The sequence below is a fragment of the Aotus nancymaae genome, unplaced genomic scaffold (assembly GCF_030222135.1).
Source record: "Aotus nancymaae isolate 86718 unplaced genomic scaffold, 86718_ANA_hifiasm-v0.15.2.pri h1tg000076l, whole genome shotgun sequence".
NCBI classification, from domain to species: Eukaryota; Metazoa; Chordata; class Mammalia; order Primates; family Aotidae; genus Aotus; species Aotus nancymaae.
The window spans coordinates 25,952,413-26,024,501 of NW_026988491.1; the positions used below are offsets into that span (position 1 = coordinate 25,952,413).

Below are 72,089 nucleotides of genomic sequence, written 5' to 3' on the forward strand. Positions count from 1 at the left end.
CAAATTTTGGTAAGCCCTAAAATGAACAGAATATTGTATAAAATGAAAGCAATTCTCCAATTCTATTCACTAAATATTTACTGATTTTCTTTCAGGTTTAGTTATTATGATAGGCATTGAATAGTAATTTATCAACCATCGTCTCTGGTGTGTATATTAATACACAAAGAGACATAGTTTTAAAAGTGTAGTACTGTTTTCAACTTACAGCAATCTTTACCCATTGTCCCAATTGATTGAATCAGATTGTTTGAGTGATAAGTTACATTCTGAAGTTAATGAAGTATTTAAAAGGCCATGGTGATTTAACTGCTGAGGTAGTATACAAAACAGATTGATTCACATTCAATATGATTTCACCAAAAAATCTTATCTGTAAAACAAACTTTTTTATACATCTAGTATTAACTTATTGCTTTAAAACTTTCTATCATTTATCTCTATCAAAGTAAGTTACATTTCTAGTTTTTTATTTTCAACCATGAACAGCAGCATTAATTTTTACAAACATTGATGATGAACCATACTCACTCATAACTATTTATGTCTAAGTTGTCTTAGATCAATTGAACAATTTCTGAGTAACTAATGGCTAGTATTTTATCATTCTATGATGATAAGTGATTTGACAGTATCCAAGCAAGCTTCTGACATATTTTTGAAAACGTATTTCTATATGGGTCAAAATTTAATTCAGTTGTAATACATGATCCACTCAAATATATTCTCCAGAATGAGCTATTAAAATGAAATACCAAAGTGGTTCCCCAAGACTCCAGTTTATAGTCTATATGTGCAGTGCAGCGTCACTGAACCAAAGCACGGTGTAATCAAGGAAATTTTATTTCTTGTCTTCTTTTTCCTAAGATGATTCTTACTCCCAGTTACATAAAAGTATACAAGAAAAGAAAAATTAACACACATAGAAGTAAATATAATGTATATCATATTGATACCAGCTTTGCTTTATCTATTAAAGGATAAAACAAACTTGCGGTTTCAGGATCTTGTAACTCTGTGTCCACTGGAAAGCACAGAAACTCTTTAGAGCCTCAAGAGTCTTATTTAATGCATTATTCAAGTAGTGTCCAACCACTGGTTAGATAGCTTAGCGCTCAAGTAGACTTGAAAATCTCTGTAGACTTAGCCGGGCGTGGTGGCGCATGCCTGTAATCCCAGCTACTCAGGAGGCTGAGGCAGGAGAATCGCTTGAACCTGGAAAGCGGAGGTTGCAGTGAACAAAGATCATTCAAAAAACCCTTTAAAACAGGAAATCTCTGTAAATTCACCTCAATCGAACAGTCCTGATAATTTACAGAAGCATGTAATACACTAAGAGATCCCTGATGTAAGATGTCTTTGCCTGTGAAGTGTTTTATGTGTTGATCTACTAGAGAGTGTGTAGGGGTGTGTGTGTGTGTGTGTGTGTGTGTAAGTATCTGTCTACCTGTATGGAGGTGGGTGAGTATGGGTTGTGCAGGTGTGTTTGTGTATGTGTTTACATTGTGTATGTGTCTGTTGGGATACCACCATTAGGAATTTGGAAGAGTGAAGACCATAAACTTGTAAACATGCTTGCTTCATAAGAATTGTACTGAACGCGTTCAAAAGTAATGAAACACAGTAAACAATTAGACATCAATTAAATTTAATGCTGGGCTGGAAAGAATTATTCAAGGCCAGGTAACAGGAAGAAATGTAGCCAAATTAATGAAAATTTTTAATTAATTAGTAGAATGAGACAGGAATTTTTTTTTTTTTTTTTTTTTTTTGAGACGGAGTTTCGCTCTTGTTACCCAGGCTGGAGTGCAATGGCGCGATCTCGGCTCACCGCAACCTCCGCATCCTGGATTCATGCAATTCTCCTGCCTCAGCCTCCTGAGTAGCTGGGATTACAGGCAAGAGCCACCGTGCCCAGCTAATTTTTTGTATTAGTAGAGACGGGGTTTCACCATGTTGACCAGAATGGTCTCGATCTCTTGAACTCGTGATCCACCCGCCTTAGCCTCCAAAAGTGCTGGGATTTCAGGCGTGAACCACTACACCCGGAAGACTTTTTTTTTTTTTTTTGAAACGGTGTTTCACTCTTGTTACCCAAGCTGGAGTGCAATGGCGCGATCTCGGCTCACCGCAACCTCCGCCTACCGGGTTCAGGCAATTCTCCTGCCCCAGCCTCCTGAGTAGCTGGGATCTAATTTTTTGTATTTTTAGTAGAGATGGGGTTTCACCATGTTGACCAGGATGGTCTCGATCTCTTGACCTTGTGATCCACCCGCCTCGGCCTCCCAAAGTGTTGGGATTCCAGGCGTGAGCCACCAAACCCAGCCATTGTTTTTTTTTTTTTTTTTTTTTTTGAGACAGAGTCTTACTCTGTCTCGCAGGCTGGAGTGCAGTGGTGCGATCTGCACGGCCAGATAATTATTTTTTTTTTTGAGACGGAGTTCCGCTCTTGTTACCCAGGCTGGAGTGCAATGGCGGGATCTTGGCTCACCGCAACCTTTGCCTCCCGGGTTCAGGCAATTCTCCTACCTCAGCCTCCTGAGTAGCTGGAATTGCAGGCACGCACCAGCGAGCCCAACTAATTTTTTGTATTTTTAGTAGACACGGGGTGTCACCACGTTAACCAGGATGGTCTCGATGTCTTGACCTCGTGATCCACCCGCCTCGGCCTCTCAAAGTGCTGGGATTACAGGCTTGAGCCACCACGCTGGGCCTTTTTTTTTTTTTTGAGGCAGAGTGTTACTCTGTCTCCCAGGCTGCAGTGCAGTGGTGGCATCTCACCTCATTGCAACCCCCGCCTCCCAGGTTCAAGCGATTCTACTGCCTTGGCCTCCTGAGTAGCTGGAACCACAGGCATGCACCACACCATGGCCAACTAATTTTTTTTTTTTTTTTTTTTTTTGTGAGACAGAGTCTTACTCTGTCTCCCAGGCTGCAGTGCAGTGGTGGCATCTCAGCTCATTGCAACCCCTGCCTCCCAGGTTCAAGCTATTCTCCTCCCTTGGCCTCCTGAGGAGCTGGAAACACAGGCATGAACCACCATGGCCAGCTAATTTAAAAAAAAAAAAAAAAAAAAGGCCCGCTGTGGTGGCTCACGCCTGTAATCCCACCACTTTGGGAGGCGGAGGTGGGTGGATCACGAGGTCAAGAGATCGAGACCATCATGGTCTACATGGTGAAACCCTGTCTCTAGTAAAAATGCAAAAAATTAGCTGGGCACGGTGGCATGTGTCTGTAATCCCAGCTTCAGTGCAGTGGTGCGATCTCAGCTCATTGCAACCCCCGCCTCCCAGGTTTAAATGATTCTCCTGCCTTGGCCTCCTGAGTAGTTGGAACCACAGGCATGCACCACCATGGCTAGTTAATTATTATTATTATTTTTTGAGACGGAGTTTTGCTCTTGTTACCCAGGCTGGAGTGCAATGACTCGATCTCGGCTGACTGCAACCTCTGCCTCCCGGATTCAGGCAACTCTCCTGCCTCAGCCTCCTGAGTAGTTGCGATTACAAGCATGCGCCACCGTGCCCAGCTAATTTTTTGTATTTTTAGTAGAGACGGGGTTTCACCACGTTGATCAGGAATGTCTCGATCTCTTGACCTCGTGATCCACCCGCCTTGGCATCCGAAAGTGCTGGGATTACAGGCTTGACCCACCACGCTCGACCTTTTTTTTTTTTTTCAGTCTGGAGTACAGTGGTCTGATGTCAGCTCATTGCAACCGCCGCCTCCCAGGATCAAGCGATTCTCCTGCCATGGCCTCCTGAGTAGCTGGAACCACAGGCATGCACCACCATGGCCAGCTAACTTTTTTTTTTTTTTTAAAAAAAGGCCCTCGTGGTGGCTCAAGCCTGTAATCACAGCAATTTGGGAGGCCGAGGCGGGTGGATCACGAGGTCAAGAGATCGAGACCATCCTGGTCAACGTAGCGAAACCCCGTCTCTATTAGAAATACAAACAATTAGCTCGGCACGGTGGCACATGCCTGTAATCCCAGCTACTCAGGAGGCCGAGGCAGGAGAATTGCCTGAACCCGGGAGGCGGAGGTTTCGGTGAGCTGAGATCGCCCCATTGCACTTCAGCCTGGGTAACAAGAGCGAAACTCCGTCTCAAAAAAAAAAAAAAAAAAAAAAATAGCCTGCCGTGGCGGTGCATGCATGTGGTTCCAGCTATTCAGGAGGCCAAGGCAGGACAATCGCTTGAACCTGGGAGGCAGGGGTTGTAATGAGCTGAGATCGCACCACTGCACTCCAGCCTGAAAAAAAACAAACAAGAGCAGAGTTTCGCTCTTGTTACCCAGGCTGGAGTGCAGTGGCGCGATCTCGGCTGACGGCAACCTCCGGCCCCTGGGTTCAGGCAATTCTCCTGACTCAGTCTCCTGAGTAGCTGGGATTGCAGGCACGCGCCACCGAGCCCAATTAATTTTTTGTATTTTTAGTAAACACGGGGTGTCACCATGTTGGCCAGGATGGTCTCAATCTCTTGACCTCGTGATCCACCCGCCTCGGCCTCCCAACGTGCTGGGATTACAGAGGTGAGCCAAAACGCTCGGCCTTTTTTTTTTTTTTTCCACGCTGGAGTGCAGTGGTGCGATCTCAGCTCATTGCAACCCCCGCCTCCCAGGTTCAAGCGATTCTCCTGCCTTGGCCTCCTGAGTAGCTGGAACAACAGGCACACACCACCATGACCAGCTAATTTTTTCTTTTTTTAAAAAAAGGGCCCTGCGTGGTGGCTCACGCCTGTAATCACAGCAGTTTGGGAGGCCGACGCGGGTGGATCAAGAGGTCAAGAGATCGAGACCATAGTGGTCAACATGGTGAAACACTGTCTCTAGTAAAAATACAAGAAATTAGCTGGCCACCGTGGCGCGGGCCTGTAAACCCAGCTACTCAGGAGGCCGAGGCAGGAGAATTGCCTGAACCCGGGAGGCGGAGGTTGCGGTGAGCCGAGATCGCGACATTGCACTCCAGCCTGGGTAACAAGAGCCAAACACCGTCTCAAAAAAAAAAAAAATTATCTGGCCGTGCAGAAGGCACCACTGCACTCCAGCCTGCCAGACAGAGTAAGACTCTGTCTCAAAAAAAAAAAAAAAAAAAAAAAAATCTTCTGGGCGCGGTGGCTAATGCCTGTAATCCAAGCACTTTTGGATGCTAAGGCAGGTGGATCACGGAGGTGAAGAGATTGGGACAATACTGGTCAACTTGGTGAAAGCGCGTCACTAATATAAATACAAAAAAATAGCTCAGCATGGTGGCGAGTGCCTATAATCCCAGCTACTCAGGAGGCTGAGGCAGGAGAATTGCCTGAACCCGGGAGGCGGAGGTTGCGGTGAGCCGAGATCGCGCCATTGCACTGCAGCCTGGGTAACAAGAGCAAAACTCCGTCTGAAAAAAAAAAAAAAATTAGCTGGCAATGGTGGTGCATGCCTGTGGTTCCAGCTACTCAGGTGGCCAAGGCAGGAGAATCGCTTGAACCTGGGAGGCGGGGGTTGCAATGAGCTTAGATCGCACTACTGCACTCCAGCCTGAAGAAAAAAAAAAAAAAAAAAAAAAAAAAAACAAGAGCTGAGTTTCGCACTTGTTACCCAGGCTGGAGTGCAATGGTGGGATCTCGGCTCACCAAAACCTTTGCCTCCCGGGTTCAGGCAATTCTCCTGCCTCAGCCCCCTGAATAGCTGGGATTGCAGGCACGTGCCACTGAGCCCAACTAATATTTTGTATTTTTAGTAGAGACGGGGTGTCACTACGTTGACCAGGATGGTCTCGATCTCTTGACCTCGTGATCCACCCGCCTCGGGCTCCCAAAGTGCTGGGATTACAGGCGTGAGCCACCACGCTCGGCCTTTTTTTTTTTTTTTCAGGCTGGAGTGCAGTGATGAGATCTCAGCTCATTGCAACCGCCACCTCCCAGGTTCAAGCAATTGTCCTGCCTTGGCCTCCTGAGTAGCTGGAACCACAGGGATGCCTCACCATGACCAGTTAATTTTTTTTTTTTTCAGGCTTGATTGCAGTGTTGCAATCTCAGCTCATTGCAACCCCCGACTCCCAGGTTCAAGCAATTCTCCTCCCTTGGCCTCCTGAGTAGCTGGAACCACAGGCATGCACCACCATGACCAGCTAATTTTTTTTTTTTTCTAAATGCCCTGCGTGGTGGCTCACGCCTGTAATTACAACACTTTGGGAGGCCGAGGCGGGTGGATCACAAGGTCAAGAAATCGAGACCATAGTGGTCAACATGGTGAAACCCTGTCTCTAGTAAAAATACAAAAAATTAGCTGGCCACGGTGGCACGGGCCTGTAATCCCAGCTACTCAGGAGGCTGAGGAAGGAGTATTGCCTGAATCCGGGAGGCGGAGGTTGCCGTGAGCCGATATCATGTCATTGCACTCCAGCCTGGGTAACAAGAGCGAAACTCCGTCTTAAAAAATAAAAAATTATCTGGCCGTGCAGATCGCACCACTGCACTCCAGCCTGCGAGACAGAGTAAGACTCTGTCTTAAAAAAAAAAAACAAAAACAAAAAACATTAGCTGGCCAAGGTGGTGCACGCCTGTGGTTCCAGCTACTCAGGAGGCCAAGTCAGGAGAATCGCTTGAACCTGGGAGGCGGGGGTTGCAATGAGCTTAGATCGCACCACTGCACTGCAGCCTGGGAGACAGTGTAAGACTCCGTCTCAAAAAAAAAAAAAAAAAAAAAAAAATAGCCTGCTGTGGTGGTGCATGCCTGTGGTTCCAGCTACTCAGGAGGCCAAGGCAGGACAATAGCTTGAACCTGGGAGGCAGGGGTGGTAGTGAGCTGAGATCGCACCACTGCACTCCAGCCTGAAAAAAAAAAATAAATAAATAAAAACAAGAGCTGAGTTTCACTCTTGTTACCCAGGCTGGAGTGCAATGGCGTGATCTCGGCTGACCGGAACCTCCGGCGCCCGGTTTCAGGCAATTCGCCTGCCTCAGCCTCCTGAGTAGCTGGGATTAATGGCGCGTCCCACCGTGCCCAGCTAATGTTTTGTATTTATAGTAGAGACGGGGTTTCACCATGTTGACCAGGATGGTCTCGATCTCTTGACCTCGTGATCCACCTGCCTCGGCCTCCCAACGTGCTGGGATTACAGGCGTGACCCACCACGCCCGGCCTTTTTTTTTTTTTTGAGACAGAGTCTTACTCTGTCTCCCAGGCTGGAGTGCAGTGGTGCGATCTGAGCTCATTGCAACCGCCTCCTCCCAGGTTCAAGCGATTCTCTTGCCTTGGCCACCTGAGTAGCTGGAACCACAGGCATGCACCAGCATGGCCAGCGAATTTTTTTTCTTTTTTTTGAGACGGAGTTTCGCTGTCGTTACCCAGGCTGCAGTGCAATGACGCTATCTGGGCTCACCACAACCTCCGCCTCCCGGGTTCGGGCAATTCTCCTTCCTCAGCCTCCTGAGTAGCTGGGATTACAGGCATGGGCCACCGTGCCCAGCCATTGTTTTGTATTTTTACTCGAGACAGGGTTTCACCATGTTGACTAGGATGGTCTCGATCTATTGACTTCGTGATCCACCTGCCTTGGCCTCCCAAAATGCCTGGATTACAGGCGTGAGCCACCACGCCGGCCCTTTTTTTTTTTTTTTTTTTTTTGAGACAGTCTTACTCTGTCTACCAGGCTGGAGTGCAGTGGTGCCATCTTAGCTCATTGCAACCCCCGCCTCCCAGGTTCAAGCGATTCTCCTACCTTGGCCTCCTGAGGAGCTGTAAACACTGGCAAGCACCACCATGGCCAGCTAATTAAAAAAAAAAAAAAAAAAAAGGCCCGCTGTGGTGGCTCACGCCTGTAATCCCAGCACTTTGGGAGGCCGAGGTGGGTGGATCATGAGGTCAAGAGATCGAGACCATCCTGGTCCACGTGGTGACACCCTGTCTCTAGTGAAAATACAAAAAATTACCTAGCCACGGTGGCGCGTGCCTGTAATCCCAGCTACTCAGGAGGCTGAGGCAGGAGATTTGCCTGAACCTGGGAGGAGGAGGTTGCGGTGAGCCAAGATCGCACCATTGCACTCCAGCCTGGGTAACAAGAGCGAAACTCCGTCTAAAAAAAAAAAAAAATTAGCTGGCCATGGTGATGCATGCATGTGGTTCCAGCTACTCAGGTGGCTAACGCCAGAGAATCGCTTTAACCTGGGAGGCGGGGGTTGCAATGAGCTTAGATCGCACCACTGCACTCCAGCCTGGGAGACAGTGTAAGACTCCGTCTCAAAAAAAAAATAAAATAAATAAAATAACTGGCCGCGGTGGTGCATGCCTGTCGTTCCAGCTACTCAGGAGGCCAAGGCAGGAGAATCACTTGAACTTGGGAGGCGGGGGTTGCAATGAGCTGAGATCACACCACTGCACTCCAGCATGGGAGACAGAGTAAGACTCTCTCAAAAAAAAAAAAAAAAAAAAAAAAAAGGCGGGCGTGGTGGCTCACGGATGTAATCCCAGCACTTTGGGAGGCCGAGGCGGGTGGATCACGAGGTCAAGAGATCGAAACCATCATGGTCAACATGGTGAAACTCCGTATCTACTAAAAATGCAAAAAATTAGGTGGGCACGGTGGCGCGTGCCTCTAATTCCAGCTATTCAGGAGGCTGAGGCAGGAGAATAGCCTGAATCGGGGACGCAGAGGTTGTGGTGAGCCGAAATCGCGCTATTGTACTCCAGCCTGGGTAACAAGAGTGAAACTCTGTCTCAAAAAAAGAAAAAGTTAGCTGGCCATGGTGGTGCATGCCTGTGGTTCCAGCTACTCAGGAGTCCAAGGCAGGAGAATCGCTTGAACCCGGGAGGCTGAGGTTGTGGTGAGCCCAGATCGCGTCATTGCACTGCAGCCTGGGTAACAAGAGCGAAACTCCGTCTCAGAAACAAAACAAAAAATAATTAGCTAGCCATGGTGGTGCATGCCCTTGGTTCCAGCTACTCAGGAGGGTAAGGCAGGAGAATCGCTTGAACCTGGGACGCGGCGGTTGCAATGAGCTGAGATCGCACCACTGCACTCCAGCCTGGGGGACAGAGTAAGACTCTATCTCAAAAAATAAAAATAAAAAAAAAGGCCTGGCATCGTAGCTCACGCCTGTAATCCCAGCACGTTGGGAGGCTGAGGCGGGTGGATCACGCGGTCAAGAGATCGAGACCATCCTGGTTAACATGGTGAAACCCCGTCTCTACTAAAAATAGAAAAAATTACCTGGGCACGGTGGTTAGTGCCTGTAATCCCAGCTACTCAGGAGGCTGAGGCAGGAGAATTGCCTGAACCCGGGAAGCGGAGGTTGCGGTGAGCCGAGATTGCGCCATTGGACTGCAGCCTGGGTAACAAGAGGGAAACTGCGCTCTTGTTTTTTTTTTCAGGCTGGAGTGCAGTGGTGCAATCTCAGCTCATTGCAACCCCCGCCTCCCAGGTTCAAGCGATTCCCCTGCCTTGGCCTCCTGAGTAGCTGGAACCACAGGTATGCACCACCACGGCCAGCTAACTTTTTTTTTTTTTTTTTTTTGAGACGGAGTTTCTCTCTTGTTACCCAGGCTGGAGTGCAATGACGCGATCTCGGCTCACCGCAACCTCCGCCTCCTGGGTTCAGGCAGTTCTCCTGCCTCAGCCTCCTGAGTAGCCGGGATTACAGGCACGCCCCACCGTCCCCAGGTAATTTTTTGTATTTTTGGTAGAGACACAGTTTCACCACGTTGACAAGGATGGTCTCGATCTCCCGACCTCGTGATTCACCCGCCTCGGCCTCCCAAAGTGTAGGGATTACAGGCGTTAGCCACCACGCCCGGCCTTTTTTTTTTTTTTTTTTTTTGAGACAGAGTCTTACTCTGTCTTGCAGGCTGGAGTGCAGTGGTGCGATCTGCACGACCAGCTAATTTTTTTTTTTTTTTGAGATGGAGTTCCGCTCTTGTTACCTAGGCTGCAGTTCAATGGCGCGATCTCGGCTCACCGCAACCTCCGCCTCCCGGGTTCAGGCAATTCTCCTGCCTGAGCCTCTTGAGTAGTTGCAATTACAGGCACGCGCCACCGTGCCCAGCTAATTTTTTGTATTTTTAGTAGAGACGGGGTTTCACCACGTTGACCAGGATGGTCTCGATCTCTTGATCTCGTGATCCACCCGCCTAGGCCTCTCAAAGTGCTGGGATTACAGGCGTGAGCCACCCTGCCCGGCCCGGTCAACTAAGTTTTGTATTTTTAGTAGTGATGGGGTTTCACCATGTTAGCCAGGCTGGTCTCCAACTCCCAACCTCAGGTGATCCACCCACCTCAGCCTCCCAAAGTGCTTCCGCAGCCCCACCAGCGTGTTTTTCACAATGGTTATTCTTTACGAAACATCCTGCACCGTCAGAGAGTTGGCTTTCTGGGAAACAGTTACAATAATATCCACAAGAAACCACTTAGTTGTATACATGTGTATGAGTGAGCCAACGTAGTACATGTGTAAGTAAATGTATTAGTATGAACAAAACTAGGAGGACCTACACTAAATAGAAAGAGTGGTCATTTCATTATTTCATTTTTAATTATTTTGGGGATATAGTAAGTGGATGTGTTTATGGGGTACATGAAATGTTTTGATATAGGCATGCAATGCATAATTATCACATCATGAAAGATGGGATATCCATCCTCTCAACCCTGCATCCTTTGTCTTACAGTCCAATTATCCTTTTTCAGTTATTTTAAAATGCACAGTTAAATTATTATGAATTATAGTCACCCTGCTGTGCTATCAAATACTAGGTCTTATTCATTCACTTTATATTTGGGGCCCATTAACCACCCCCACCTTCCCATCTCCCCCCACTACCCTTCCCAGCCTCTGGTAATCATCCTCCTACTCTCTATCTCCATGAGTTCAATTGTTTGGATGTTTAGATCCCACAAAGGAGTAAGAATACACAGTGTTTTTCTTTCTGTGCCTGACTTATTTCACTTAACATAATGACCTCCGGTTCCATCCATGTTGTTACAATCTCATTCTTTTTTATGACTGAATAGTACTCCATTATGTATACATACCACATTTCCTTTATCCATTCATCTGTTAATGGACACTTAGTTTACTTCCACATCCTGGCTATTGTGAGTAGAGCTGCAACAAACATGGGAGTGTGGATATCTCTTCGATTGGTTTCCTTTCTTTTGGCTATATACCCAGCAGTGGGATTGCTGGATTATATGGTTGCTCTATTTTTTGTTTTTTGAAGAACCTCTAAACCGTTCTCCATCGTGGTTGTACTAATTTACATTCCCACCAACAGTGTACAAGGGTTCTCTTTTCTTCACATCCCTGCCAGCATTTATTATTGCCTGACATTTTAACTAGGGTGAGGTGATATCTCATTGTAGTTTTTATTTGCATTTCTCTGATGATCAACGATGTTGAGCACCTTTTCACATGCCTGTTCGCCATTTGTGTTTTCTTTTGAGAAATGTCTATTCAACTCTTTTGCTCATTTTTAAAATCAGATTATTAAGGTTTTCTTTCCTATAGAGTTGTTGAGTTCCTTATATATTTTGGTGATTAATTTAGGGAAAAAATTTGTTTGCAAATATTTTCTCCTATTCTATGGACTGTTTCTTCACTTATTGATTGTTTCCTTTGCTGTGCAGAAGACTTTTAACTTGATCTGATTCCACTTGTCCGTTTTTGCTTTGGTTGCCTCTGTTTGTGGGGTGTTACTCAAGAAGTATTTGCCTGGAATGTGGTCCTGGAGAGTTTCCCCAATATTTTCTTGCAGTAGTTTCACAGTGTGAGGTCTTAGATTTAATTATTTAATTCATTTGGATTTGATTTTTGTATATGGTGAGAGAGATAGGGGTCTAAATGCATTCTTTTGCGTATGGACATCAGCACCATTTATTGAAAAGATTGTCTTTTCCCCAGTGTATGTTCTTCCTGCCTTTGTTGAAAATGAGTTCAATATAGGTATGTGGAATTTTTTCTGGATTCTCTGTTCTGTTCATTGGTCTATGTGCCTGTTTTTATGCCAGTACCAAGCTATTTTGGTTACTATAGCTCTGTAGTGTAATTTGAAGTCAGGTAATGTGATTCTTCTAGTTTTTGTTTTGTTTTGTTTTGTTTTCCTGTATGATAGCTTTGGATTTTCTGAGTGTTTTTGTAGTTCCATATAGATTTTATGACTTTTTTTCTATTTTGTGAAGAATGTCATTTGTATTTTGATAGGCATTGCATTGAATCTATATATCACTTTGGGTAGTATGGACATCTTAATGATATCAGTTCTTCCAATTCATGAACATGGACTATCTTTCTGTTTTTTGGTGTCCTCTTCAATTTCTTTCATCAGTATTTTATAGTTTTCATTAAAGAGATATTTCACTTTTTTGGTTAATTTGTATGTATTTAATTTTATTTGTGGCTTTTGTAAATTGGACCACCTATTTTTTTTTTTTTTTTTTTTTGAGATGGAATCTCACTCTGTCACCCAGAGTGGAGTGCGATCTCTGCTCACTGCAAATTTTGCCTTCAGGGTTCATGTGATTCTCCTGCTTTAGCCTCTTGAATAGCTAGGATTACAGGCATGCACCACCGCGCCCAGCTAATTTTTGTATTTTTAGTAGAGAAGAGGTTTCACCATGTTGGTCAGACTGGTCTCAAACTCCTGACTTCATGATCCGCCCACCTCAGCCTTCCAAAGTGCTGGGATTACAGGCATTAGCCACCACACCTGGACTTATTTCTTTTTCAGTTTGTTTATTGTTAGCATATAGAAATGCTACTGATTTTTGCATATTGATTTTGTATCATGCAACTTTACTGAATTTTTCAGTTCTAATATTTTGGTAGAGTCTTTTTGAAGGTTTTTAGTATAAAGGGATGATGAAATTTATCATATGTTTTTTCAGCATCAATCTAATTGATCATATGGTTTTTGTCCTTCATTCTGTAAATATGATGTATCACATTGATTGATTTGCCTATGTTGAACCATCCTTGCATCCCAGGGATAAATCCCACTTGGTCTTGATAAATTATCTTTCTAGTGTATTGTTCAATTCAGTTTGCTAATATTTTGTTGAGGATTTTTGCTTCAATAATCATCAGGGATATTGGCTTGTAGTTTTTGTGTTCTTTTTGTTGTCATTTGACGTGTCTTTGTCTGGTTTTGGTATCAGGGTAATATTGGCCTTATAGAATGAGTTTGCAAGTACTGCCTCTTCCTCTATTTTCATTTGTTTTAAGACATTTTTTGATTTCTTTTTTTAATTTCTTCATTGACCCGCTGGTCATTCAGGAGCATATTGTTTAATTTTCATGTATTTGAATAGTTTCCAAAATTCCTCAATTTGTAGTTTTATTCCATTATGGTCGGAGAAGATGCTTGATATCATTGTAATTTTTTTGAATGTTTTAAGACTAGTTTTATGGACTAACATATGGTTTGTCCTTGAGAATAATCCATGTGTTGAGGAAAAAAATGTGTATTCTGCAGCTATTGGATGAAATGTTCTCTAAATACCGATTAGATATGTGGTCTGTAGTGCAGATTAAGTCTGATATTTCCTTGTTGATTTTCTGTCTGGAAGATCTGTCAAATGCTGAAAAGTGGGGTGTTGAAATCTCCAGCTATTATTGTATTGGAGCCTATCTGTTTCTTTAGCTCTAATAATATTCACTTTATATATCTGGGTACTCCAGTGTTGAGTGTACATACATTTAAAATTGTTATATGCTAAAGAGTGGCTACTTTAAAGTACTGGCATTGCAAGGCATTCCTGTTGTTTTCCTTTCTACTTAAGCGCTTCCATTTTCCAAGATTTGTGTTATTTTGCATTAAGCACATGTTACCTTTGCAGTCTGGGGAGAGAAAATCTTGTAATTGTAAAGGAAAAAGGGCCTGGACAGTAGTAGTAAATGCTGCAGAGAGGCCAAAGTATAATAGATGGAAAAAGTCAGCAGTGATGCCAGTGAGACGGTTGTACTGGAACGGACATGCTTGAAGAGAACCAGCTGCGGGGTGAGTGGAAAGTAGGTAAGGAAATAAAGGTATCTCACTTTTGACAGAAGTAGAACAAAAAGAGAAGTGGAAAAATAGAAAGGTGAGGATAGGGGAGTGAAAAATCTGCCCAAATGATTTTAAAGATGGAGAATCTGAGCAAGTTTGCTGCTGATAGGGATGAAGCCAGGAAAGAGAGAGGACCAATATGAGAGGTGTACAACTGAGGGTGCGAGGTGCCTGTGAGGACATGGAATTGGGTCCAGAGAACAACGTGACTGAGTTGGCCTAGGCAGAAACAAAGGCACTCACCGTGGTGCCTCTTTCTCTAAACCAAGAGGCATAGTTAGTGCAGACAGCAATTTATCTCAAGGTGATGAAATCTGTGCCTGGTCATCTCACTTTTGTCGATAGGAAGTGGTCATCTGCTGAAAGGAAGGATCTGGGGCTGGTGAGGGGGGGATTGAGAAGGTGAAAAGAAGGGAAAATTATGGCAGAGATCCTGAGCTGGAGCTAAAGTGACAGCCTGCTATGGGGTGCTGCTGGGAAACTGCTCTTCCCTTTACCCAACTTCAAAGTAAGAGTTCAGGACTACTGTTTGCAGGTAGTTTAGCATCACTTACTCGATCCAGGTAAGGGGACTGGTTTCCAAGCTGTTTCTCCACAACACTTAGGTGGCAGATGGGTCCCGACTGGGGAACAGGGCAGGATCCAAAAAGCCCCATGAGATTAGCTATGGCTTCCCACAGCTGGCAGGATTTCCACACCTGACACCTGATCTTTGGGGCCCCAGTACCGGAGTTAGATTCGTATGTGCTATTTCCTGTGTTAGGTAATGACCTCTGTACATTTCCTTACCATAGACTTTAAAAAACTCTACATTCTCTAGCCGTGCCTTTTGGCTTCTCTCCCTCAGTCTCATCTCCTATGGTTGAGATAAGCAGGAGCAAAACTCTCCAAAGTGTAAACCAGAGGACATGTCCTGCTACATCTGGTGCTGTTTTCTCCCAGCACTGCCTCCCATCCTTTCCAGACACACCAGGATACACTGATAGGGGACTACTATGCCTTAACAGGCACTGGGATTTTAGTTGCCTTGTTTCAAGGAGTGGTTCTCAACCAGGAGCCATTCCTCACCCCACCCCCACCCTAGGGACATTTAGCAATGGCTGGAAACATTTTTGGTTGTCATAAGTGGGGGCAGGGAGAGACATCCAGTGGTCAAAGGCCAAGAATGCTTCTAAATATCCTACAATGCACGGAATAGCCCCCACAATGAATTATGCAGTCCCAAATGCCAATAGTTCCAAAAGTGAGGGATATTGCTTTGGAGTTCCTGAGCTGACAGGACTCTTTGAAGTTTTGCTATAATCCATTTAAAATTTGAAACATATGCCAGAGACAAATTAAAGAAAATACTTGAGGAATTGTCATTTATAAATTTCCACCAGATGGTGCTAAATGACAAGTGAAAATCCAACCTACTCTAGCCTCCATTTCAGAATTCGGTTTCTCTCCCTGGAGTAATAATGCCCATTCTTTTCAAATAGGATTGTTGCTCCTTAGGTACTGAGTGTTCTGTACCACCAGTATTTTTATGCAAGTGAGTTAAAGGGAGTAATGACTAAAACTCAGCCTTACAGATGAAAAGAACAGGACCACCTCCTCAATCAGCTACAGGATTTCCATTCCCTGTAGCAACAAGGGTATGGGAGAATCAGCTAGCTTTTTTTCTTCTTTAGCCAATTTTTAGCTGGGCACTTGGTCATCTGAAAAAGACAATTCCAAGACTCCTTGACCCTTAGGAAGGCTAAGTAATGAAGTTCAGGCCATTAGTGAGATGTGATCAGAAGTGCTGTGGGCTGCTTCTGAGTAGTACTCTTAAAGCAGTGGTTCTCAACTAGGGGTGACTTTGCCCCCTCCACCGGAGACATCTGGCAATGTCTGACATTCTTAGCTGTCACAATTGGGAGATGGTACTGGCATCTTGTGGGTAGAGACCAGTGATGCTACTAAAACTACAATGCACAGGACCACCTCCAAAACAGAATTATCCAACCCCAAATGTGCATAGTGCCAAAGTGGAGAAACCCTTAGAGGGAAAGGGCATGGCCCTGGCTTTCTCTTTCCCACTGGCTGAAAGGTGCAGTGGTGCACCATCTTGGACCACGTGGGCCAAGGCAAGAAACCAGGGAGGGTGGAGCCATGAGACAAGTGGAGCTGCCATACTCTAGACTCCTTACACCCACTGTCACAAGATTGAAATGCACTTCTCAACAGTGTGAGTCACTCCTCTTCTGCGTCTCTGTGACAGCAGCCAACTAATATTCTATCTAATGCCCTAGTACACCATATATATATTATTATTCATAGAACCAGGAATTGCTTTACCTGAACTATAGCCACACTAGGCCTGCATCCTTCTGCCTTCCCCAAGAATCCCCTGAGCTCTTTCTCCCTATCTTACCCCTCTCCATCTTTCTTTCCTTCCTCTCTAGATGCTGGCTACTTTCTTGAAGCAGAGATTCCACCAGGCCCCAACGGACTTATCAGTCTCAATCCACACCTGAATTCCCAAGACATCAACCTCCTACCATCTCCTGCTTCTATCCATAGACATCTCATTTCCTCCCACATCCATTTTCTGAAGTGGAAGAAGAATCTTTTCTAAAATAATCCCCCTCTACATACACAGGCCCTTACCCTGCTATGTCTTCATAAAACTCACCACAACATACACTTCTATTTCTCTGCTTATTGTCCATGTTCTACACAAAAGGTTTAATTTTATGAGGCCAAAAACTGTATTGTTTACTACTGTATATCTGGTAAATAGAATGTTACTGTCCAATAGAAATATAATGCATGCCACATATATAATTTTATATGTTCTTGTAGCCACACTAATAAAAAAGATAAAAATGAAATTGTCATCTGTAATCTCAATAGTCCTTCTCTAAGATGTTATCACTGTAAAGAAACTCAGACATTTTACATTCTTTTTCTCATTCTTCTTCAAAATCTAGTGTGTAATTTACCCTTACTGTATATCTCAGTCCAGGCTACTACAATTCAGGTTCTCACGGCCACATGTAGTGGTTACAACAGACAGTGCCGACACAGAATACTTGGCACATAACAGACATCCAGCATATATTTGTTAAAGTTAATACTCTATACCATTTTAATTCTTCTATATATAGGAATAATAATAGTAATGTCACATCATTAATATCACCCAATTGACTTAGCCATTTCCTCATTGGGCATTTAGGTCATTTCCAATTTTCGTTTTTAAAAATGATTCCATAATAAACAACTATCTGGTTCCTGTTTAGTAGAAACATGGTGAAACCCCGTTTCTACTAAAAATACAAAAACAAAAACAAAAAAGAAAAATAAATAGTAAGCGCGTGAGAGGACTAAGGGGATAATTGATTTAAGAACTGCAGAAGTGCTTTTACTCAAATATAACTGATTGATTAGATATACTACCCTTTCCAGCTCCTTGTCCTCAAGACTGGATCTGGGTAACAAAGAAAACTGTTACCTATTTTCCTTGGGCTCACTTGACTGGAAAAACACTCAGGAGAACTGCTTATCTTTGGATGCCAAGATGCTGAAAATTAATAGTACAGCAGATCTGGTGAGCAATTTTGGATATTTGTTGGGCTGGAGTATTGGTTAATAGGGAACTAAATCTGGTTTAGATTGTCACTGGAGGAATTCTTGTTTGAGAGCCAAAATATCTGTTTTTTAGCTTAGTCTGACCACCAGTTTTGTGCATGACCTTGGACTGACAGGCTCTGTAGCATCTCTAGGCTTCAGTAAGTGGTTCCATAAAACCATTAAGGGGATGTCAAAGATCCCTTTTGGTTCTTTAGTTTTATGGATCTAATGCTAACTGACTTTCAGATTCTAAAACCACCATGTAGATTCCGCAAACTCAGAAACATTACTCCCCACAGGACTTCATCCTGCAAGCGGTTTCCCATTCCAGTTTCCCATTCTGGATTGGGCTGCCTCAGAAGAACCCCCACTACCCATGGCTCTGGGAGGACAGTTCTCCTTTGATGCCCTACTTGTAAGTTTCCCATTCTTTTTGATGCCTCTCATGTCAGTTTCCTCTTGTTTGCTGAATCTGCTAATGAAGTCACGGCCTGCATTCCACCAATGCCCTCTTCTTGCCAGAGAGAAGCTTGGGGAATTTCTCAAAGTCTCCTTCCTCACCTCTCTTACAAAAAGATTTACTCATTTACCCATTCAGACCTTTACTTGAGTTTTCCTTCCCTCATTTATCACTGATTGGAGGCTTTAAGACAAAAAGCTTCAAAAACTAAACTTCTGAAACAAGGTGACAGTAAATCTAAGGTGTTTTTTTTGTTTTTTTTCTCTCCCTGCCTACAGATTTAGACTCTAAGGTGCTATTTCCCAGACATACTCTTCAGGTACCTGTGAATATGTACAACTAGGAGCTGTTTTTGAAGAAAACTGCGCTTTAGTTGCCTTCAGAATATGTCAGAAGAAGGCAAATCTATTAAGAGCACAGTGAATTTGAAGGCTCTGGGAGAAAAGAAGAAAGTCTTTGAGTTTCATTCTGGAATTTAAGCTATTCTTTCTCACTTGGGTACAAAGGTAGGTGACATTATGAATTTCTGAGGCTGGTTAGTGGCATATAAATAGGACTTTTGTGATTGGTAAATATGTGCATGGACCCAAGCTTGGAAAGGCTAGTGATTGTGAACAGGAAACATGAGACTCCATCTTGTACTAGTGATGAGATAGTCTTTCCTGATTATATTCCATTTCCTGATGTCTCAAGTAGCCCTTGCATTGACCTCACTTGGCTCGACTCTGTTGTAGTTGCAGCTGGAGAGTCAATCACTTTTGCCAAATGGTTCAGGGAGGCTAATGGAGGCTTTTGGCTTCACTTTTGCCACCCTCCTCTCATACACATACCACCTCAACTCTTGGCAGTCCTTTGAGAAAGCCATTCCATTGATGGTGGCCACACAGCCTCTGCTTCTTGGGGTTGTGTCATCTAATACAATATGAAATCTTTCAAAGAAGGAAAAAGTAAAGTTAATCACACTCTATTTCTAAAATGAAGTATTAAGTATCCATTCTTCCTTGGGTGATGAAATTGTAGTCTCTACACCAAAATGAGTTTACTTGAAATGTGGGGTCACAACCTGTTTCTTTTCCACCCCTCAATTTCCATACTCATTCTTAGAAACAGCAGGTCACCCAAAACAACAAAAGTCATTTTTAACTGAAAGTAAGCTATATGTTCTACTCCAAATTTATATGATTTTCCCGCCACTTAAAAACTTATCTACCTCTCTGTAACTCAGATAACTGTAAAATACAAATGATTACATAGAATATGTCCTGTCTCCTGGGAGAATAAATGCTATATTGTATATAGGGAAGAATGGTGTCTGTTCAAACATGGCTTTTCTGAAAGCAGGGAGGGGTCTTGGACAGGGAGTGAAGTTTCGGGGCCTCCCACACCAGCACCAGCGGCCTCTGCTCGTGGGGGTCAGGACCTGGGCAGGGCTCTCATTTTAACCTTTTCTGAGCTGCTACCCCTTCTCCCAGTACGTTTTGTTCTCCCTCCCTCCTCCAGGGAGGCTTAGATCTAGGGTATCCCAAGGCAGCCCCATGCGTGCCAGATGTTGGGGTTGGGGTTGGCACTTAGCAAAAGAGGCCAGAAATCAGAGTCGGGTGTAGAGGGCAGGGCTTGCTCCCCTCTCCCCCCGCCCCCAGCTCGGAGCTAAGAGGATCCACCTGCCTCAGTTTCCAGGGATCTGGTGTTCCTGACCTCCCTTCCCCACCCCGAGCACTGACTTTGTCTCTCTCTCTGTCTCAGAGACCCTGCTGAATACAAAATTGGAAACTGCTGATCTGAAGTGGGTGACGTTCCCTCAGGTGGATGGGCAGGTGAGAGCTGGGCCCAGGAGCTGGAGCTCTAGAGGAAACTAAGGGAGGAGGGGGTGCCCTTGCCGCCTGCTTTCTGTGTACCACTCCTCACCCCTGTCCCCCAGATGACAGCGGCCCAAGCAGTGTCATCTGAGCCCTTGCCCTCAGAGGCGCCCTCTGAACAGTACCAGCGGCCCCTTCCTGAGTCTCTCTCACTTTATGGGGTTCACCCCATGCAGCCTTCTCCCTGGTGGCCCCGACCTGACCCCTTTCTCTGCAGTGGGAGGAGCTGAGTGGCCTGGATGAGGAGCAGCACAGCGTGCGCACCTACGAGGTGTGTGATGTGCAGCGCCCCCCGGGCCAGGCCCACTGGCTCCGCACGGGCTGGGTCCCCCGTCGGGGCGCCGTCCACGTGTACGCCACACTGAGCTTCACCATGCTGGAGTGTCTGTCCCTGCCTCAGGCCAAGCACTCCTGTAAAGAGACTTTCACCGTCTTCTACTATGAGAGCGATGCGGACATGGCCACGGCCCTCACGCCCGCCTGGATGGAGAACCCCTACATCAAGGTACCAGGGCACCCCAGGGGCTCAGCCACAGCCAAGGCGGGATTCCTTGCGAGCAGGCCCATGGCCTAGAGGGTAGCCAATGCAGTTCCCAGGCCTCTGGTCAGGGCACTGGGGGCTGGAAGCAGGAGGCTGAGCTATGGGGAGGGAAGCAGGTGGTCTTCTGGGTGGAGCAGCAGAATATCCGGGGGCTGCCTGGCCAGGCCCCCAGGGAGACCCAGGCCTGATGCCTCCAGTCACCTCGGCCACCCTACCCCACCACGCTCCAGCCACGCTGAGCTGCTCTGTTCCCTGACTGCCCCTGGCTGGTTTCCAGCTCCGGACTTTGCAGCAGCCTCCACCTAGGGGCCTTCTCTCTGCCTCTCACAGCCCTACTTGTCTTCCAGATTCCAGCTCCGAGATCTTGCCTGTGCTGCCTTGGCAGATTCTTCCCTGCGGTCCTGCAGAGCTCTGCCCACCTGTCTGTCTCGGCACTCATTTCGCTTTATTAACTTTTGTTTTAATTTTTTAAATTTTTGAGACGGAGTCTCACTCTGTTACCCAGGCTGGAGTGCAGTGTCTCAATCTTGGCTCACTGCAACCTCCACTTCCCTTCCTCTTTCAAGCAATTCTCTGCCCCAGCCCCACTGAGATTACAGGTGCACACCACCATGCCCCACTAAATCTTTTTTGTATTTTTAGTAGAGATAGGGTTTCACTATCTTGGCCAGATTGGTCTTGAACTCCTGACCTCAGGTGATCCACCCACCTTGGCCTCCCAAAGTGCTGGGATTACAGGTGTGAGCCACCGTGCCCCGCCTGTTTATTTTTATTTTATATCTATATTTTTAAAATGGGGTCTTGCTATGTTGCCCAGGCTGGTATTGAACTCCTAGGCTCAAGCGATTCTCCTGCCTCGGCCTCCCAAAGTGCTAGGGTTACAGGCCTGAGGCACCAAGCCCGGCCTCGGGATACTTTATAGCTTCCCTAGGATTCATTTATTTCTGTCTCCTTGACTCTGAGATCAAAGCCTGGCATGGCGTCAGTGTCAGTAAATGTTTGTAGAACAAGTGACTGAAAAGGGCAGGGGGCAGGCTGGAGGTTGGGCACATTGCAGGAGCTTTGCAAGGATGAATGGACAGTGTGGGGGCCTGCAGAAAGTGTGTCCTGGGGAAGGTGGGGGAAGGTTCTGGAACAGGAATGGAGGAGGTCAGGGAGGGTGAGCTGAGAAGCATATGACAGTCTGCTGGGTCCTCAGGGAGTGGGACAGCAGCGGTGTGTCTCCCCCACCCTGGCAGGTGGACACAGTGGCCACCGAGCATCTCACCCGGAAGTGCCCTGCGGCCGAGGCCACCGGGAAGGTGAATGTGAAGATGCTGCGCCTGGGACCGCTCAGCAAGGCCGGCTTCTACCTGGCCTTCCAGGACCAGGGCGCCTGCATGGCCCTGCTGTCACTGCACCTCTTCTACAAGAAGAGTGCCCAGCTGACTGTGAACCTGACCCGCTTCCTGGAGACTGTGCCTCAGGAGCTGGTTGTGCCCGTGGCCGGGAGCTGCGTGGTGGACGCCGTCCCCACCCCTGGCCCCAGTCCCAGCCTCTACTGCCATGAGGACGGCCAGTGGGCCGAGCAGCCGGTCACGGGCTGCAGCTGTGCTCCAGGGTTCGAGGCCGCTGAGGGGAACACCAAGTGCCGAGGTGAGAGCTGGAGCTTCTCCTGAGAATGCTGCTCATCCAGGGTGGGGGAGAGTCTTGAACAAACGCCATGAACTCCACTCTTGGACCCACATTTGCTTGTTTGTTTTTGGAGACCGTGTCTTGCTCTGTCACCCAGGCTGAAATTCAATGGCATAGTCTAGGCTCACTGCACCCTCCGCCTCCCGGGTTCAAGCAATTCTCCTGCCTCAGCCTCCCGAGCAGCTGGGATTACAGGCACCCACACCATGCCCGGCTAATTTTGTATTTTTAGTAGAGACAGGGTTTCACCATGTTGGCCAGGCTGGTCTCAAACCCCTGACCTCGTGATCCACCAGCCTCGGCCTCCTAAAGTGGTAGATTACAGGCATAAGCCACCATGCCTAGCCCAGACCCATTTCTTAAGTTTCCATTTTATTTATTTAGTTTTTGAGATGGAGCCTCCCCCTGTCACCTAGGCTGGAGTACAGTGGAGCGATCTTGGCTCACTGCAACCAGGTTCAAGCGATTCCCCTGCCTCAGCCTCCGGAGTAGCTGGGATTACAGGTACACACCACCACGCCCAGCTAATTTTGTATTTTTAATAGAGACTGGATTCACCATGTTAAGCAGGGTAGTCTCGAACTCCTGACCTCGGGATCTGCCCAACTCAGCCTCCCAAAGTGGGATTACAGGCATGAGCCGACACCCGGCCAAGTTTCCGTTTTAAATGCTCTTCCCTCTCCTGAGGTTACTGGAGGGTGGATCTGTTTTCTGGGCTCTTTCTCATTTCCAGACTTCTCTGGAAGCCTGGCCAACTTCCCTGCTTGCCAACCATGGGAGGCTGGCCTGGGCTGCAGGACTGTCCTGTGAGGGGACCTTGTTGGTGTCCAGACAAAGCCATCAAGTTCTCCCCACTTGTTCATTGTGAGTCTCCTCTAATTTGCTGATACTGAATACTCACGTAGCCTTCCCTCTAGACAAGGGCTTCTTACCCTCTGGTTTTCTAGGGAATCTGTGAGCTTTGGTGGAAGAAAAAAAATGATTTTATTTTTTTTGAGACAGAGTCTTGCTCTGTCGCCCAGGCTAGCGTGCAGTGAGTGGCACAATCTCAGCTCACTGCAGCCTCCGCCTCCCAGGTTCAAGTGATTCTCCTGCCTCAACCTCCCAAATAGCTGGGATTACAGGAGTGCATTACCATGCCCAGCTAATTTTGTATTTTTAGTAGAGATGGGGTTTCACCATGTGGGCCAGGTAGATCTTGAATTCCTGACCTCAAGTGATCTTCCCACCTCAGCCTCCTCCTTAGGAAAAAAAAAAATCACAGGTATTTACAGCCCATTCCAAATGCCTCGAGAATCTCAAAACATTGTTTTTGCTCATGATGACTTCAGTACTACAGAGGTTAGGAGACCTGCTGCTACATCTTAATAAAGAAACACAAATGTTGTAGCCCACACTTTTTTCTTCATGTTTCGGTCATTGCATTTCAGCTTAATTGGTTTCCCTGGTATTGCTATGTATTTTGTGGTGTGCATTTGAAGTCATAATTTGGAGTAGAGGTCTTTCTGTGGGCTTCACCAGACTGCCAAGATCAGGGTCAAAAAAGGTTAGGACTGCTTCTCTGGGGAGAGAGTCTCCTTTCTCCTCTTAAGAGGTGAGGTTTTGAGATCTTTCTTCTGTTTTCCCACCTTAGCACTTCATCAGCCTTAAAAGCAGCTGGATTTTTTTTTTTTTTTTTTGAGACGGAGTTTCGCTCTTGATACCCAGGCTGGAGTGCAATGGCGCGATCTCGGCTCACCGCAACCTCCGCCTCCTGGGTTCAGGCAATTCTCCTGCCTCAGCCTCCTGAGTAGCTGGGATTACAGGCACGCGCCACCGTGCCCAGCTAATTTCTTGTATTAGTAGAGACGGGGTTTCACTGTGTTAGCCAGGATGGTCTCGATCTCCTGACCTCGTGATCCACCCACCTTGGCCTCCCAAAGTGCTGAGATTACAGGTGTGAGCCACTGCACCTGACCCTTGCCCAGGCTGGTCTTGAACCCCTTGGCTCAAGCGATCCTCCAGCCTCAGCCTCCCAAAGCGCTGGCATTACAGGCTTGTGCCACCAGGCCCACTGTGCAGATGGATGTTTTTGTGCATACCGTTGATGAATGCTTTTTTCCTCTCTCACTCTCTCAGCCTGTGCCCAGGGCACCTTCAAGCCCCTGTCTGGAGAAGGGTCCTGCCAGCCATGCCCAGCCAACAGCCATTCTAACACTATCGGATCAGCTGTCTGCCAGTGCCGCATTGGGTACTTCCGGGCATGCACAGACCCCTGGGGTGTGCCCTGCACCAGTAAGTGACCAGGACCCAGGTGCAGTTCATTGAAGAGGGATCAGAGACCCTTGAGGCAGACCCTGACATGGCCCCCACCCTCCCTGGACTTCCTCCCCTTGCCTCTGGCATGCTGCTCCCTAGCTCCAAGGTGAAGCCCGCTGTCTCCAAGGCAAGAGACCAGCATGGCTGCTGGCCCCTCCACTGCCCTCTCTCCACCGCTGTGGAGTAGGTCGGCCTCTGCCTGACCACACCCCCCCACCCCCCCGTCTCCTGCAGCCCCTCCCTCAGCTCCATGGAGCGTGGTTTCCCACCTGAATGGCTCCTCCCTGCACCTGAAATGAGCGCCCTGCGGGGGAGACCTGACCTTCGATCCCGGTCCCCGGGACCTGGTGGAGCCCTGGGTGATGGTTCGAGGCCTGCGTCCTGACTTCACCTATGCCTTTGAGGTCACTGCGTTGAATGGGGTGTCCTCCTTAGCCATGGGGCCCATCCCATTTGAGCCTGTCAATGTCACCACGGACCGAGAGGGTGAGACTTAGGGGCTGGGGCAGCTGGTGGTCCGGCGGGAGGGATGTCACTGAGAGCCTGAAGGGGAGAGGCAGGGGCCGTGAAGTGGGGTTCCCAGGAAGTGTGAGCGGTCAAGGCTTTGGGGGCAAGGGGTGGGCACAGTGGCTCACTCCTGTAATCCCGGCACTTTTGGAGGCTGAGACAGGTGGATCACTTGAACGCTGGAGTTCAAGACCAGCCTGGGCAACATAGGAAAATCTTGTCTCTACAAAAAATAAAAATATCACCCAGGTGAGGCAATCCATACCTGTGGTCCCAGCTGCTCAAGAGGCTGAGGTGAGAGGATCACTTGAGTCCCGGGAGTTGGAGGCGGCAGTGAGCTATGATCACACCACTGCACTCCAGCCTGGGTGCAGAGTCAGACCCTCTCTCAAAATAAACGAATAAGAAAGAGAGGGTAAGGAGGACGGAAAGGTGGGCAGGAGAGTTCTGCAAATGGGACTGGGGGCAGAGAGAATCAGAAGGAATTCTTGAAACAGCCGGGGGGAAACAGACAAGCATATCCAGCAGAGAAAGTGCTGGAAAAGATAAGGGACATGGCCAGGCTATCAGGAGGTCAGCAGTTCAAGACCAGCCTGGCCAACATGGTGAAACCCGTCTCTACTAAAAATAAAAAATTTAGGGCTGGGCGTAGTGGCTCACGCTTTAATCCCAGCACTTTGGGAGGCCAAGGCAGGTGGATCACCTGAGGTCAGGAGTTCAAGACCAACCTAGCCAACATGGTGAAACCTTATCTCTACTAAAAATAAAAAAATTAGCCAGGTTTAGTGGTGGGTGCTTGTAATCCACTTGGGAGGCTGAAGCAGAAGAACTGCTTGAACCTGGGAGGTGGAGGTTGCAGTGAGCCAAGATTGTGCCACTGCATTCCAGCCTGGGTGGCAGAGCAAGACTCTGTTTTCGAAAAAGAAAGAAAACAAAAATTTAAAAAGATAAAGGACAGACGTGCATGCATAAGGGTTCCGTGTCTCTGCCTCTCACAGTACCCCCTGCAGTATCTGACATCCGGGTGATGCGGTCCTCACCCAGCAGCTTGAGCTTGGCGTGGGCTGTTCCCCAGGCACCCAGTGGAGCTGTGCTGGATTACAAGGTCAAGTACCATGAGAAGGTGAGGCCAACCGGTGCCCCTGGGAGTGGGTGGGCAGTGGGTTGTGCTTTCCTGGCTGGGATATCTGTGTTGCAGACACCTGGCAGGCATTTGAATTCCAGCTCTGCCACGGATTCTCTGGGCTGCCTTGGGTAAGCCCTTTGGCCTGTCTGAGCCTCAGCTGCCTCAACTATATAATAGTTACTGTAACAGTACCAGGCACACGTGGCCAGCACAGTGGCTCAGGTCATGTGTGGTGGCCACGCCTGTAACACCCAGCACTTTGGGAGGCCGAGATGGGTGAACTGCTTGAGCCTAGGAGTTTGAGGCCAGCCTGGGTAACATGGTGAAACCTTATGTCTATAAAATTTTAAAATGAAAAAAAAAAAAAATTAGACTGGGCACAGTGGCTCACACCTGTAATCCCAGCACTTTGGGAGGCCGAGGCAGGTAGAATGCCTGGGGTCAGGAGTTCGAGACCAGCCTGGCCAACATGGTGAAACTTCATCTCTGCAAAAAATTCCAAAATTAGCCAGGCACACTGGTGGGTCCCTGTGATCCCAGCTACTTAGGAAGCTGAGGCAGGAGAATCACTTGAACAAAAGAGGCAGAGGTTTCAGTGAGCCAGGATTGCACCATTGCACTCCAGCCTGGGCAACAGAGTGAGACTCTGTACCAAAAAAAATTAGCCAGGCACGGTGGCATGTGCCTGTGGTCCCAGCTACTTGGGAGGCTGAAGTGGGAATATCACTTGAGCCCAGGAGGTTGAGGCTGCAGTGAGCTGTGTTTGGGTCACTGCACTCCAGCCTGAGTGACAGAGTGGGACCTTGTCTTTGAAAAAAAAAAAGATATTAGGAATGCACAGCACATGGCTTGCACACGTAAGTTCTCCCAAAGGCCTCACCAGCTGCCAGGCAGGCTAGTGATGTGAGCGCAGGGTGAGGGGAGGAGGCAAGAAGAGCAGCAGGAACTTGGGCCCCGGGTGACAGCCAGTCCCCTCCTTCTTCTGGACAGAGCTGCGGGGGCTGAAGCGGGGAGCTGGCTACCTGGTGCAGGTGCAGGCACGCTCTGAGGCCAGCTACGAGCCCTTCGGCCAGGAGGATCACAGCCAGACCCAACTGGATGGTAAGCCTGGGGAAGCGGGTGAGGGTGGGGATTGGAAAGACCCCCAAAGTTGCTGGAAAGACCCCAAAGTGCCTTTTTTTTTTGAGATTGAGTTTTGCACGGGCTGGAGTATAGTGGCGCAATCTCGGCTCACTGCAACCTCTGCCTCCTGGGTTCAAGCGATTCTCATGACTCAGCCTCCCGAGTAGCTGGGATTACAGGTGTGCGCCACTGCGCCCAGCTAATTTTTTGTATTTTTAGCAGAGACCAGGTTTCACCTCATGATTAGCCCGCCTCGGCCTCCCAAAGTGCTGGGATTACAGGCATGAGCCACTGTGCCCGGCTAGAGTCCCATGTTCATGTCCTCCTTTCTGTCAATCACACGGCACACCCTAAAGAGGAGGGAACATAGGATGTCAAACCAAAAACCAGCAGCTGAGTGTGAAGTCCGGCCTGGTTCACTCGGTACCCCCAGGCTGGAGTAGTGGCGTGATCAAAGCTCACTGCATGGCCGGGTGCGGTGGCTCACCCTGTAATTCCAGCACTTTGGGAGGCCAACACAGGAAGATCATTTGAAGTCAAGAGTTCAAGATCTGGCCTCACATGGTAGCTCATGCCTGAAATCCCAGCAGTTTGGGAAGCTGAGGTGGGTGGATCACCTGAGGTCAGGAGTTCGAAACCACCCTGACCAACAAGGTGAAACCCCATCTCTATTATAAATAAATAAATAATAAATAAATAAAAGAGTTCAAGATCACCCTGGCCAACATGGTGAAATCCCATCTCTACTAAAAATACAAAAGTTAGCTGTGCGTGGTGGTGCATGCCTGTAATCCCAGCTACTCAGGAGGCTGAGACAGGAGAATTGGTTGAACCTCAGAGGGGGAGGGTGCAGTGAGCTGAGATTGTGTCACTGCACTTCAGCCTGGGTGACAGAGCGAGGCTCCTTCTCAAAAAACAAAACAAAACAGCTCACTGCAGGCTCAACATTTAGCAACAACCTGACCCCTGAGCCCTCATTTCCTCATTCAGTAAAATGAGAATATCATGAACCTTCATGCAGGACTTTGAGGATTCGAGGTAACAGATTATTTTTAATATGCTGGACCAGTGGCTTGCTGCTTTTCTTTTCTTTTTTTTTTTTTTAAGATGGGGTTACACCATCATGGACAGGCTGGTCTTGAACGCCTGACCTCAGGTGATCCACCCACCTTGGCCTCCCAAAGTGCTGGGATTACAGGCGTGAGCCACCACACCCGGACTTTTTTTTTTTTTTTTTTTTTTGAGACCGAGTTTCACTCTTGTTACCCAGGCTGGAGTGCAATGGCGCGATTTCGGCTCACCGCAACCTCCGCCTCCCAAGTTCAGGCAATTTTCCTGCCTCAGCCTCCTGTGTAGCTGGGATTACAGGCATGCGCCACCATGCCCAGCTAATTTTTTGTATTTTTAGTAGAGACGGGTTTCACTATGTTGACCAGGATGGTCTCGATCTCTTGACCTCATGATCCACCCGCCTCGGCCTCCCAAAGTGCTGGGAATACAGGCGAGAGCCACCACACCCGGCCTTTTTTTTTTTTTTGAGACAGAGTCTTACTCTGTCTCCCAGGCTGGAGTGCAGTGGTGCGATCTCAGCTCATTACAACCCCCGCCTCCCAGGTTCAAGGGATTCTCCTGCCTTGGCCTCCTGAGTAGCTGGAACCACAGGCATGCACCACCACGGCCAGCTAAATTTTTTTTTTTTTTTTTTTTGAGACGGAGCTTAGCTCTTGTTACCCAGGCTGGAGTGCAATGGCGTGATCTCGGCTCACCGCAACCTCCGCCTCCCGGGTTCAGGCAATTCTCCTGCCTCAGCCTCCTGAGTAGCTGGGATTACAGGCACGTGCCACCGTGCCCAGCTAATTTTTTGTATTTTTAGTAGAGACGGGTTTCACCATGTTGACCAGGATGGTCTCGATTTCTTGACCTCGTGATCCACCCACCTCGGCCTCCCAAGGTGCTGGGATTACAGGCGTGACACACCACGCCCGGACTTTTTTTTTTTTTTTTTTTTTTTGAGAGAGAATCTTAGAGAGTCCCAGGCTGGAGTGCAGTGGTGCGATATCAGCTTATTGCAACCCCCGCCTCCCAGGTTCAAGCGATTCTCTTGCCTTGGCCTCCGGAGTAGCTGGAAACACAGGCATGCACCACCATCGCCAGCCAATTTTTTTTTTTTTTTTTTTTTTTTGAGACAGAGTCTTACTCTGTCTTCCAGGCTGGAGTGCAGTGGTGCGATCTCAGCTCATTGCAACCCCCACCTCCCTGGTTCAGGCAATTCTCCTGCCTCAGCCTCCTGGGTAGCTGGGATTACAGGCACGTGCCACCGTGCCCAGCTAATTTTTTGTATTTTTAGTAGAGACGGGTTTCACCACGTTGACCAGGATGGTCTCGATCTCTTGACCTCGTGATCCACCCGTCTCGGCCTCCCAAAGTGCTGGGATTACAGGCGTGAGCCACTACGCCTGGCTTTTTTTGTTTGTTTGTTTTGGTTTTTTTAGACAGAGTCTTACTCTGTCTACCATGCTGGAGTGCAGTGGTGAGATCTCAGCTCATTGCAACCACCGCCTCCCAGGTGCAAGCGATTCTCCTGCCTTGGCCACCTGAGTAGCTGGAACTACAGGCATGTACCACTGTGGCCAGCTAATTTTTTCTTTTTCTTGAGACGGAGTTTCGCTCTTGTTACCAAGGCTGGAGTGCAATGGCGCGATCTCGGCTCACCGCACCTCCGCCTCCCGGGTTCAGGCAATTCTCCTGCCCCAGCCTCCTGAGTTGCTGGGATCCAATTTTTTGTATTTTTAGTAGAGACGGGGTTTCACCATGTTGACCAGGATGGTCTCGATCTCTTGAACTCATGATCCACCCTCCTCGGCCTCCCAAAATGCTGGGATTACAGGCGTGAGCCACCGCGACCGGTAAAACCTCATCTTTAAACAACAAAAAAGAAACACAAAAATTAAGTTGGAAACGGTGGCCCAAGCCTGTAATGACAGCACTTTGGAAGGCTGAGGAGGGTGGATCATGAGGCCAGAGGTTCGAGACTAGCCTGACCAACATAGTGAAACCCATTCTCTGTAAAATAAAATAAAATAAAATAAAATAAAATAATAAATTACCTGGGCACATGCTCGCTTCGGCAGCCCGTACACTAAGCTTGGAATGATACAGAGATGATTAGCATGGCCCCTGCACAAATATGACATGCAAATTCATGAGGCGTTCCATATTTTTTTTGTTTTTAAAAATCAAATAAAAATAAATGTAAATTTAAAGTTAAAAAAAAAAATAAAATTAGCTGGGTACGGTGGTGGACACCTGTAAACCCAGCTACCTGGGAGGCTGAGGCAGGAGAATCGCTTGAACCAAGGAGTCAGAGGTTGCAATGAACCAAGATCGCACCATTGCACTCCAGCTGGGTGACAAGAGGGAAACTCTATCTCATAGACAGGCGGGTCAGCGGGGATTTATCTAGCACCTCATTTTTATAAGTGTGGACACTGAACTCTCTGATTTTTTTTTTTTTTTTTTTTTTTTTTTAAGAAGGAGTTTCGCTCTTGTTACCCAGGCTGGAGTGCAGTGGCATGACCTTGGCTCACTGCAACTTCCGCCATCCGGGTTCAAGTGATCCTCCTGCCTCACCTTCCTGAGTAGCTGGGATTACAGATGCACACCATCATATCTGGCTAATTTTTGTATTTTAGTAGAGACAGGCCTTCACCGTGTTTGTTAGGCTGGCCTTGAACTGCTGACCTCGTGATCCACCCGTCTCTGCCTCCCAAAGTGTTGGCATTACAGGTGTAACCCACTGCGCCTGGCCATAATCTTAATTTTTCAGAAGGCTTTTAGATTAAAATATTTACAGGGCTGGGCATGGAGGCTCTTGCCTATAATCCCAGCACTTTGTGAGGCACAGGCGGGTGGATCACCTGAAGTCAGGAGTTCAAGACCAGCTGGCCAACGTGGTGAAACCTGGTCTCTAATGAAAATACAAAAATTGTCCAGGCTTAGTGACTCACGCCTGTAATCCAAGCCATTTGGAGGCCAAGGCAGGCGGATCACGTGAGGTTGGGAGTTCAAGACCAGCCTTACCAACATGGTAAAACCTCTTATTTATTTATTTATTTGTTTGTTTGTTTGTTTATTTATTTTGAGACAGACTTTCGCTCTTGTTACCCAGACTGGAGTGCAATGGCCCGATCTTGGCTCACCGCAACCTCTGTCTCCTGGGTTCAGGCAATTCTCCTGCCTCAGCCTCCTGAGTAGCTGGGATTACAGGCACGCGCCACTATGCCCAGCTAATTTTTTGTATTTTTAGTAAAGACGGGGTTTCACCATGTTGACCAGGATGGTCTCGATCTCTTGAACTCATGATCCACCCTCCTCGGCCTCCTAAAATGCTGGGATTACAGGCATGAGCCACTGCGACCGGCAAAACCTCATCTTTAAAAAAAAAAAGAAAGAAACACAAAAATTAAGTTGGAAACGTTGGCCCAAGCCTGTAATGACAGCACTTTGGAAGGCTGAGGAGGGCGGATCATGAGGCCAGAGGTTCGAGACTAGCCTGACCAACATAGTGAAACCCATTCTCTGTAAAATAAAATAAAACAAAATAAATTAATAAATTACCTGGGCATGTGCTCTCTTCGGCAGCACATACACTAAGCTTGGAATGATACAGAGATGATTAGCATGGCCCTTGTGCAAGGATGACATGCAAATTCATGAGGCATTCCATATTTTTTTTGTTTTTAAAAATCAAATAAAAATAAATGTAAATTTAAAGTTAAAAAAAAAAAGAAAATTAGCTGGGCACGGTGGTGGACACCTGTAAACCCAGCTACCTGGGAGGCTGAGGCAGGAGAATCGCTTGAACCAAGGAGGCAGAGGTTGCAATGAACCAAGATTGCACCATTGCACTCCAGCTGGGTGACAAGAGGGAAACTCTATCTCATAGACAGGCGGGTCAGGGGGGATTTATTTAGCACCTCATTTTTATAAGTGTGGACACTGAACTCTCTGATTTTTTTTTTTTTTTTTTTTTTTTAGAAGGAGTTTCGCTCTTGTTACCCAGGCTGGAGTGCAATGGCGCGATCTCGGCTCACTGCAACCTCCGCCTCCTGGGTTCAAGCAGTTCTTCTGCCTCAGCCTCCCGAGTAGCTTGAATTACAGGCATGAGCCACCGTGCCCGGAGGATTTTTTTTTTTTTTTTGAGACGGAATTTCGCTCTTGTTATTCAGGCTGGAGTGCAATGGCGAGATCTCGGCTCACCGCAACCTCCGCCTCACCGGTTCAGGCAATTCTCCTGCCTCAGCTGCCTGAGTTCCTGGGATTACAGGCACGCGCCACCATGCCCAGCTACTTTTTTCTATTTTTAGTAGAGACAGGGTTTCATCATTTTGACCAGGATGTCCTCGATCTCTTGACCTCGTGATCCACCCGCCTTAGCCTGCAAAAGTGCTGGGATCACAGGCGTGAGCCACCGCGCCCGAAGATTTTTTTTTTTTTTGAAACAGAGTTTCGCTATTGTAACCCAGGCTGGAGTGCAATGGCGCGATCTCGGCTCACCGCAACCTCCGCCTCCTGGGTTCAAGCAATTCTCTTACCTCAGCCTGCAGTGTAGCTGGAATTAACAGGCGTCAGACACCGCGCCTGGAAGATTTTTTTTTTTTTTTTTGAAACGGAGTTTCGCTATTGTAACCCAGGCTGGAGTGCAATGGCACGATCTCGGCTCACCGCAACCTCCGCCTCCTGGGTTCAGGCAATTCTCCTGCCTCAGCCTCTGGAGTACCTGGGATTACAGGTACGCACCACCATGCCCAGCTACTTTTTTGTATTTTTAGTAGAGATGGGCTTTCACCATGTTGACCAGGATGGTCTCAATCTCTTGACTTCATGATCCACCCGCCTCACCCTCCCAAACTGCTGGTATTACAGGCGTGAGCCACCGCGCCTGGCAGATTTTTATTTTTTTTTAATAAGTTGTGGTTTCACCATGACGGCCAGGCTGATCTTTAACTAGTGACCTCAGGTGATCCACCCACTTCGGCCTCCCAAAGTGCTACGATTACTGGCGTGAGCCACAGTGCCCGGCCCAATCTCTCTGATTTTTAAAAATAAAGTTGGCCAGGCATGGTGGCTCATGCCCGTAATCCAAGCACTTTGGAGACCAAAGGGGGCGGATCACCTGAGGTTGTGGGTTCAAGACCAGCCTGACCAACACGGTGAAACCCAGTCTTTAAAAAAATAAATTAATTAAAAAATAAAGTTAAGGCTGGGTGTGAGGGCTCACGCCCATAATATATGCACTTTGGGAGACTGAGGTGGGTGTAACACCTGAGGTCAGCAGTTCAAAAGCAGCCTGGCCAACATGATGAATCCCTATCTCTTCTAAAAATACCAAAAATTAGTTGAGCATGGTGGTGAGGACCTGTAATCTCAGCTACTCAGGAGGCTGAGGGAAGAGAATCACTTTAAACTGGGAGGCAGAGGTTGCAGTGAGCCAAGATCCTGAAACCATACTGCAGCCTATGGAACAAGAACAAAACTCTGTCTCAAAAATACATAAAAAAAGAAATAATTAAATAATAATGTTTAGACTGGGCACAGTGGCTCACCCCTGAAATTGCAGCATTTTGGGAGACTGAGAAAGGAAGATCATTTGAGGCTAGGAGTTTGAAACCAGCCAGGGTGACAGAACAAGATCCCATCTCAACAAAAATTTAGCTGGGTGTGGTGCTGTGCACCTGTAGTCCTAGCTACTCAGGAAGCTGAGTTGGGAGGATTGCTTAAGACCTAGAAGTGGGAGGCTGCAGTAAGCTACGATTGAACCACTGCACTCCAGCCTGACGGACAGAGCAAGATCATTTCTGTAAAAAAAAAAAAATAAACAAATATAAGCTTCTTTTTCTTGAGACAGACTCTTGCTCTGTCACCCAGGCTGGAGTGCAGTGGCACGATCTCGGCTCACTGCAGCCTTCGCCATCCAGGTTCAAGTGATCCTCCTGCCTCACCCTCCTGAGTAGCTGGGATTACAGATGCACACCACCACATCCGGCTAATTTTTGTATTTTAGTAGAGACAGGCTTTCACCATGTTGGTCAGGCTGGCCTTGAACTGCTGACCTCATGATCCACCTGTGTCTGCCTCCCAAAGTGTTGGGATTACAGGCATGACCCACTGTGCCGGGCCATAATATTAATTTTTGAGAAGGTTTTTAGATTAAAAGATTTACAGGGCTGGACATGGAGGCTCTTGCCTATAATCCCAGCACTTTGTGAGGCACAGGCGGGTGGATCACCTGAGGTCAGGAGTTCAAGACCAGCCGGCCAACAGGGTGAAACCTGGTCTCTAATAAAAATACAAAAATTGGCCAGGCCTAGTGACTCAGGCCTGTAATCCAAGCTCTTTGGAGGTCAAGGCAGGTGGATCACCTTAGGTCGGGAGTTCAAGACCACCCTGACCAACATGGTGAAACCTTGTCTTTAAAAACAACAACAACAACAACAACAACAACAACAAAAATTAAGTTGGACACGGTGGCCCCCACCTGTAATCCTGGCACTTTGGAAGGCTGAGGTGGGTGGATCATGAGGCCAGAGGTTCAAGACTAGCCTGACCAACATAGTGAAACCCATTTTTTGTAAATAAAATAAAATAAAATAATATAAAATAAAATAAAATAAATTAAAAATTACCTGGGCATGTGCTCGCTTGCACATACACTAAGATTGGAAAGATACGGAGAAGATTAGCATGGCCCCTGCGCAAGGATGACATGCAAATTCATGAAGCATTCCATATTTTTTTGTTTGTTTTTAAAAATCAAATAAACAGAAATTTGAATTTAAAGTTAAAAAAAAAAGAAAATTAGCTGGGCACGGTGGTGGACACCTATAAACCCAGCTACCTGGGAGGCTGAGGCAGGAGAATCACTTGAACCAAGGAGGCAGAGGTTGCAATGAGCCAAGATTGCACCATTGCACTCCAACCTGGGTGACAGGAGGGAAACTGTATCTCATAAAAAGGCGGGTCGGGGGGATTTATCCAGCACCTCGTTTTTACAATTGTAGACACTGATCTGTCTGATTTTTTTTTTTTTTTTTTTTGAGAAGTAGCTTCACTCTTGTTACCCAGACTGGAGTGCAATGGTGGGATCTCGGCTCACCACAACCTCCACCTCCTGGGTTCAAGGAATTCCCCTGCCTCAGCCTCCTGAGTACGTGGAATTACAGGCATGAGCAACCGCGCCCGGAAGATTTTTTTTTTTTCTAAGATGGGGTTTCACCATGAGGGCCAGGCTGATCTTGAACTCCAGACCTGAGATGATCCACCCACTTTGGATTCCTAAAGTGCTAGGATTACTGGCATCAGCCACAGCGCCTGGCCCAATCTCTCTGATTCTTAAAAATAAAGTTGGCCGGGCATGGTGGCTCATGCCTGTAATCCAAGCGCTTTGGCAACCAAGGCGGGCGGATCACCTGAGGTTGTGAGTTCAAGACCAGCGTGACCTACATGGTGAAACCTCGTCTTTAAAAAAAATTAAATACATTAATAAGCAAATAAAGTTAAGGCCGGGTTTGGCAGCTCACGCCTGTAATCCCTGCACTTAGGGAGACTGAGGTTGGTTGGTCACCTGAGGTCAGCAGTTCGAAAGCAGCCTGCCAACATGATGAAATCCGGTCTCTTCTAAAAATACAAAAACTTAGTTGAGCGTGTCTCAGCTACTCAGGAGGCTGAGGGAAGAGAATCAGTTGTAACTGGGAAGTAGAGGTTGCAGTGAGCCAGGATCCTGCCACCGTACTGCAGCCTAGGTGACAAGAACAAAACTCTGTCTCAAAAATAAATAAGAAAATGCAGGCTGGGATCTGCTGCTGGAGGGCGGGAATCAGCATCTCTGCAGTGTGGCCACCTGCAAGGGCAGAGCCAGGCCATTCCTGCAACCTCTCCAAGGGGCTCTCTCTAGTTCCCTTGTGGCAGGACTACAGAAAGGCACCAGCTGTCAAAACAGGAACATGGGCTCCAGGTCCCAGCCCTGCAAAGCTGTGCACAGAAAAGGAAGTGTGAAGTTGAGAGGTGACAACTTCATAACTGACTGGGGCAGAAGACAGACCATAAGCAGACAAGAGAGTAGATGCTTCCTTACATGAGGAGCCATGCAGGAAGGAAACTGAAGTTAGGGGGAGCCAGAGTGAGCGTCTGCTGGGTGGGTTGAGACAGATGGAATCATTCAGAGCTTGGGAGTGATCTGTCACCAGCTTCAGGCAGGCAGTGGAAGCAGCTATGTGTGCTCCCACCCAGCCAGGAGACATGAGGGTTACCCATCAGGTGCAAGGAGCAAGGACTGAAGAGGACACACAAGCCAGGAGGAGCCTACATAAAGGGCTGGGGACCAGGAAAGGAGGGAAGACAGAAAGCATGTGCAGCCTCTCAGGATGGTTGATCAGCTGCAAAGGAGAATAGAGAATGGGGCTGAGCTGGGGTAGACAGGAAGTCAAGGAGCTGTCTGGGGTTTGTTTACAAAGTGGCCATAGAGTCAAAGAGTGCTTGCATCCTCCAGGGACGTCCAGGACAGGGAGGAGACAGGACAGCACAGACAGTTAAGAGCAAAGTCCTTGAGTGGAGAGAAGGGCTGGAATACACTGCCCCAGCATCCCGTCTTCAGATGCTTCCAGAATCCAGCCCAGAAGCCCCCAAACTAGTTTCTCAAACTGTGGCCAACACATAGCCCTCCCCATCCTAGTGTGCAAATTGGTGACAACACAGGCTTTTGGGTCAGAAAGGTCTTGGCCCCCACTCCCCAGACCCCAACACTGACTTCTCTACAGTTGAGAAGCATTCAGGAAGCCAAATCCCAGAACGCTGACCCCTAACATAAGCACCCCACGCTGGTCGATTTTCTCTCTTGGGAATGTTCTCTTTGTACAACCTCAGCCTTTTTTTCTGAAGGAAAGAAGGGAAAACCCGTAAAAAATGAAGCCTCTAGTTTCATGCTTAAGTTGAACTCTAAGGTTTACTGGCATTGCTGTGAACCTTAGGAGTTCTGAGTGTAGTCTCAGTTCTTAAAGCAAAAGCTGGGCATGTTTATCAATCACTTTTTGAGACAACATCTACTGAAAGAAACCAGAACTGAGTTTTGCAATGCCACCTCTGCACTGAGACCAGCCACTGCAGGCCACTTCAATCTCTATCAGAAAACTCTTAGCCTAAGAATATGTTCTCAAGGAACAAATGAAAGGAGAGGGCATGTTCCAAGGAAGCAGGAGACATTTTAATGAGCTCCTTCAAGGCACTGTTTATCCGGCCCTTCCCACGCATGACCCATGCATTTCACATGCTTTTTTCCTACCTTCTCCGAATGCCCAACTCAGCCTGATCACTCACCAAGGCATGGGAAAAACAATAAAAACAAGCATCCCTCTAGAAACCCTGGGGTCCTGGACTGCAGAAGACCACTGAGAGGCTGCCATGAGACACTGGCTCTGAGAAAGGTCTGGACAGACTGGTGCTGTGCATCTGAGGAGGCGCAGTCGCCCTCTATGGACCCTGAGTCAATGTTTGGGATGGTGCATGGAGGGGCCTTGCACCGCAGATGCAATGCCAGAATCATGTCTGGTGTGTAAACACACAGGGTACACATATGTAATAGCCATGCCCAGGCCCAGAGGCAAAAATCAGAAAAATTCTAAGCTAAGCACAACCTCTGCTGTGAACTGAATGCTTGTGACCCCAGAATCGTGCGTCTAAGCCCTCATCTTGATGTGATGCCGTGTGAGAATGGGGCCTGTAGGAGGTAATCAGGACATGGAGGTGGAACCCTCCTGATGGGCTGAGCATCCTTGGAAGGGACATGAGAGCGCTGCTTCCTTTCTCCCTCTGTGCCCTGGGAGGGCCGGAACCAGCCATCTGCAAACCAGGAGGAGAGGCCTCATCAGAGCCCAAACCTGCCAGTGATGCCATCTTGGACTTCTCAGTTCCAGAACTGTGAGAAATGAATGTTTGTCCAGAGCCCCAGTCTATGATATTTTTATTATAAGAGCTGAAATGAAGACAGCCTTCTAATCAGTAACATGAGAGCACAATATTCACACACAGGCAGGGGATTATGTGAAGGTTCTATTTCCATGACTGCCCCTGTTCTAACCCAGTGTTCCTTAGCTCACTGGCAGCCTCTGATGGGGGAAGACATCAGTACACGTGCACAGTGTTCTTTAGTAAGGACACTGACCTCAAAATAGAAAAATATTCAGGCAATTGTATTTGAACTCCTGCAAAATCCCTAAAAGTACCCTTATTCTTGGAGATCTGAGGAACATAGATCAAAACCCACCACACACATAATTTTTTAACTTCTCCACTTTACAGATGAATAAGGTCCCACCTCAAGTGACCGAGTGATGTATGGGAGGCTGCCGTGTCCCCTAGGACACAGCCGTGCTTGACCTCCAGGGAGTGCTCCCACAGTGCTGGAGGGCAGACACCCCAGTCAGGCCAAGCCCAGCCACTGCCAAACAACTGACTCATTACAAGTATCTGTCAGGAAGAGAAGCACAAGGACACAGCCCGACTTCCACCACGGGGCACAATCAGCCTCCGTCCAGCCCCAAGCCTGCACAGAGCATGCACTGCAGCCCCCAGGGGCAGAAGGAGGTGGACCCATCTTCGCCCCCTCACACTTCATCGGGGGTCTGCAGAAGCTGAAGGAAGGTTGTTCTACATGTCTGCTTGTCACACGCACAGAGGAGAGAGCTGGGAAGGGCCACAGACAGAATGGGGTGCGGAGAGGGTCCCTGACATAGACCACGGGGCAGGGGCCTGCAGCTCCCACAAGATGGACAGGCACCGCAGTGCGCACCAGGCTCTGCTGCTGGCCCAGAAGGTGAATCATACACACTGGGGCTGGGCAAAGGCCCAAGCTGAAGGGGTTCTGTGGATGGCAAGCTTGCTACCCATAGAATAGGGATGCCTCATTTTTGGCAGGTGTGGCCTGAAGGACACATCATGAGCACACGGTGGCTGACTGTCCAGCAGAGCACAGGAAGAGCCACCACACCTCAGCCAGGGCACATCCACCAATCCCGCAGCTGGGCAGGGAGCAGCAAGGCCCATGTGCGCTCCCTCCTGCCCATCCAGCAGAGCCTCCCAGACACAGGCTGGCTCCTGTTTCACCAGTTGTCACCCAAGAGAGGCTCTAGTTTCCAAAACATTGTTTACCAAAGACAAAAGGTCACCACTGAGTGTAGAAAAGCACCTGCGGAGATTTGGGATGAGGCCTGTGAGGGGCCAGCCTGCCCAGGCACAGGTGGTGCCAGCAGTAGGCATGGGAGGCCTGGGCAACCTCCACTAGTTCTGCCATGCTCTGGTCCTCCAGGGCAGAGAGGCCAGCTCACACCATGACTGGCACTCTCCTTGTGCCCTGGGCTACCACTCTCCACAGGGCATCTCTGCAGCAATCAGACGGGAGGGAAGCCGGGGGTCCTGTGGGTCTGCCCTCCAGGTGAGAGCCTGCCTGGAGGAGGTACTTTTGGAGGGAGGTGCTGGGAATGCCGGCAGTTGAGGGTCCATTCCTGAGTGAGGGCCTGAAACAGTGAAAACCAACCTAGGTCAGCACCCGGGGTGACGGGAGCCGCAAACCAAACAAGCCCTGAGGGGAGGCAAGAGAAGGGGTCAGACCAGGGGCCCAAGGCTCCAGGCAGGGAGCGCCCCAACCCGAAGCTGATGAGAGAGGCCTGGGTCCTGCCCCTGCTCTGGGAAAGACACCCCCCCAACTCCCAACCCCAAGCCAGAACCAAGGGTCCTTCCTGACCCCTTTTCTGTTCCCACCACATGCAGCCCCTCAGTAAGACCTCCGGGACAACTCACAGGCTTCAGGCTCTCTGCCCCAGCACAGGGACCTGGTCCAATGCTGAGCCACTGTCTCCCATGAGCACAGTCCCTGCCAGCTCCCTGCCTCTCCCCTGCCCAGCACACTCACCTCTCCATAGGACAAACACAAACCCATCTCTTCCCTGACATCAGATTAGTCTGAAAATGCAGACTCATCCACACACACTGACCCTTGGCCTGGGCCTCCCGCTGTGCTCACAGGAGGCCGCCTCAGCCTCACTCTGCTTTTCCTGCCCCCACCCCACCCCATGAAGCCCCCCATGCCCTGCTCCTCCTCATCCTGCAGACAGCAGCGCTCTTTCCTCCTCAGGCTTCATGGGCCAAGCATCTGACCCAGAGAGCTTCCTGTGCATCATCAGACCCGCCATCCCTCACTGCCCCAGGCTAAACCCAGCCTTGCTCTTCCTTCTGGCCTCTCACCATGACTCTGTGACCCTGTGTCCATCAGCTCCCCTTCTGGCTCCCCACCTGTATTTCAGGAGGGCAGAGAGGCATCTGCCCCAATCCCCACCTACCCACATGGCAGCCCGAACAGGCCCTCAGCAGTCCCTGTTGTGTCTGCTCTGCAGGCCCATGTAAGAAGCCAGGCTCAGAGGTGGCACCTAGAGTGCTCACTCTCAGCTGCTCCTGTGCACACTGCAGAGAGAGGGGACTGGACACCTGGGACTTAAGAAAAGGGTAGGGAGGACTGCAGGGTCCAAACCAGGTGCTGGGAGGCTCCAGACTCAAGTACTGTAAAGTGTAGCAGATGGCTCAGAGCAGGCGTGCAGGGAGAAAAGCAGGCACACTCTACATGGGGCCCCTGGGAGCAGGAAGTAGAGGGAGGAACCAGGCCTGGAGGCTGGAGGGAGCAGAGGAAGACTCCATCCCCTGTGGCCCACTTGGGGCTGGCTGAGGAGAGCCTGTCCTGCTCTGGTCTGGAAAAACCCATGGATTCTGAAAGAATACCATCTGCAAGGACGGCCTCCCAAGCCCTGTGTACACACTCTCCAGTCATGGGAAATGGACAGAGCCGTGTTTACAGGGGCCTGGCAGGGAGCCATGAGGCAGCCTCACAATGTAGTGGTAAAATTTTGGACAGAGCACAGACTGGTTTCAGGAATATTCCCAGAAGGCCAAGGTTCCCAGAAGGGGCAGAAGCAAAGCCGCACATTTTCTGGGGTCTGTGCTAGCTTTGTGCCAAGAGAGAACATCAGGGAGGGGGCCCACTCTGACAATGCGTGATGCCATCTCTGCCACTGGAGCCCCCAATCACACCCCAGAGGCTGGCACGGCTGATGCAGGTTCACAGAGAGCCTCGATCCTCCTGAGAGGGGGAATCAACAGCTGCTTCTAGGGAGAACAAGGAAACCTAGGGCTCCGTGGGGTTGAGGGGGATTCAAGGAACCCATGCAGACACGAACCCCCAGCTGCAGCTGATTGTGGAGTGGGTCTGAGCACAGGATGCGCCTGTGACCTTCCACCCTCTCCTGATGAAAATGAGGCCATCAGTATCTCCGCTATCGAGTGGGGCTGTGGAGAATGTAATCAGATGCATGCCAAGTGCAGAGCACATGAGTGAGTGTGCAGGAAGTCTCAGCTCTGTCCCATGCCCAGCCTGAAGGAGCCGCAGCCACCCCCAGTCTCCTTGCGCAGAGAAATCATGGCTGAGCCTGAAGAGGCCTCTGTGATGAAGAGCCAGATGAAATTCCATTCATGATTTAGTTTTCTGAATCTATACAGGGCTAAAGAAGAAAGGAAAAGACGTCTGCATCCAGGGTTCTCGTAAGAGTCTGAACTCGATTCATCTCTTGAGTAGTTATGCTGGATTTGCATCCAAACAGAGTTTTGTGGTCTAAAGGGTGCTCCTGCACACATGATTATATTTGATCTCTGCAAGAATCTAACACAAAAGCAGTGCCACCACCATGTCCCCAAGTCCCAGATGTGGGAACAGCTCACAGGTAAGAAGCCCTGCTGAGGTCTCCTTTTAAGCCCGAGCCCTGTCTACCTCACTGATGCTTCCTGCAGAGCCAGCCTCAGCCTCAGCCTCAGCCTCCACTCTGTGAAGCGCATGTGAGCTCCAGCAGCACAGGCGGGTACTTGGGGGTGCGAGGGGCAGCCCCTCCTCCCTGGCTCCTGCCCACTGTGTGCCTGGCTTCAAGTTCAGAAGGGGAAGGGCCTCAGAGAGGGATTCGTACATACCCACAGCCCTGTCAACCCCAGTCACCTGGCTAGGCATGATGCACAGCTGTCTTTTTTTTTAATTATACTTTAAGTTCTGGAGCACGTGTGCAGATCTGTCAGGATTGTTGCATAGGTACACACATGCCATGATGGTTTGCTGCCTCCATCCCCCTCATCACCTACATCGATGCACAACTGTCTTAATGCCATCTACCTCCAGTCTTAAATACCTCCAAGTGTCAATACACAATTCCCTTTTTTTAAAAAAAAATCCAAACAGAAACAATACCAGAGAGTGAAAAAGGGAGACGCTGAAGCAATTACCAATCAAAGGAATGTCCAAGGGAGCAGGCTCTAAAGCTGCCATCCAGCCTCCCCAACATTGACTCTTATAGGTAGAGGGAGGCACCCCTATGTCAACCTGGCAGCTCATGGATTCTTCTCACTTCCTCCTTGCTGGGGCTGGGGGCCTGAGGAACTGACTCTTCACTTGAGAAATGTCAGATCTGGGCAGCTTATTTCTTCTTGTACTTAACTGACCGAGGCAGAAATAACCTTAAAAAGGCGGGGTTAGTATCTACTGGGATTTCTGGAACACTTCTTTGCTTACACAACATGAGGAGGTGCTGAGTTTGGGCTGCAGCTCTCAGTTGGAGGGGAAGCAGCCCCTGGACAGGTGAATCAGCAGAAAAGACTCCTATGTGGGTCTGGGGGTGGAGACCAGCATGGAGCAGGCTGTCAGGAGACTCCAGATATACCAAGATGAGCAACTGTATCACGTTTCCAGTGGCTGAGATGGAAGAGGAGGCAGCAGTGTACATCAGCAGGACCTGGATGGACCTGGGTTCAAACCTGGCCTCTGCCACTGACTGGCAACAGGACTGCAAACCAAGAACACTGACATTTGCTTCTCAGAATTCTTCCAAGAAAGCATTTTGTATAGAAACTAATCTATTCCATACACTTCACAGAAGCTCCTCTTCCAATCTTCAAGTCATCTGTGTGGATAACTTTCTGAGTCTGCTGGGCCTTTCTTGTGAACCAGCTGCTGGATGTTCTAGATGCCCACAGAGTGAAAAGAGGACACCTCCACCATGTAGGACTCTGCACTTTATTTAGTGACAAAGAAGGCTCTGGCCCCAAGAACCAAGAAAAGGGGTCAGATGGGAAAAGAAGTGAAGGGGAGGCAAGGTCTGTTTATGAGTGGGGTGGGAAGGGCTCTCTGGAGGAGGCATTACTCAAAGTCACAGACAAGGTAGGCTACAGTCAAGGACTGGGAGTGGGTGCTGCCTCTGAAGACAGGAGACAGGGCCTCTGGGAGAGGCGTGAGGGCAGAAGGCCTCTCAGGTGGAGCTCAGGGTAGTGTAGGGTGGCCTGTCCAAGCCATGGCCAGCTTTAGAGACCAGAAAAACTCTCATTAAGATCTGATTTTCCATATGCACTGTAAATTAACAAATGGCATTGTCTCAGGACACCCAAAAGTGTTCTAATAGTGCCAGGGGCAAGGGGAGGGCATGGTTGTGATTGTTGAACAACATTTGAAAGATTCTGGTCCAAAAAATTCAGAAAAAAATGTAGGAGTTTCTGAATATAGAGTAGAAAATAAAGGTCTGCTGTGACTGCAAATACTTACTTTATTTTCTAAAAGCCCATGGAGGACAGAAGAAGCCTGTCCACAACGTAGGGCCCTGACCCACCTCAGAGACAGCCACAGACAGCACGAGGCCGAGACAGAGTGCTGTGACCTTCATCTACTGGGAGCTGCAGAGAGGGATGCAAGGGAGGAGAAGCCAGGCAAGTGCGGGCTGCACAGGAGGGGTGAGTTTCTGACAGGACCATGCACACCACACTGCCCCACAGCTCACCCAGAAAACCCAGTTCCTGAGCCATCGTGTGGATGAATGCTGCTGCTGCACACTGCACCACTTGGTGGGTGATTTATCACCAGCTTAGTAACTTCCTCAGAGGAAGACACTCGGAATTAATCTACCACCTTTAAATGTCTGCTCCTTGAACATCTGGCTGTCAGGCCCCAGATAACAACAAGCTGCTGGAGCCATCCTGGGATGTGGGGGAGGAAGAGAGAGGACCCTGTTTATGAGTGGACAAGGTCATTCTGCAACCATCTTCATCGCACTCACAACAGCCAAGCTAGCACCACCAGCAAATGTTCATCTCATCCTCAAAGCAGTCAGGGGACCTGCTGTGCTGCTCCGTGCCAAGGCATCCCCCAGGCTGCCTGACTGACAGTGGGGAAAGTGAGACTCCTGTGGGAGGGCATCTTCTCATGAGCTTCACTTGGTTCTCGGGCATTAACTAACCTTATGAAATCATTTGCTGACTTTTGTTTAATTGAGATAATATTCACATAAAATAAAACTCATCATTTTAACCATCTTAAAGTGTACAAGTCAGAGGTATGTCGTATATTCACAATGCCATCCAAACATCAATGCTACCTAATTCAGAAAGATTTTCATCACTCCAAAAGACACTCCATGCCATTAAGCGGCTACTCCACCCCCAGACAATAAAAACCATCAATCTGTGTTTTGTCCCTATGGATCTGGCTATTCTGGACTTTCCTAGGCATGGCATCATGCGGCGTGTGGCTCTCTGTGACTGGCTGTATTCAATTAGCACCGTGTTCTCAAGGCGTTTCTGTTCTGTGGCATGCACGCATCAGCACTGCTTTTCCTTTATGGCTCAATGACACCCCACTGGATGGATGGACCAACTCGGGTTGTTCCCTCTGTTGGCTATGAATACTGCTTCTATTAACGTGATACACAGGTGTTTATATAAACACATTTTAGTTTTCTCGAGTATACTTAGAGGTGAACATTACATGTCACTACTTCCTAGGCACGGCCTCTAAACGTGATGTTTTATGTTTACACACACAGCGTTCTATGATTTCGTTCCATTCTGGAATGGTACTGAGCAATATAGGAGGGAAGAAATTCTAGGTCTGTTCCCTTACAATAGGCTGCAATATTGAAAACCTCTGTTGGAGAACATCGTATTTATACATAAATTTTTTTGTAAATACACTCATATCATCATGTAAGTGTGTGTGTGCTTATTTACCTCACTATATCTGTCTATATTCATACAGAGTAACAACATAGAAAATAATATTGATAGGTGGAGGCAATGAAAAGAATATAAAAAGAAACTTCCATACATGTGAAAACCTGTCTGCCTGTAAGCCATATCCACAATAGTACACAAATAAAGCTACACTCTGACATGCATCCTGCTGCATGTTACGTGTAATAGAAAACCATTCATTCTTGCTGCTCGTTTCTGTGGGTAGAAAATGTATAAAGCCCACAGCGTCATTCACTGCCAGATTGATGTTAACACTTCCTCCTTCTGGTGAGCACCAGGTCAGAGGTGAACTAGCCCCAGTCCAAAGGCCCTCACCCAGATCTGAGAATGCTGACTTCTCTTTAACGTTTTTATCAGGACTGTGGATTTTCTTTCTTTCTTAATTAATGTTTGATGTAGGAACAACTCCTGTCTTTAATTTTTGCTGGCTGGAGAAGTGTCTTTTTGGCTATGGGGAAAAAAAACCTAGATCTATTTCCTGAAAATAGACTGCCATACTGAGAGCAAACGTTAGGGTGCATGGTACCTGGGCAGAAGACAACAGGCTGGAGTTAATGTGCACCCTAGGACCAAAACTGGCTGCATGGCTCAGGCCAGTTGTTCTTTCTGTCAAGGACTTTGCCCACTGCTGTTAGCCAGCTCTTCCCAGTCCTGGCTGGATGGATGGAACCTCACTGGGCTGGTTTCCTGAGTCCCTGAATTAAAAACACCTGGGTACCAGGTAACAAGGACTTTGTCACAGGTAGAAGGAGAATGGAGTGGGACATTTAGCTTGGATTAGATAAACTTGTATTTAGTTAATTGGTCCATTGGATTCACCTGGGCTGGAGCAGCTGGCATGAGAGATGACCACTGACCTAGCTTTTTATGGGGCTTTCTTTTGTATTGATATAGATAGGTAGATAAGTGAACACACACATACAGCATTATATGAGTATTTCTATGTCATGATTATTTGTAAGTATGTCTGTGCTAAAGAGCCCCAAATAAAATCTAGGTCAAAGGTTATTTCAGGTTCCAGCCCCTACAGCCCAGGTGAGTCAATTCGGCCAAATAGCTCAGCCCGGGTGAGTCCAATCAGCCAATGAGGTGACTTGGGACCGCTGAAGCATCACTGCTAGAGTGCAGTGGTGCAGTCTCCGCTCACTGCAACCTCTGCCTCCCAGGTTAAAACGAACCTCTCAAGTAGCTGGGACTACAGGCACACACCATCATGTCCAGATAATGTTTTTTATATGGTTTTAGTAGAGACAGAGTTTCACCATGTTGGCCAGGCTGGTCTCTAACCCCTGACCTCAAGTGATCTGCCTGCCTCAGCTTCCCAAATGGCTAAGATTACAGGCATGAGCCCCCACGCCCGTCTGACAAGTACGCTCTTGTCTTTCAGGGTTGGTTGCTGGAGAGAGGTTTATTTGAGTCAAGAAAAGAACACTAGGTCTGTGCCCTGAAGATAAACTGCAGCACTGAAAGCAAATGTGGGGAAACATGGTTCCTGGGCAACAGACGACAAGGTTAGAGTCAACGTGTGCCCAAGTGCCAAAAGTGGCTCTTACTGGCCAGTCCAAAGGTCCTGTGTGTCACAGACTACACCAACTTGTGTCAGCCAGTTCTCGATGGCCCTAGCTGGATAGCCATAACAGTACTGGGTAGGTTTGATGAGCTCCTGAATTAAACAAAACCTCAGTGCCAAATAACGAAGGCTTTTTTACAGGTACAAGAATGGGAAGTGGTGTGTGGCTCAAATTGAATTCACTTGGACCGAACTAATTGTCTGATTGGATACATCTAGGATAGAGGGGCTAGAAACAATAAAAGACCTCTGACCTAGTTTTCTTTTGGAGATTTTCTTTGTAGATATTCATATAAATAGGCAGACCCACAAACACACACACAGGATTATATGAGTATGTCTATGTAATTTGTGAGTACATCTGTGTATAAAAGCCCAAATAAAAACTAGGTCAAAGGTCCTTCCTTTTCTAGCCCCTCCAGCCCAGGTGAATCTACTCAATTAGCTCAATTAACTGATGGGAAAGGTGAGTCCCATCAGCTAATTGGCTCAACCCAGGTGAATTCCACTTAAGAATTGGAACTGCTTAACCATCAAGGCAGGCCCACAGTGGCAGATATGAAAAATGCAGGTCTACATCCAGAAGAGAATCTGGTCCCTGAAGGGTTAAGGTGGACAAAAAACCTTAAGTGGAGGTTGGGCAAAGTGACTCATGCCTGTAATTCTAGCACTTTGGGAGGCCGAGGCAGGTGAATGATGAGATCAGAAGTTCGAGACCAAACTGACCAATGTGATGTAACCCTGTCTTTACTAAAAATACAAAAATTGGGCTGGGAGCAGTGGCTCACGCCTGTAATCCCAGCACTTTGGGAGGCCGAAGTGGGTGGATCACGAGGTCGTGAGATCGAGACCATCCTGGTCAACATGGTGAAACCCCGTCTCTACTAAAAATACAAAAAATTAGCTGGGCACGGTGGCGCATGCCTGTAATCCCAACTACTCAGGAGGCTGAGGCAGGAGAATTGCCTGAACCCAGGAGGCGGAGGTTGCGGTGAGCCGAGATCACGACATTGCACTCCAGCCTGGGTAAAGAGTGAAACTCCATCTCAAAAAAAAAAAAAAATTAGCCAGTTGTGGTGGTGGGCACCTGTAATCTCAGCTACTTGGGAGGTTGAGTCTGGAGAATTGCTTGAACCCAAGAGGCAGAGGTTGCAGTGAGCCAAGATTGCACCACTGCACTCCAGCCTGGGTAAAAAGTGTGAAACTCTGCCTCAAAAGAAAAATAAAATTTAACTGGCAGTATTGTCAGCTTACCTGCCAGGCCTTGCTCCTAAAAATAAAATGTTGTTTATGTTTATACATACAAGGTTCTATGGCTGTTTTTCATTCTAGGATGGTATTGAGCCATACAGGAGGGAAGAAAGACTAAGTCTGCACCCTTAAGACAGGTAGGGTTACTGACAATGTCTGTTGGCAAGCACCCCAATGTATACATGCATATTTACATAGAAATACTCATATATTTCTGTGTATGGATATTTATATAAATATCTACATCTATATATCTATGTATCTCTATTCATACAAGATGTAGATATAGAAGGAAGAAGTATTGATATTTTTAGGTCCTGATAGTAATATAAAACATCCATCCATGTAGAGGCCTGTCTGTCCTATAAACTATGTCTGTAATAGTAAACAAATAGTAACCAAACATGGTGACATGCATCCTGCTGCACTCAGTGTATGCAAAGGAGCCATTGGTCCTTGTTGCTCACTTCTGTCAGCAGAAATGCACTAAGGCGTGGGAGCCATTCACTGCTAGGTCAGTGTTGGCCTTTCTCTTTCTGATGAACACCAGGTCAGAAGTGAACCACCCCAGCCCAATGACCCTAACACAAATTCACAAATAATGGCTCTTCATTCGGGCTCCCATCAAGACAGGAGCCCTTTTTTCTATGAACATAGAACATAGGAGTACAGTCTTGTCTTTTGGTTTTGGTGGCTGGAGAAGGGTCTTTGCGGTGAGGCAAAGAAAGTCTAGGTTTGTGCCCTGAAGGTAGACTGTGGCACAAAAAACAGATGTCAGTGGTTCTCAGGCAAGCAACAACCAGGCCAGAGTCAACATGTGCTGTACTACCAAAAAAAGGCTCCTATTGACCAGGCCAGTGGTTTCTTCTGTCAAAGGCTACATCCAGCCATTGGTGTCAGCCAGCTCTGGCTGGTCTTACCTGCATAATGAGAACCCTACTGGGTGATTTGATGAGCCCCTGAATTAAAATCACAAATGTCAGATAACAATGACTTTTTCACAGATACAAAGAGAATGGGAAGTGGTGTGGCTTGGACTGCATTTATTTGGTCTGAGGTAATTGGCTGATTGGATTCTTCTGGGATGGAGGGGCTAGAAGTGGAAGTAATCTCTGACCTAGTTTCTTTGGGGGCTTTTTGTTGTAGATATATAGATATGAATAGGTAGATATATAAACAACCACACATACACAGGGTTATATGATTGTCTATGTAATGTCCATTTTTGAGTATGTAAAAAAGTCCAAATAAAATCTAGGTAAAAGGCCATTTCTGTCTACATCCTCTCCAGCCCAGGTACATGTAATTATTCAATTTGCTCAGCCCAGATGAATCTATATTAGCTCAGCATAGGTGAATCCCATCAACTCAGAAGCCAAAGGGGCTGTGCTGAAGGATCAAGGCAGATTGCAGTGGTGGAAATGAGGAGTGCAGGCATCCGCTGAGAAGGAAAGCAGGGCCCTGTTGTGCTAAGCTGGGCATGGAGTCTTACATGGCAGTCCTGCCTGCTTACTTGCCAGGCATGGCTCCTAAATGTGAAGCTTTGATTACATTTATACATACAACATTCTATGGCTGTGTGCCATTCTGAGATGGTACAGAGCCACATATCTATGCGAAGGAGCACATATATGTTGCTCATTTCTGTCAGCAGAAATGCACTAAGACATGGGGCCATTCACTGCTAGGTCAATGTTGACCTTTCCATTTCTGATGAATACCAGGTGAGAAGTGAATCACCCCAGCCCAATGGCCCTAAAATAAATTCACAAATAATGGCTCCTCGTTAGGGCTCCTAAGTCTAGTTCTGCATGCTTAGTATAGGCAGGGTTATACAAAATGTATGTTGGTGAACATCATTTGTAAACATATTTACAGAGACATACTCATATAATCCTGTATGTGTGTGTTTATCTACCTATCTATGTCTATCTGTACATCAACCAATCAATCATCTATCTATATTTACAGAGTCTAGATAGAGAGGATAGATGTATTGTTATTTATTGGTACTAATAGTAATATAAAAAGAAAATTCTGTACATGTAAAGGCCTATCTGCCCTATCAACTACACCTACAAGAGTAAACAAATGGAGGTCCACTGTGGCATACGTCCTGCTGCAGTCAACGTATACTAAGTAACCATTGGCCCTTGTTGCTCACTTTTGTGAGCAGAAAATGCACTAAGGCCAGGGGTTTCATTCATTACCAGGTCAATGTTGACCCTTTCCATTCTGGTGAACATGAGGCAGAGATAAACCAGCCCCAGCACAAAGAATCTCACACAGATTCGAAAGTGCTGAATCACGTTAGGTTCCCATCAAGACAGGAGCCATTCCTTTCTTTATGAGCATGTGACATAGGAGTACACTTTTTCAGTTTTGGTGGCTTGAGAATTGTCTTTTTGCATAGGAGAAGAAAAGCTTAAGTCTGTTCCCTAAAACTACATTTGGGTACTGAAAACAAATGTCAGAGAATGTGGCACTGGGGCAAAAGACAACCAGGCCAGAATCATCAGTCACCAGGGACCCACAGTGGGTGGCAGGGAGGAGCGTGCGTCCAGGAAGGTGAGCAGTCTGTGGTGCAGCCAGAGGTGGAGAGAACCCTGCCTCCCACCTCCCTCAGTCGCCAGGTCTTTGGCTTCCCCAAGAAACCTGGTGGTCACCAGGTGCTCCCACCTGGACTGCCGTGGGGGTCCATGCCTTCCCTCCCAACAGCCGGGAGCCTGTGGCCAGGGGCATAAACACTCGTGGCCACTCTCAGGCCTCCATGTGCAAGCCCAGACTCAGAAAATCTAAAGTCCTGCCTCCCTCGGTTGATCACTCCCCCAACCCCTCCCCCTGCATTCGCCATTATCCCCGGTCGCTCAGCTGAGCTTCCCCTGGAGGTAATCTTCCCCTCACCCTACCCTGCCATCTTAACTGTTATGATAACTGATCTTACCCTGTAACACCCTGCCCCCACCCCAAAAGGTTTACCCCAACCTATGAAACCAACTCCTATCCCACCGTCCTTGGCAAACGCCCTTTTCGGCATTAGCCCACCTGCACCCAGGTGAATAAATAGCCATGTGGCTCACACAAAGCCTGATGGTGGGGGGGTCTCTTCATTCAAAGCGCACGTTTTTAACAGCCACTGGCACCTGGGGGATAGAGGATCAGCTCCCATTATCCAGCCAGCACTGTGCCAGGACACCCGAGTGAGCCACAGCCCTTCCCTAACCCCACCCCCCTGGCAGGTGGCCACTAGCAAGCTCCACAGAGGGTATGGTGGCCAGGGTGGCCCCCAGCCCGCCAGGTGGGTGTCCAGTGCTGGAGCCAACAAGTACGGGAGGCGTTGTCTGCCGATCACCCGCTCATTCCGAACAAGGGGACCTGGGACAGCAAGGGGTTTTGGGCACCCTGGAGAGGGGCAAGGACTGAAGGAAGAAGAGCAGAGAGGGAGCGTGCGGGTGATTGGGAAAGTGGGCGGTGGCACTCACCTCTAGCTGAGCTGTAGTCTGCCGTCAACTCACCTCCACATGGCACAGGAGGCTATCTCCGAGAACCAGAGAGAGAGGGCAGGCCGTCGTGAGCCACCTCATCCACTTCGAGCATGATCTGGATGCTTGCTTCCCTGTACTTGTCCTCTGCTCCGTTCTGGAGACGTCTGCCTCTCATCTCCATACACCGCTCCTCTACCCCTCCCACTCCCGCTTGGCAGGCGGGCTCAGCCCCTCTGCGCAGCTGCCTCTGTGCCCTGGAGCCCAGTGCACCGCGCAGTTGCGCACCCTAGAAACTCCCTTCCCCTCCAGCCTATTTCTCAACTCCTCTCTGGCGGGCCCCCGGGGGCCTTACAGCCGTCTGCAACACCATCCCAGCTCTACTGGTGCCAGAGATCAGGAGCAGGCCTTCAGGGCTCACCTCTGCCGCCTGCGCCCTGGCTCCTCTGAGGGTCGGGGATGCCCCACAACCACCCTTCGCGTCTCCTATATCTCCTCGGTTTCCAGGCTGCGCAACCTGAGGAACGCCTCGGTGCACGCGCATTCACACTCGGGCGCACAGGCACGCACGTACAAGCACGGCACACACAGGCAGAAACGTGAGGGGACGAACAAGAGCTTGGCGGTGCTCCTTCTTTCCCTTCCCAAGGAAGCTACCATTAACCATGGCAAACTGCTGCTCCTTGCCACATGACAACTCGTTGCAACACCCTCTGCCTTCACTACTTCATCCCAGGTGCCCACACTCTAGGGCCATGATCACACCTAAGCCCAGGGGGAAGGCAGGGCACTGAGGTGGATGGCGGATTGCCGAAACTTCAGGGGAGGCGGGGAAGGATTCCGCGACATCGCCACTGGAGACATCCAGGGAGGCATGGCTGCTGCAGGGCGTCACCCACCCACCACGGATCTCTCTCCTCCAGGGCCTAAGAACATGTGACGTGACCCGCACTTTTTCCAAGGTCATAAAATGGATCCGATGTGAGAGAGAGGGTGCTTGGGTACAGGTGTTAGCTACAAATTTGCAGACTGTCCACAGCCTACCCATGTGCTGACCTCTGCTGAGTCTACGCCCAGACAGACCCCTGTCTCCCCTGCCCTGGGTCTCAAGGGCAACACATTTGCTTGGAGTGAGCAGTCAACTTTCCTAGTCCCCACCTGTCTGCCTCCCAGGAGCTAACAGAATACACAGTGCAACAAAAGTTTGTCATGGCCAAGAAAAAAAAGAAAGAATCAATGCAGCAAGGTGGGTCTCAGGCTGTCCTGTAGACAGATTAGAGTTTGCCAGTCCCTTTCTGCAGCTCCCAAAGTGTGCCAATAAAGAAGGAACAACAAACCTGGCTGAAGGAGGTTAGTCCTTCCTTACATATATATTTATATATTGATGTATATTTATTTATATGAACAAATAAATATTTATATAAATTTATATCTATATTATATATTTATGCATATTTATTAATATAAACATACATATACACAAATATATATACATAAATAATATGCATGCATATATACACATAATACATTATAAATATACATATACAAATATATATACACAAATAATGTATGTTTATATAAATGTGTATATAAATATTTATATATTATTATTTATGCATGTAAATATTTATATAAATGTATATTTATATATAAATATACATAAATTTATATAAGTGTATATTTATATACCTGTATATTCAAATAAATGTTTATTTATATACATGTATATTTATATAAATGTATATTTTTATGTATATAAATATATATAAATGTATATTTTTATGTATATAAATATAAATATATAAATATATATATATTTATATATAAATGTATATTTTTTATTTATGTATATAAATATATACATAAATATACATTTATATAAATGTGTATTTTTTATTTACGTATATGAATATGTATTTTTTTCTTTATGTATATAAATATTTATATAAATATGGTTTTATTTGTATGTAAATAAATATTTAAGTATTTTTATTTATGTATGTAAATATTTTATAAATGGCTTTTTATGAATGGCTTTTTATATATGAAATATAAATGGCTTTTTACTTTTTTTGAAAGAAAATTTTTAAAAACACAAATTAACCAGCCAAAAAATGGAATCAAATTATTTATATATAAAAAATATAAATATAGAATATATAAGCATATAATTTACATATTTACATATTTATAACACATCATATACTACATATTATATATGTATTATATATTATATAGTATAAAATTGTATATATTACATATATTATGTAATATAATAATTATATAATAAAATAATATGTATATTATTCTATATAATATATCATATATTATACATGAATATAATAGTACTTATAATATAATATATTATAGAACATGTGTCATATTAATATATATTATATAATATATCATATACTATATTATCTATATAAAATTTATAAATAAATGACTACCATATGCATTTTATATACTAAGTATATCAATTCATATAGGACTATGTTTCTATACGCCTATATAAATTGTATAAACCTAATTCATATGTTATATAAATATATGCTATTTATATATTATATTTACATAATATACGAGTTTATATAATATATAATGTAAACTTACAATATACATGCTTATATTATATATTATAAAATATATTATATATTTATATATAATTATATATTAAAATATATCTTATAATATATAATATATCTTATATATTTATATATAATATAAATATATCTTATAATGTATAAGATATATTTATATATACTTATATAAACATATTATATAAGTTTATATAAACATATGTTTACATAAATATATATTATATTTATATAACATACAAGTTTATATACTCTATATTAAATTTATACATTATATACATACATGATATATTCTAGAAATATATGGCATTTGTATAAATAGAAATACTATAATAACTATATATTTATATTTATATATAATTGTAAACTATTAAACTATATAAACATATAGTATGAATATTCTATAACAAGAATTTTTAAGATCAGCTTCATTTTTAATGAAAAAATATTCTTCATTAACTTTGTTTCAAAGCAATAACTATGTGATATAGACTCACAAAAAGAATAACACAATCACTGCTTTAAGAACTCAACTAAGGATTTATTCTGTTAGGGGATTTTTAATAAAAAGTTTATATTCACATATATGCTGATAATTTTTTAAATTTCTAAAATTCAGACCAGATAAAAAACCAACATATTAACAAAGGGAAAAAAAAATCAAGGTTGGCTTTGAAAACACCACATCACACACACACAAAAGAAACCAATACTATTAGAGTGTAAAATAGTCTCATTTTGCCAGGGATTTTACATTCAGTTAGGATATTCTGTATGAAACTTAGAGAAAGCTATTTTCCTAATGCAATAGTTCAGAATGTAAATGGCTGTTTTGTTTGTCTGAAAAAAAATTTCTCAAAAACATGTATTATCCAACCAAAAAACTGGAATCAAAGTTATGACTTCAAGAATAGGCTCAGAAAACCAGAGAAGGGAAAGGCATCTGAGTGAATGACACTTACTTTCTCTGCTGGCTTTCCCCTTAAATGTTAGCTAATTTCCAAGTACCATTAGACCACCATGCCAAAAGGAAGTAACATCTTAGAGATCTTCAGAGTATCACAGGCATCGAAGGAAAAGGAAACCTTGGAAAAGTGGAGGCACCATTCTTCTCCATTGTCCCTTAAAGATATTCATTCACTTGTCTTGAAACTGCACATGTTGAAAGGTGTTTGTGTGTGTGAGAGAGAGAGGTAGAGAGAGAGAGAAGGAAAGAAAGAGAAAGAAAGAAAAAATGGAGGAAAATAAAAAAGGAAATAATGGAGGGAATCAAGGAAGGAAATGAAAGAAAAAGAAAAAGAGAGAAAGACAAGAATAAAGACGAAAGAAGAAAGGAAGGAAAGAAAGAAGAGAAATAAAAGAAAGAAAGAGAAAGAAAGAAAGAAAGGAAGAAAGAAAGGACAGAGGGGAGGGAGGGAGGGAGGGAAAGGATGGAAGAAAAAGGAAGAAAGGAAAGAACCAAGCAGCAGGTAGGAGGCTAAGAAGTGAAGGAGACTTCTTGGGAGATTGGATTCTATAACCTCCCTAGGAGGAGGGGACTGATATACACCCTAGGGTTTTGATTGAAGATCTTGAAATACTATATGTATTAAGATTAAGGGCAAACCAAAAGACTTTAAGGCTGAACCAAGTTCAGCCTTAAGTTATCCTAATTACTGATTAGCCAAAAATAATCTTTCATGTACCCCAAGTGCCTGCTGGATGAAAAGTTAAATCCTTCTGAGAAGAGAGAACAAATGTATAGACACTACAATTTTTAAAAATATAATGTGGCATTTAATCAAAAATCAACCAGCATGTCCTGGAAAAGAACAAAATTAAGAAAGAATAAAGAGAAAAATCAGGTAATAAAATATAGGAAATCCAGATATTGGAGTTATATAAAACAGACATTAAAGCAATTGTGATTGATGTTCAAGAAAATGAATAACAAGATAAAGAAATTCACCAGTGAATAACTAAAGTTTATTTATTACTAATTGTTTTCTTAAATAATTTAACTTTTATTTTTTATCAAAGTGATCCATAATTGTTAAAAGTCAAATGGTAATTTGTCATGCAGAAATAGAATTAAAAAATAAACATCAACCCATTCTAAAAGGTCAATTGTGCAAAAGAGTTCTCTCTTTCCTCCTCCTCCATTCCTTTTCCCAATGATTACACCTTTAAACTAGTTAGTTACCTCTTTGCATATTTATATCCATATTTCTAAATAAGTGATTTTTAAAAAATATAGATTTTCTTTTCTGATTAAAACATCTAACTGAAGGGTGAAGACATAATGCTCTTACATGTTTCTCCAATCCACATACATACATTCTGTTCTGATTGTCCCATATATGATTTTTACTTTGATCTTTATTCAGCTAAAACTTATTTATATTTTATTTTATTTATTTTACTTTATTTATATTTGAGATGGAGTTCACGCTGCCACCCAGGCTGGAGAGCAATGGCTCAATCTCGGCTCACTGCAACTGCTGCCTCCCAGGTTCAAGTGATTCTCTTGCCTCAGCCTCCTGAGTAGCTGGGATTACAGGTCATCACCACCACCATGCCCAGCCAATTATTTGTATTTTTAGCAGAGACGGGGTTTTACCATGTTGGCCAGGCTGGTCCCAAACTCCTGGCCTCAAATGATCCACCTGCCTCAGCTTCTCAAAGTGTGGGATTACAGTTGTAAGCCACAGCACCTGGCCAAAATTTGTTTATTTTTAACACTGAATAAAATAGTGATTCTGGAACCAACCCAAAAGTAAATAAATACAATGCACTCAATAGATATGCTTAAAGCAAATTGGACACAGCAGAAGACATTAGTGAACATTAAATAACTCATTTAAAAAACTATCCTGCTAATGTGTGAGGAGAAGAAAAGGTGGGAACAGAGAAAAAACAAGAGAGAATTAGAGCACAGTGAATAGTCAAACATGTAACTGAAGTCCGAGAAAGAAAGGGGAGAAAGGGTGGGATGGATGCAATACTGGCTGAGAATTCTCCAAAACCAATAAAGACATAAAGCCACAGATTCCAGAAATTCCATAAACTCCAAGCAGAATATGTGCAATAAAATCCATATGAAAGCAGGCGTCATTACAGTTCTAAAACCCAAAGACAAAATATTAAAAGCAGCCAAGTCCCCTCTCCTTCAAACACACATACACCTTTGAAAAGAACAGTTCACCTGACAGATGACTTGTCAACAAAAATTTTAAAAGCTAATGCAACCTACAATCAATGGTATCATCTTTGGTGCACTAAAAGAAACTAGCTATCCACTAAATTCTGAGCACAGGGAACAGGCCCACTAAAAAGAAAACAGCAATTTTTTATTCTATGTTAGTATGTTGGTGTAAAATTAATTGCAGTTTTTGCCATTGAAATTAATGGTGGTAGAGCACAGTGGCTCATGCCTGTAATCTCAGCACTTTGGGAGGCTGAAACAGGTGGATCACTTGAGAAATCAGGAGTTTGATACCAGCCTGGCCAGCATGGTGAGGCCCTGTCTCTATTAAAAGTGCAAAAATTAGCCCAGCATGGTGGCAGGTGCCTGTAATCCCAGCTACTTGGGAGGCTGAGGCAGGAGACTTGCCTGAACCCAAGAGGCAGAGGTTGCAGTGAGCCGAGATCGCACCATTGCACTCCAGCCTGGGTAACAAGAGCGAAACTCTGTCTCAAAAAAAAAAAAAAGAAAAAAAAAAGAAAGAAAAAAAAAGGTAATGACAGAAACCTCAATTATGTTTGCACCAACATAATCAGTTAGTGTCCCTCCCACTATTAACAATTGGAAACTAAACAAATGTACAAATTAACTATTTTCTGCAACTGGACAACAGATAGTACAGGGCTGTGATCCATGTGAGAAGTGAACAAATTACACGTGTCCTGCTGCTGCCCAGCTTTCTACCTGGAGATATTCTTGGTATCACTGTAGAGGAAAAGGAAGCCAAACAGAACACAGCGTTCTCACTAAATTGAGGGATCAGAGTTCATGAGGCTTAGGTAGCTACATTTTAGGGGACAGGTAACCGGAGAGGAGAGGGCTACATAGATAAAAAGGTAGCAATTTTCCATAAAGCTTTCTTTAAGTTCCTAGTTGACAACTAAGATGTGCATTAAAGACTAAAATCTCATGCAGCCAGGAGGAGAGCAGTTAGTGGAGAGGTGTAAGTCGAACAATTTCTAGATGTAAGAAAGAACTGGAACATAGGCAAGTTCTGATGATCCTGAGTGAGAAAACTCATTGGACACCTGGTGGGGTACAAGAGAGCCCATAGATGGATGGCACCTTCCTGGCAGCAGGAATAAACTAGCTCTAGAATAACAGCTATTGTAAGACTCCAACTAAGTTCCTTATAGATTCTGAATATTAGCCTTTTGATAGGTGCATGGTTTGCAAATATTTTCTCCAATTCTGTACATTGTCTGTTTACTTTCTTAATTCCTTTCACTTTGCAGATGCTCTTCAGTTTAATTAGGTCCCATTTGTCAATATTTGTTATTGTTATCATTGCTTTTGGCATCTTTGTCATGAAATGTTTGCAGGATGTATGTCCACAGTGGTATCTTCTAGGTTTCCTTCAAGGGTTTTTATAGCCCTATCAACACTTTAGGTTTTAGGTTTAAGCCTTCAGTCCATCTTAAGTTGATTTTTGCATACGGTAAAAGGAAGGGGTCAAATTTCAATCTTCTGCATTGGATAGCCAGTTACCCCAGCAATATTTATTGAAAAGGAAATCCTTTGACTGTGAAAAGCAATTTGGAGATTACTCAAAGAACTTAGAACAGAACTAGCATTTTACCCAATAATCCAGTGGGTATATTTCCAAAGGAATATGAACCTTTCTACTATAAAGTCCTGTGCATACATATGTCCACCACAGTACTAGTCACAATAGTAAAGGCATGGAATCAACCTAAGTACCAGCTATGGTAGACCGGATTAAAAAGAATGAGATCATGTCTTTTGCAGTAATATGGATAGAGCTGGAGGCCATTATCCCAAGCAATCTCAGAACAGAAAATCAAATGCTACATGTTCTCACTTATAAGTGGGAACTAAACACTGAGTACACATGGACAGAAAGAAGAGAGCAGCAGACACCAGGGCCTGCTTGAGGGAAGAGTGTGGGAAGAGTTTGAAGATCAAAAAACTGGAGTTCAATTTTTATTTACAGTCCTTTTTAATGTAACATTTACACATAGAAAATGAAAAATTCTGAAGCAGATAATCTGATGTATTTTTAGTAATCATATACATGTAACTCTTATTTCCAGTAAGATAAAGAAGATTTTAATCACCCTGGAACTTATTCTCATGTCCTCACTTTATAAATACTGTGACTCTTAATGTTTAAACAGTAATTTAAATTTAACTTTTAGTAATACAAAATGCCATTAATTGTTGAATTTTTGTTTTTCACATTATGAATTACACCCTTTGTTTCAATTTATTAAATAAACAAAACTTTCTTTCAAAATATTCATATTATAAAAGCATGAAATACTTAAAAATAATTTATAGTACTACTCATGTTTTTCATGTGTCTGTTTAAGAAGATGAATATAAGTTAGTGCACAAATCACTTAGTCCACTCAAATTTCAAATCACCAAGGTGATGTGAATTCCTTCCACCCTCACCTTGGCCTTCAGTCTGACTCTGAAAGTGGGAGGAGCTGGGGCCGCTCAAGATGCCTCTTCTGGGGATGTGGTCCATTGGAGTTTCTCTTTTGATTTTATTTTTTAAGAGACAGGCTCTCATTCTGTTTCCCAGGCTGGAGTGCAGTGATGACATCATAGCTCACTACAGCTTTGAATCCGCGGGCTTAAGCGATCCTCTTGCTTTAACTTTTTAAGTAGCAGGGAATAAAAGCAGGTGCCACCATGCCCAGCTGATTTTTTTTTTTTTTTTTGGAGAGAAGAATGTGTTACTATGTTGCCTGGGCTGGTCTCAAACTCCAGGCCTGGTCTGAAACTCCTAGCCTCAAATTATGCTCCCACCTTGGCCTCCCAAAGTCCTGAGATTACAGGTATGAGCCACTGTGCTCAGCTGCAGAGTTTCTCAAATTTCAGTCTTTGCACAGCTGTATGAGAATCATTAGGACAGCTTCAAAAATACAGATGTCCAGTTCTCAACCCAGGCCTTCTGTGTCATAGGAGCCTGAAGTCTATATTCTTGACAAATTTCCTTGATGACTCAGAAGCAAAGCCAGATTTAGGAACCATAGGTCAATATTAGCCTGCCTACTTTTATTAGATCCACCGCTTTTCTCCAGAGTGGATTGGGAGTGGGAGTGGGGGTGGAGACAACATATTCCTGCATGTTTTTATAACTCAGAAGAAGCAGCTGCAGCTTCATGTGGACCAAAATAGAGGCCTATGTTAGCTCTTGAAATATCCTGAACACCTGGAGAAAAATAACCCAGAGGCTCCCTTAGCTTCAGAGTTGCTATTGAGCTGTGGGAGTCGCAGGACCAGCCGACATGAGTGCTCACAGAGTCACAGATGCTTAGGTCACAAGGCTCCTCACAGATCAAAAGTGGGTAAAGCATAGCACACAGCTGCCACCTCTTATTCCCTGCTCAGGGCAGACATTGCTAATCAACCATGACACTCATCCCCGTTGAACCCAAAGAGGTTCAGAGTCCTAAGCAATCAGAGCTGACACAATAAATGAAACCTTTTACTCTCCTGGCCATTCTTACCAACAATATCCTAGTCTAGTCCTAAAATTTGTTGAGCACTTTGACTTGCAGTTTTCCATAGGACACAGTTCAGAAAACAGTGGTGAGTCATATTCTCTTCTCTTTCTCTGGGCAAACTCAATCATTCCCTGGATATTAATACTATCTAAGGGTTGGCAACTCCCAACTTTATGTTTCTGCCCCAGAACACTTCTTGAGCTGCAGACTTACACAGAGACTCAGAGGCTAAGAAAGTGTTTATTTCTGTTTATTTCTCACTATGCATGGCTCAGTGTCTGGTTTACAGCAAGTACTGGGTAGACATGCTCATTGATTTTATATACCATTCCCCTGCGTATCTGTGTAACTGAGTGATTCTTCTCTCATGCCCTCTATAGTACAGGCTGCCCCATTCCTCATCCCTCCCAGGCTAGATGGGGTGTGGCAGTCTCTGACATTGGTGGTCACCATGCCTCCTAGTATTTATGTCCTTGTATAACCTCCTCCCTTGGACTCTAGTATGGACCTGTGATTTGCTTCAACCAGTATTGGTGGAAGTTAGACTGTGCCAGTTCCAGCTTCCATTTTTGTGTTCTTAAGAGTCCTGGACTGTCATGTAAAAAGTTCAGCTATCCTGGGAAGAGAAGAGGTCATATGAAGAGGACAGGTGAAGAGGCCAGATGAAGAAGGAGAGACCTTAAGACTCAATGGAAAGACAGAGGAGCCCAACCTTTCCAGTGTCCCAGCTGAGCCTGCTCCCAGCTAGTTAGCTAGCTGAAAGCAGCCATATGTGTGCCCATGGGCAAGAGCAGGAGAAGAACCACTTCAGCTGAGTCAGTTCAGCTTGCAAGAATAAAGAGCAAATAAAATGCTAAGCCACTAAGATTTGGGGTGATTTGTTACACAGCAAAAGAAACAGTGGATGTGTTCCTTGACACCACAGATCAAGAGGCAAGTGAACAGTCTTGGAATCTCATCTCCTTGTTTTTAGCTTTAACTTTGAATTTTGGTGCTCTGCTCTGCACAGAGGCCCAACAAGTCACAATTCCTTTCATCCCTGTAAATCTGATCGGGGCACAGGAGAGCCATCTAGTCATTCTGACAGCACATATAGTTGAACAGAAATGTTTAGGGTAGCCCTCCAAATGTAAGGGTAGAAACAAGTGGGACAAGAAGCAGAGGGGAGATGGAATGGGAGGAGTCACATTTAGGTTGAAGTGACACAGAGAATGAATGCTGGAGAATGCAGGGTTGGCTCCGGAAGGACAGCGGGGTCACATCAAGTTTGGAAGGTAACATTAAGGGGTGGGCCTGTGGTAACTGGCTCCAGATATCAGAGAGGCCCACGGCTGTATGAATTTCTGTGAAAACTAGAACTTTCTACATGGAGCACTAATAGTAAAATTGTGATTTCCAGTATGGTGTGAATCTCAAGGATTATGCATGTGTGTGTGATTATGGCTGAGGGGAGAGAGAGAAAAGAGAGAGAGAGAGAGAGAGAATGCACAGAGATAAAAAAATGGATAGACTAAAAGAAAAAATGTTTCCTGAAGCTAAAATGTAGATGACTTTGTAAAAAGTATGTTTCTTTATCATTTCCCTTTTTAAACACTCTCATCTAATCAGCGTAAGAATCCCAGTATTTAGGGTTTTGGAACTAGGGATGGAGGGGGTGGTTTCCTTTCTTGGTCTGCCTAAAGGCCAAAGCTGCTGCTGACATCAAGCTTCTGTCCAGCTCAAGCCAATTATCAGACAGAGCTAGGGCTCCAGGTGCAAACTTAAAACATAGACAATTCTCATCCATGCTACTGTAAGTAACAGAAATGAAAAATGTGAATGGAAACCATCAGGGAAAACTCATGACAGCAGGAGGTGGTGCTTGGGCACAATGCACTCATCCACTGCATGGCAGAGAAAGAGCAGGAAAAATGAGACTATCAGTCCTTGCCATCAGTCTTTGTCTGAGCTTTGAGAAGGACACTCCTAGCTGTCTGTTGCTGTGGTTCACAGACCTAAATGGAGATTCCTTCTGTCCTGGCAGGTTCTCCTCAGTGGCCAAGCTCCAAGACAGGAACTAAGCCACAGTACATTTATTTCAGGCCAAAAAAAACACACATCCCTATTAGTGGGTAGGGCTAGGAAGGTGGAGCTTTTTATTAGCAGATGTTTGGACAGAGATGAGGATGTTGAAAGCAGGAGTCAACACTCCCAAGCTTCTTTCTTAAAATACGTTGTGTTTGACTTTGGAACTCGTGACTCACCCCTGGGCTGGGCATTCTGTCTTGGAGCTACTGTATTCCCAGGATTGCTTGGGGAGACCAGCTCATTCCCCACCTACAGTATCCACAGAAACATCTGCTATAGCTTATTAGAAAGTCAAAACAACCAACCATCAATTCTTCATCTTTTCTGTTTAAGGACATGCATGCCCCTCCCCAAGGGTCATCCCCTGCCTGTGTGTGTCTGTAAAACTGTGAACTGATTTTGATGATAATTTGAACAGCCTCTCACATCCTAGTTTATTTAACCTTCTCACATGAATAGCAATACTTTTCTCTGGGGAATCACAGAATGATTACTGACTCATTATATAAGCAGTGAGCCCTGGAAACAGGAAGCAAACAGTGGGCTTTCAAAGCCAACTTCCTTTCCTTCTCTTTTTATCCACAGGTGACACAGCATTATAGAAAGCAGTCTGTACTTGGAGTCAGTAGTCCCAGATTCAGCTTGCAGTCCTGACAAGTACTGTGTGACCTGAGATAGCTAACTTGGCCTCTCTGAGTCTCAGTTTTCTCTTGCATAAAATGGGAATGACAATATCTATCTGGCTACCTACAGAGGATTTTTTAAGAGGTTGGAATAGAATACCAGGGTAGGGCCTCACCAGCAGGTGATGTCATTATAAATGACCACAATGGTCATTTATAATTTAAAAAACCGTATGGCCTATCAGTGATATAAATGAGATGATAGTCACTCTGTATACATTCAGGGTAAGGAACTAATCTATAAAAAACTAATTCCAGTTCCATTTGTCAGAAAAAAATAACCTTCTCACAAAAGCTGTTGTATTACTCTGCAAGTATTAGCAACTTTACCCAACTAGATTAAATAGAAATAGAAAAGGGCTGTGGATGTGGAACTATTAGAATGGTGATGAGAGTCTCGATTGAAATAAAAGAAAGGCTTACCAATCAACCACATGTGATTCATCTTCAGCCATTTCATTTCTCAATATTTTTTTCCCACATTTTGGCTTAGTTAAGTCAAATATATATTCTGGAAGAATCAACTACAGAAAGTGCAAAATTGTGATATCTGGGATCCCACCTATAAAGATTCCCAGACAAGAAGGGCTATTTTCCTGTAGAGAGCTAACCCCAAGAGAGGTCCATCTCAGCTGCCCTGGTTATTTTTAACAGTGGTAAGAAAGACAACATCCTGAAATAAAATGTAGTCTGGGACAATTATAAATTATTCTAAAACTCATTGCTGTTCTCACCATGTTTTCCCTCAACTCAAATCTGAACTGAACCTGGATGGTCTTTCATTCTGAATCTTTAATAATGTGCTCCAACACTTTTAAAGAAAATATGATGCCAATATTATCACTTTTAATGTGCATATTATTAAAGCAAACTAAATGTGGCCTGAGATGGATACCATAGTTCTATATTTGAGTCCTTGTGGAAGAATTACAACCTAGCTTAATAGGCAGACAAGATTGAAATCCTAACTTAGGAGTATATGCCTGTAGCAATTGCTAAGTCTTGGCCAATCCCAGCAGCCATTCATACACCGCTGAGTGTTCAAACTATGTTCAAATAAGGCAAACCCCAAGCTGTGACCAATCCGGTCATTCTCTACTTCATTTCTGATTTCTGCATGTCCTTTCCCCTTTTTGGTCTATAAATCTTCCACCACATAACTGTGCTGGAGTCTCTGTGAATCTGCTGTGATTCTGGGGGCTTCCTGATTTGTGAATCGCTCATTACTCAATTAAACTCCTTTAAATTTAATTCAGCTGAAGTTTTTCTTTTATCAATATTTAAACATAATATTTTATATTTAATAACTTTTTTAGGTATTGCCCTGATAATATGGAAGAACAAATAATCCCCATATTTTAGTAGCTTACAACTTCACTCTGGGTTTGAGAATTTGGTGAGGCTTGAGATCAGATCAGTTGTACATGTCTCTTATTTCACAACATAGGCTAATGGTGGAACCTGGGGCACGTTCTTCTCAGGGTGTGCTGTGGAACAAAAGAGGTCAGATTAAATAATATAAGCCTCGGGTTAGAGGTTCATTATCCCTGATCACATTTTGTTGGACAAAAGGAGTATTAGGTACAAACTCATATTCAGTTCGGTCGCGTTATGATTTGATTATTTGTCCCTTCCAAAACTCACATTAAAATTTAATTGCCATTTTAACATATTAAGAGGTGGGATTTTTTTAGAAGTGATTAGCCCATGAGGTCTCTGCTCTCATGCGTGTGTTTGGCACCATTATTAAAGAACAAATTCTGTTCTCTTTTACTCTCTCACCCTCGGCCATGTGATGATGCAATAAGAAGGCCCTCTGCAGATGCTGCATCCTTGTTACTGGAATTCTAAGCCTCCAAAAATGTGAGCCAATGCATTTCTGTCTGTTGTAAATTACCCAGTCTCAGATATTCAATTATAGCTATACAAAACAGCCTGAGATAGACAGGGCATATTCTATGTCCTAAGTAACTCATGGTAAAAGTAGGAAAGGAAGAAAATTGGTCACAAAATAATATTAATATATCACAATAGAAAAATAGACTAATTGCAAAGTAGATTCAGTGTATATACTAGGCAATTTTGAATACAATGCTACTCAAAAAGTATAAAATTTTTGAATACAATGCTCCTCAAAAAGTATAAAAATTTCAGCTGTTAGACATAATTACTTACAAAAAATTGGCTGAAATTTATGATGTTTGCCTATATCTGAGAATATTAAAGAATATAAAATCCATGACTCCAATACACAACACCAGCAAAATGTTAGGCAGTTAGTTTTCTTATCAGTCTTCATATAAATGTGTACTCACTTGTGATTTGGCATTACATTGTCAGATTGTATTGAGACATTATAAGACTCGTTATCTACTGTAAAAATATGTTTATAAATTACTGCAAAGTCCTCATTATCAAAGTGTTTGGATAAATATATTTCTGTTATAATTCCAGTAATAATTGTTTTATCTGAGTAATATGTGTGATTTTATTATTAAACATTCTAAAATTATATTACTTACTGATTTGAACTTCTTGTTCAGTGTGCTGCTAAAAATTTAGAGATAAATTAATATTCCACTTCTGGAATATGTATGTGATTTCACCGAAGTTATTTCTTTGTATATACCTATTTATCTCTTGTCTATTATTGTTCATCTTGTTTACCTGTTTTCACTCCTGCTGTGTGTCAGGCATTGTTTTAAACTGCCATAAATCTTTTTTAGATCAACACAGGATATGCATAAACAAATATGATACATTACACGACTTTGGGCAACTTGATTGATCTCGCTAGACTAGCTCTCTTATATTCACTACAAGGAAGGTCAGACAACATTGATTTCTCTAGCTTATTTGAGACTTAATAACTTATTAGGGACAGATTCCAAGGACAGTGATTGGGTCTCACAATAAGCTATTGAGGTAAGGGAATATTCTATTAGCAAGCATTTTAGTCAGCACAGTGGAAGTAGTGAGAATAAAATGAGTCAGCACATAGTGCCTGCTCAGGTTGAAGTTAGATTATGATTAGGGAAAAGAAAACACCCAACTAGGAAACTTACAAACAAAACCAGATTTGAACAGATGGTATTAGGTATCATAAAATGAACAACTAGTTGACTATTATACTGCAATCTTTCTATGTTTAAAGCTATGAGCAGTCGCAAGCTGCGCTTAAATTAGTTCAGATCCAACCACCCTTCTATGTTCTTTGTATCATAAAGATCAGCCCTTCTGCAGGATACAGAACAATTCAAAACTCTTTCCTGAGAAACCTCATAAGTATCAAGATTTCTGCATCAGTGAGTAGGTTAAATGGCTCATCTCTAAAAGGGGATTAGGAGCCAAGGCCCTTCTATTTCATAACAGTTAGCTCTGCTCTCTGAGTATTAGACATCTTTTTCAATCTATTACAGAAGCAGTCTGTTTAACAGACGTACTTCAGAGACCTCAGACTTAGGAAAGTTGTCATCTTCTTCAGTTCATGTCAATTTCTGTCAGGAAAAGCTGTCAGGGTGCTACTTATCATATAACTGGGTACAGCAATTCACAGCTGTGAGCTTGCCTTTTTAATACTCATCTTTAAGCATCCATCACCCAAACTCTTCTGGGATTCAAGCAAAGAAACTTTTTTCCCCTTATATTTGAATACACGGCAAATTAGCTTTTGTCAAATAAGTATTGAATGAAGTCTGAACATCTTAGATTCAATACTTTTTAGCATGCCTAGTATAATTCATATATATATATATATATTTTAAGACAGAGTTTTGCTTTCTCACCCAGGCTGAAATGCAATGGCGTGATCTCTGCTCACTGCAACCTTTGCCTCCCAGGTTCAAGGAATTCTCTTGCCTCAGCCCCCTGAGTAGCTGGGATTACAGGCACCCACCAGCACATCCAGCTAATTTTTGTATATTTACTAGAGATGGGGTTTCACCACCATGTTGGCCAGGCTGGTCTCAAACTCTTGACCTCAGGTGATCTGCCTGCCTTGGACTCCCAAAGTGCTGGGATTACAGGCATGAGCCACTGCGCCCAGCCCATATCATTATTTCTTTATGCAAACTTTGTTTTTCAGGTTTTTTTTTTACCTTCTATACATTTTCAAACAAAATACTAAGAGTACAATGTTATAACACAGTCAAAAGTTGTCCCAAATTTATGTACACCTAGCAAAGATGTTTAAGTTGAGCTCCCGGCTGATAGATACCATTGCCTTTCAAAAGCTTGCTGCTCAAGTCATTCTATGACAGGTGCCTTGGGAGTGATAAAATTGAAAGTGTGAGCATGCCTTATGTTTAAGGTAAGCCTTCACTAAAGCAGGTGAACACTTGAGTTACCTTTTTAACATTTCTTAACTAGAGAAATGATTTGAAAAAGCTTTGACTTTCACATGGTGATAATGTAAGACTGTACTATTTTATTTCTTCTGTTTTTGTGAACTTGACTTAAAGAGACATTATAATATGTTGTGTTAACTTCTAGATGCCCAGTAGTATGAAGACATTTAATACTTTCAGTAACCATTAACACTTATACTACTCTGTATTAATAAATGCACAAAGAAGCATCAGTTTTCTCAACTGTTTACATAACTACCCTGCAGTATAATATGGTGCTGACAATACTAATGATAGCATTGACTGGGTTGGTATCAAGATTAAATAAGTTAATGCACATTTTACCAAGGTAAAAAAAATAGTCTAAATATTAGCATTAATTTTAAAATTTGCAATTAAAATTTTGGGCTAAGGGTAAAATTTGACTCAGAGTTTCCTAAAATATGTGTCAAATATTGTTTTAGTATAGATGAGGATCAACATTTGGTTATACATTTAATTATCTAAAAAGCTAACCTAGTTAATTTACTTGACTGTAGTCATCATTTCACTATGTATATGTATATCAAAACATCATGTTTTATTTCTCAAATTTACATAATCATAAAAAAAGAAAAAGAAAGAAAAAAATAATCTTTATTCTACAAGTTTGCTGCTTTCCCTATCTCTGTGTCATCTGTGAGCTCTCCATTATTTAAATCCCAAACTTCAGGGAGCATACACATTTCAGTAGTAAAAAAAACAAAACCCAATTATAGACTTGTGAAATATGAAATAAAACATTATTTCCTTGGGTTTTATGTGCACAAACTTCTCCTTAATTACTAAAAATATGTAATCTTTGCATTTTGGAGAATTAAAAATATCAAATTTTATGAAATTCAAGTCAGGCCACACTTCAAAAAAACCCTTGATTTTTAGATTTATTTTAGCCACTGCTGTTCTCATAAGTACTGAGGTATTACTCTATTAGATAGTATTGGCTGTCCTCTGCAATCAGGGAGGCACAAAAGAAAGGTGAAGTCTAATGAAACGAAATCCAAATAACGACACAAAAAGTGAAGGGAGATATACTCAAGGAAATAGATAGCTTAAAGAAAAAAACAATAAAAAATTTGAAAAACTTTGGACACACTTTTAGAAATCCAAAATGCTCTGGAAAGTCTCACCAATAGAATTGAATGAGTGCAAGAAAGAAATTCAGAGCTTGAATACAAGGGGTTCAAATTAATCCAATCCAACAAAGACAAATAAAAAATAATACAAAATATGAACAAAGCCTCCAAGAAGTCTGAGATTATGTTAAACAACCTAACCTATAAATAATCAGTGTTCCTCAGGAAGAAGAGAATTCTAAAAGCTTGGAAAACATATTTGGGGGGAAAATCAAGGAAAACTTCCCTAGACTTGCTAGAAACCTAGACATCCATATACAAGAAGCACAAAAAACACATGAGATATTCATAAAAAGAAGATCACTGCCTAAGCACATTGTCATCAGGCTATCCAAAGTTAGGATGAAGAAAAGAGTCTTAAGAGCTGTGAGACTGAAGCACTAGGTAACCTATAAAAAACCCAAACCCAGCAGAAGAAGGAAAATAACCAAGATTAGAATAGAACTAAATGAAAATGAAACAAAAGACAATACAAAAGATAAATAAAACAAAAAGCTGGTTCTTTGAAAAGGGAAATATAATTGATAGAAGATTAGCAAGGTTAACCAGGAAGAGAGAAAATCCAAATAACCACTAAGAAACAAAACAGGAGATATTACAACTGACACCACTGAAATACAAAAGATCATTCAAGACTACTGTAAATACCTTTATGCATATAAACTAGAAAACATAGAAGATATAAATAAATTCCTGGAAAAATCCAACTTAAATTCTAACTTAAATCAGGAAAAAATACCTGATACCCTGAAGAGACCAATAACAAGCAGTGAGATTGAAATGGTAATTTAAAATTACCAACAAAAAAATGTCCAGGACCAGATGGATTCACAGCAGAATTCTACCAGACTTTCAAAGAAGAATTGGTACCAATCCTTTTGACACTATTCCACAAGATAGAGAAAGAAGGAACCCTTCTTAATTCATTCTATGAAACCAGCATCACCCTAATACTAAAATCAAGAAAGGATATTACAAAAAAAGAAAACTACAGACCAATATCCTTGATAAACATAGATGCTAAAATCCTTAACAAATACTAGCTAATCCTTAACAAAACTAGCTAACATGTTTTTGGACCACCGCCTAAGTACAGAAACATGCCAAAAAGATAATCCACCATGATTAAGTGGGTTTCATACCAGGAATGCAGGGATGCTTTAACATATGCAAGTCAATAATGTGATAAACCACAAAACCAGAATTAAAATCAAAAATCACATGAGCATCTCTATATATGCAGAAAAAGCATTTGACAAAATCCAGCATCTCTTTATGATTAAAACTCTCAGCAAAACGGGGATACCAAAGACATATCTCAATGTAACAAAAGCCATCTATGACAAACCCACTGCCAGCATAGTACTGAACGAGTAAAAGTTGAAAACTCTCTAAGAACTGGAACAAGACAAGGATGCCTACTCTCACCACTCTTCTTCAACTTAGTACTGGAAGTCCTAGCCAGAGCAATCAGACAAGAGAAAAAAATAAAGGACATCAAAATTGATAAAGAGAAAGTCAAACTCTCACTGTTACGCTGATGATGTGATCATTTACCTTGAAAACCCTAAAGACTCTTCCAATAGGCTCTTAGAACTGATAAAAGAATTCATCAAAGTTTCTGGATAAAAGACTAATTTACAGAAATCAGTAGCTCTTCTATACACCAACAGCAACCAAGCTGAGAATCAAATCAAGAACTTAATCCCTTTTAAAATAACTGCCAATAAATAAATAAATAAAACCTCAAAAATATATGTAAGGAGTCAAAGACCTCTACAAGGAAAATTACAAAACACTGCTGAAAGAAATCATAGATGACAGAAACAGATGGAAACACATCCCATGTTCATGGATGGGTAGAATCAGTATTTTTTAAATGACCATACTGCCAAAAGCAAACTACAAATTCAATGCATTCCCCATCAAAATACCACCATCATTCTTCACAGAATTAGAAAATTTAATTCTAAAATTCATATGGAACCAAAAAAGAGTCCACATAGTCAAAGAAAAACTAACCAAAAAGAAAAAATCTAGAGGCATCACACTACCTGATTTCAAACCACACCATAAGGCCATAGTCACCAAAAATGTGTGGTACTGGTATAAATGTAGGCACATAGACCAATGGAACAGAAAAGAGAATCCAGAAATAACCCAAAAACTTACAGACAACTGATCTTCAACAAAGCAAAATAACAAAGTGGGGAAAGGACATCCTTTTCAACAAATGATGCTGGGATAATTGACTAGCCACATGAAGGAGAAAAAAACTGGATCCTCATAGCTCAGCTTACACAAAAATTAACTCAAGATGGATTAAGGATTCAAACCTAACACCTGAAACTACAAAAAATCTGGAACATCACATTGGAAAAACCCTTCTGGACATTGGCTTAGGCAAGGCTTTCATGACCAGGAACCAAAAAGCAAATGCAATAAAACAAAGATAAAGAGCTGGGACCTAATTAAACTAAAAAGCTTCTGCATGGCAAAATGAACAGGCAGCAGGGTAAACAGACAACCCACAGAGTTGGAGAAAATCTTAACAATCTGTATATCTGAAAAAGGACTAATATCCAGAATCTACAACAAATTCAAATAATTTGATTTTTAAAAATCTCACCAAAAAGTGGACTAAGGACATGAATAGACAATTTTCAAAAGAACATATACAAATGGCCAACAAATATATGAAAAAATGCTCAACATCACTAATGATCAGGGAAATGCAAATCAAAACCACAATGTGATACCACCTTACTCCTGCAAGAATGGCCATAATCAAAAAATCAAAAAACAGTAAATGTTGGCTTGGATTTGGTGAGCAGGAAACACTTCAACACTACTGGT

At 44.7% G+C, this 72,089-nt stretch overlaps 1 protein-coding gene and 3 non-coding genes across 4 annotated transcripts; all 4 read left to right on the top strand.

Moving 5' to 3' along the window:
* Positions 1 to 13,950: 13,950 nt before the first annotated feature.
* On the top strand, positions 13,951 to 38,993 carry LOC135271299 (ephrin type-B receptor 4-like). The gene is given in 9 exon segments (XM_064368321.1): positions 13,951 to 13,990; positions 19,782 to 19,897; positions 20,157 to 20,444; positions 21,719 to 22,115; positions 24,273 to 24,428; positions 24,687 to 24,938; positions 25,958 to 26,107; positions 27,076 to 27,186; positions 38,644 to 38,993. Coding segments are annotated over 9 exon segments (1,860 nt in total).
* On the top strand, positions 30,325 to 30,429 carry LOC135271367 (U6 spliceosomal RNA). Its single transcript, XR_010339466.1, has one exon. It is a non-coding gene; the product is annotated as a U6 spliceosomal RNA (small nuclear RNA).
* Positions 31,833 to 31,939, top strand: LOC135271361 (U6 spliceosomal RNA). The gene has a single exon (XR_010339459.1). It is a non-coding gene; the product is annotated as a U6 spliceosomal RNA (small nuclear RNA).
* On the top strand, positions 34,901 to 35,002 carry LOC135271362 (U6 spliceosomal RNA). Its single transcript, XR_010339460.1, has one exon. It is a non-coding gene; the product is annotated as a U6 spliceosomal RNA (small nuclear RNA).
* Positions 38,994 to 72,089: the final 33,096 nt, after the last annotated feature.